Below are 72,089 nucleotides of genomic sequence, written 5' to 3'. Positions count from 1 at the left end.
AAATTTGCTACCTCCTAATCTTTGCTCTAAAATTCCAACAAACATATACACCATTGGAATATTGATCTTCGTCGCCATTAACCTTAATTGTCGCCAGCCACACTGTTGACTCGGAGAGATGTTATAGATAACAATATTTAGGAACATGTTATAGAAAATGATACAAGTTGGAGTATTAACTATTTTATTTTTCATTATTTTTGAAACTATACTAGCTAGGGTTTTAACACAAATCTTATATATGTGTAATTGTTTTAAACAGGATTTGGAGAATGAATTGATAGAATCGAAAGCGAAGTGGAAAATAGTGATAGGTCACCACACGATTAAGAGCGCTAGTGATCATGGTAACACACAGGAGCTTGTGGATAAGGTTCTTCCAATACTCGAGGTATCTATATATATTTTTCTTATCTTTGTAAATTGTGAGTGTGTGCCAAAGAATATAGAAACACACTTCAGTGAATTTATCTGCCTTAGTTAAATTTTTTGACTTAATGATTTTAAATTTGAATTTAATTAAAATGATAATGCATACGAATGCACACAAAGATTCCTAAGATTCTACCTGTTGAGAGTTTTTTTGTTTTTTTTGGCCACATGGAAATTTCATTAACTCAAAGGGAAACTAATACAATCAGATATCCTAATATTTACATGCTAGCTTCTTCATTTTTTTTTTCTATGAGAGGACAGAGGCTTATTAAATGCGTAATTAAAAGCCATTATGACTAATTAATTCGATGGAAATCGCAGGCAAATGGCGTTGATCTCTACATAAATGGGCATGATCACTGTCTGCAACACATAGCTAGTTCTGACAGGTAACTCGAAATTATATCGCCAAATACATTAATTAATTTGTAGGAATAAAAAAATAAGCATGAAAGGCCTTTTGCAGTCGTCTTCAATTTCTGACTAGTGGGGGTGGATCAAAGGCTTGGAGGGGTGTATACAACTGGCCCAACCCAAAGGAGATGAAATTTTTTTATGATGGTCAAGGTTTCATGACTTTGGACATTACTCACCATCAAATTGATGTCAATTTCTATGATATTTCTGGCAACTCATTGCACAAATGGAGTGTCGCACCACTACCATCCGTCATCTCCACTTTCTAAATTATTTATTGCTTTCAGAATTATGTAAAACAAATTAATCATGGAAATATATTAGTATGCCCTAAGCAGTTATATTATTGACTCTAATGTACATCTCAATTAATTATGTATAATTAATATATAGTGCTAACTTTAAGAAATTGTTTAGATGAAGCTTTCCACATGGAATTAAGCTCGAATACAATCTCCGAAATATTCATAATAGTGGAATAATGTAATGTAACATTATTACACTATTATGAATATTAATGTATATACTTGTTTAAATTATCTTTGAACTTTTAAGTGATTGGGATGCATCCCGCAAGACTAGCAGCAGATCGGGAGAAAGAGAGAAATTTAGATTCCTATTACTTGTCCTTCAATGCTTTAAGAAACTAAAAAATTTATTTATTTATTTATTACTAGTTTTTTTCATTGAGAAGGGAAGATTATCAGCTGGAAAAGTTTTAGTTTAAACAGCCGAATTTAAAATATGCGCTATATATAAGTTGTGCTTCAAAATACGCAGCTCTATTAGCAAATCAATAAGCAGGATATGACCATTTTGAGCTTCATTCATAATTTCGTAAACATCCTCAGGAAGCAAGTTAATTTCTCCACCAGGAATATCACAAAATTTCTTGCCCGAGTTAATTTTAGAAATTATATAAATGATTGAACGAGAAAAAAAAATCTAGGAAACTATGGGTTACAATTAAGCAATAAATTACAATTTTAGCCTCATTTTAATAATGGGTTAATTGCCTCTAAATCCTTAAACTATAATCACTTTCCGTTTTTTCCCTCAATCTTTGAACTTCCCATAAAAATCCACCAACTATTAATTATTCCCAAATTTCCCATGACGGATTTTCCGGCCAAATCCGTACACACGTGGAATTAGAATTATCTGACGTGGACACGCCAGATACTTAATAAAACGATGTCGTGTGTATTGTACATAAACGACGTCGTTTTGCATGTTCTTGTTCATATAAAATTAGGATTATCGCTGAAACCCTCAATTAGACTCTTCGGCGGCTGAGAAGCGCCGTGACGGTGGCGGTGGGTTTGGCTTTGTGGCCAATGCTATTCGGCAGAAAGAGAGATGACGGCGCTAGAGGGTTTTGCTGTTGGGCGTCGAATAGACGAGGAAGGAAGGCGGTTGGGCGGTGGTCCTTGTGGCTACTTCTCAGCCAGTCGATGGAGTAGGAAGGCGGATAGGCGGCGTTATTGCTGCCGCGGCGACAAGGCGATCCTCCGGCTGCCATTCGATTGAAATCGAAGTAGATGGGGCCTAGGGTTTTGGGATTTCGCAGATTGGGGATTTTCCCCATCTGCGTCAGAGAGAGTTTTTCTGCGTCAGAAAGAGTTTTGAGAGGGGGAAAGGGCGGCGATGCCGTGGTTACCGCGGCTGTTGTCGCCAGTGAGAAAGTAGTGGCGGTTGTTCGCCGAGAGAGAAGAAAGAAGACAGATTTAGGGAGGGGATGCATGTGTGGCATCTGTATATATGTGGCATACACTGCACACACGGACGCCATGTTTTGCCACGTTTTAAGTGAATATCGCCACACAGGATAATTCCGATATCAGATTTGGCAGGAAATTGTCGTCATGGGAAAATTAGGAAAAATCAATAGTTGGTGTATTTTTATGAGAAGTTCAAAGATTGAGGGAAAAAACGAAAAGTGACTATAGTTAAAGAATTTAGAGGCAATTAACCTTTTAACAATCATAATAATCAATATAGGCCTTAACCTAAAAATGTAAAGAAAGTTCCTATGTTTTAATCACAAAAACTTGCGTACACCCGAGTCATACCTGACCCAGATCCGACCCAATTGGACTATCCTACTCGAATGTCAAGTGTTAGTGTCATTTACATGTAATGTTAGTGTCATTTCAATATAGTGTTAGTGTCATTTTCGAAATAGTGTCATTTTAAAAATGAAATAGTATTAGTGTTATTTTCGAAATAGTGTCATTTGTAAAACAAAATAGTGTTAGTGTCATTCCAAGATCGTGTTAGTGTTAGTGTCATTTCGTGTTAGTGTTAGTGTCATTTCAAGAAAAAATGGATCAAAATAGTCCAAATGGGTCAGGATTCGGGTCGGGTACAACCCGGGTGTACGGTACACCCGAGTGTACAGGAGACCACCTCTGTTTTAATTAGATAGCAAACCTCCTTATGATGATAGCACGATAACGAACCTCCTTATGTAAAGAAAATTCCTATATTTCTTATGTTTAAATGTTTCAGTTGAAGAATTAGTAGATCGAGTCTACTAATAGTGGATGAAGAAAAAGTCCAGTGATTACAAACTAATTAATAGAAGTATTTTCAGCTCAAAGATTAAGTGAAGACTTTAATCCAAGGACAACGACAGTCTCTCGCATCAGTTGATTAACAACCAATATCTACTGAAGAAATGCATAATCAATCTGACATCTATTAAATTTTCACGGAATCAACCTCAGATCAAGCTAAGTTTTAATGGAAACATATCAAACATATCTACAAAATCTCTTGACATATGTAGATCAAATACAACTTTTTCAGAGTGTCAGTGTATGATGTTGCAGACGCCGATAGCGATGTACCATAAGTCAAACAAGAAGTTTTTCAGGATAGAAATGCTATTTTTTTTAAATGTTCTCTCTAATGAAACTATTTAGGATTGCATTTATAAATACCTGAAGATCCACACTATTTACATATTGGAAACACTGCGAACTTAAACTCTAAATCATTCAAGCTTGCAACCTTCGAAATCAATTGTAGCGCAAGTAACCAGAAGGGAAACACAACGCTTAAGGTGTTTCAAGCTCTGATACTTGTTTTCATTTGAACTCTACAATTGTTTCCCACAAATTCTAGGTGTTCTTCAAGATCATTCTGAACCTAGAAACCGAGTAATTTGGTCTTCAAATACTATTATTCATTGTAGCAAATTACTCATAAGTCGGACCACTTTCTACACACTACTTTACCCAAGTCGTTAGGTTTGTTGTAAGAAGTATAAACAAGTAAGTTGCAAAGTGTTAGTAGTCTGAAATCAAGGTAGAGATTGGTCACAACCAATTAACCCATTGATCAATTTAAGGTTATTAAACTTGATCAACAGCTCCAAAACAATGAATCATGAGATTAAATAGATTCACATTTTTATCAGGTTTGTGGACGTGTAGAAGGCTTTTTTTTCCCCCAACCACATAAAACTTCGTGTGCTTTTTACCTTTTAGTACTTTTAAATTACATATTATTGAATTATCACCACTCAACACAGTACTTGTCAGTTGACCTGACAAAACACATCATCATCTCTCATCAGCTAATCTGCATTAATACTGACTAACGAATAAGCTGATTAACTCAAGTAGAAGTTTTCAAACAGTGTGAGGAGCTTAACCACCACTTTCCGCACAATATCACTTATCTGTCCAATTCATAAGATTTTAAGTTGTCAGTAGATTAACTAACTGATCACACTCTAAGCAAGACTACTTACATGGACAAAGTCAACTCACTCTCAATTGTGCTGATCAAATCACTTGAGAGCTAATTCGATCATGAAGATTTAGGTGGATGCATCATCTTAATGGATGAATACAACACCTGAGTTCCAATCCTGGAGAATTGAAAATTTCATTATTTTATTTTTTTTCCATTTTTTCCCTAGTGCAGTTAAATATACTTACTCTGTCCACGATATTGTTTTCACTTTTGTCATTTTGGTCCGTCCACAATATCATTTTCATTTCTATTTATAGTAGTAGGGTCCACAAACTCTACTCACAGCAATAGTAGGACTCAAACTTCACTCACAATAATACCCATTATTTATCAATCACTATCTACCACTTTCTTAAAACTCGTGCCGTCCACAAATTGAAAACGATACTGTGGACGAAGAGAGTATAAGGTTAGGTTATAGTGAGAATGACTATTTTCATGAGAATTGAGAATAACGAATTAGTCAATATAAATCAATGAATAAGCTGTTTGTAATACACATAAATCGTATTCAGTTAATGTGGTGAAATTTTCGCTCCTTCCAATATTTGAACCTAAGTTTGAACAGCTATTCATACATTACAAGCGGCTTATTCGTTATTTTCATTTTTACAAAGGACGATTGTTTCTATGACGGCCTAACTCCCTGATCAATTGAGGTCGTAGGTAAAACAAAATAACATTAAAGTGACAGCACCCTAATAGTACTAAAACATAATATAAAAATGTGATATATATAAATAAGATTAAAGCTGGTGCGCACGCCCAAGTAAAGATAAAAAATCAAAAGGAAAATAGACCATACATTAGGTAACTTCAGTGCTCCAGACACAAGAATACTCCTATAATTCAAAAAAGTAGTCACGTACACTACCAAGAGACGTACACAAATGACAAAATGGAAAGGAAAAGATTTTTAAAAATGAAAAATCATACTCCACTAGTAAAAATAAAGAAATGAGAAGTACAAGCCTGCATCAAAATACAAAAAATTGATATACGACAAATCTGAAACAGATTTTGAGACATGAGAATAATTAACTTTTCCAGTACAATGTGAATTATGGATAAATTTTCGGGTACACAGATTTTGGAGGCCTCCGATTATTATTATTATTATTATTATTATTATTATTATTATTATTATTATTATTATTATTATTATTATTGTTGTTGTTGTTATTGTTGTTGTTGTTGTTGTTGTTGTTAATTTTGTTTTACTTTTAAATTTATGTTATATTTTTATATTCGAAATAGCTATTACTATTTATCTTGATTTATTTGTAACACTAGTTGCAAATTTAATCCTTAAATATCTTGGCAATATGAAAAATTGATTAGTATTTCATTTCACTAATTAATACTCCCTCCGTCCCAAACGAAATGTCATGTTTTCCTTTTTGGGCTGTCCCAAACGAAATGTCTTGTTTCCTTTTTTAGCAATACACTCTCTCTCTATACTTAATATTTAAATAATTTCCACCAACCCACTTTATCTACTTTATACACATTTCTTAATTTCCGTGCCGAAAAGAAATAGGACATTTCGTTTGGGACGGAGGGAGTACTGATAAGTGAAAATACATATATTTTTTTATGCTAAATAAAAAAAATAGATACTTTAAATAAGATTTTCTCAATACAATCATGAAAATGTGATACTTAAAATAAAATAAAATGAATGTTATCATTATTTCATTATAAAAAGTTATAATATGTTTAGTGTCACTTTAATTATATAATAAATAGAAAATTAAATTAGTAATAATATATTAGTCTTAAATATAGCTATTTATAAAACAATTTTATTTTAAAAAAAATTAGATTATGTTATACTTAAACACGATTAAGTATATAACTAGAGGTGCATGATAAGTAATAATTAGATTAAATTACTTCAATATTATTGGAAAGTATAAAAATAAAAATATTCTATTATAGAGTGAAATGTAGAATTATCTATTGCAATAGATAATTGGAGATGAATATGAGATGTTCCATATTTTATTTTATAAGAATATGAAATTAACTCTATAATAGAGTAAATTGTTGGAGATGAGCTTAGCAACAATTTCTCACCTTAGCAGTGGCATGTGTCCTTGTAGTCACGATGAACATACTTATTTTGAAGATGTATATGAAATTAACTCTAGTAATAATTTCTCACGATCACAGTGGCAAGTGTCAGCTTGTAGTCACCAGACTCACCACCAGGGTTGGCCCTAGGCGAAGATGAAAAAATGAGCCCCTTAAAAAGGGTTAATTCTCTCTAAATTCTTAAACTATAGTCATTTTCCGTTTTTTTCCTCAATCTTTGAACTTCCCACAGAAAATCATCAACTTTCAATTTTTCCTAATTATCCTATGTCGGGTTTTCCGAAAAAACGACGTCGTTTATGTACATTAGATACTGCGTCGTTCTATTAAGAATCCGGCGAGTCCACGTCATTTAATTTCGGTTCCACGTGTGATCGAAATTGGCCGGAAAATCCGACATGGGATAATTAGGAAAAATTGAAATTTGATGATTTTCTGTGGGAAGTTCAAAGATTGAGGGAAAAAACGGAAAATGACTATAGTTTAAGGATTTAGAGAGAATTATCCCCCTTAAAAATAAAATTTGATATTTTTGTTATTAGCTAGAGATAGCGCATAATCATATTTCATATTTCTGTGTCTATATAACTTTAATCAATAAATCGCAATAAACCAAACACATATGATCAAATAGTTATTGAAATAATAAAGATTTTTTTAGTATTTTGAGAAACAAAATCATCAATATCATCAAGTATTTTTCATACCTTATTTCAATTATTTTGTTGAAGCTACAATAATTAATACGATGCAATAGAAATATCATAAAAGCAATACAAAATTTTTAACATTCTCAAAAACTTCAAATTAATATCAAATAGTAATATTTTTTTCCTAATGAATAAAATTATAGTAATTAATATAATTATTTTAAAATTTTGGCCCCCTAGGCCTTTGCCCCTTCATTTGTGAAGAAGGGTCGGCTCTGCTCACCACGAACATACACATTTTGGTGACGGAATGACAGAAGTGTCAAGTGGGGTGAGTGAGCCCGCTAGGTTCAAAGTCCGGTTCAACCCAAGTTCGGACTCGAGTCAGACTTTTTTGTTAAAATTTGGACTCGAGCCGAACCAGGGCCATTTAGGTGTCGGGCATGGGCTAGGCCCAAGATGGATTGAGCTTGTTGATGGTCCTGCTGGTGGGTCTAAGATGTTTTTTTTTTTTTTTTTTTTTGGAAAATCTAAGATTGTTATTTTTCATTCATTCTTTTGGTCATAGTACCGTATTCAGATTCTAACCCGCATTCTAACTCAAATCGTGTAAATGATATTATTCGGTTATACAAATGACACTGCTTGTAATTGACATTATTTTGTTATACAAATGACACTATAACATTGTAAATGACACTGTGTATAATTGTCACTATTCATAAATATAAATGACACTATAAGATTGTAAATGACACTATAATATTTTAAATAACACTATAAGATTGAAAATGACACTATAACATTTTAAAATATTATGATGTCATTTATATAATTGAATAGTGTCAATTATAAGCAGTGTTATTTGTAAAACCGAATAGTGTCATACGATTTGAGTCAGGATGCGGGTTCGAATTAGTTAGCAGGTCAGGATTTGGGTACGGGTCAACCCGAGTGTATGGTACACTTGTGTGTATAAGAGATTTTGTGATTAACTTTTTATGAAGTACAATTAATTTTCATATTGAACAAAAATATACTAGTTCTTAAATTAAAAAGGCTTAGGAATGTTCTGAAAGATTGGAACAAAAATGTCTTTGGCAGAGTTGAGAGGATGATGGCTGATAATCAAAGAGAGTTGATGGAGGTGCAGAATCAGATTGCTAGTCATGGGTATACTGAGGCTCTGTTCGACAAGGAAGTGGAGATACAGGCTCGGATTAATGTTGCTCTTTCTAGGAAGAGCAGTCTGTTGCAGCAGAAAAGCAGAGTGAAGTGGCTTCAGGACGGAGATCAAAATACGAATTTTTTCCACACGATGCTTAAGTATAAAAAGAAGCCTTACCTGATCTCTCATCTTTCTATTGATGATAGTGTGATATATGATCAGAATATTATTAGCAATCATATTGTGGATTATTTTTCGAAACTGTTCCAGGATGAGGATCATGATATTCTGGAGATGGCTGCGATCGAGGGTGTTATTGATCCGGTGGTGGATGATGAGTTCCATAATGGGATGCTTGTTAGGGTTCCTAACGAAGACGAAATCACTGCTGCGGTTTTCGGTATGGAGGCGAGCAGTTCGCCCGGCCCGGATGGCTTTACGGGAAAATTCTTCCAAACTTGTTGGAGTGTGATAAAGACTGACATTTGGAGTGCCGTTCAAACTTTTTTCAGAAAGTCCTATCTTCCCACTGGCTGTAATGCGAGTGTCATGGTGCTTTTACCCAAAAAGGAGGTGGTCAATTCGGTGTTGGATCTTCGCCCTATTGTCCTTTCTAACTTCTTTTATAAGATCATTCCCAAGATCTTAGCAACTCGTCTCAGTACGGTGGCGGCAAAGTATGTGACGAAGAACCAATTTGGTTTTATTAGTGGTCGTTCTATTCACGACTGCATCATGCTTGGATCAGAGGGGATTAACTGCATGAAAAGGACGTCTGCTGGGAACAATATGGCGTGCAAAATTGACATTAAAAAGGCTTTCGACACCCTCAGGTGGGACTTTCTCCTGGTTGTTCTGAAAGTTGGTGGTTTTGATCAACAGTTTATTTTTTGGGTTGAGATTCTGCTTCGTTCAGCTAGGCTCTCTATCCGTTATAATGGGGGTACGCATGGGTACTTTGCTTGTTCTAGAGGGGTGAGGTAGGGAGATCCGTTGTCTCCTATTTTGTTTGGCATAGCGGAAGATGTGCTGAGTATGCTGTTCCGCAATTGTGTGATTTCTGGCCACCTTACGCCCATGAAGATGGTTCGGGGTTGCCCTTTCCCCACTCATCTTCTTTATGCCGACGACATCTTAGTTTTTTGTAGAGCTTCGGTGGAGAATGCGAAAACCATTAAGAAAATCTTGGATTTTTATGGGGGTTTGTCTGGTCAATTGTATAGTCCTGAGAAGTCCAACATCTTCTTCTATGATAAAGTTCCTACTAGTTTGCGGCGTGAGATTGAAAGGGAAATTAATTTCAAAAGAGGCTCTCTCCCCTTCACGTATCTGGGAGTTCCTCTGTTCATTGGTCGTGTCCGTGCTTCGTACCTCAGGACGATTCATGACAGGATTGTTCAAAAGTTTGCTAAATGGCGGGGACGGCATTTGTCGATGGCTGGTAGAGTTTGTTTGGTGACTTCGGTTATTCAAAGTTCTCTAACGCACTCTATGATGATTTACAGATGGCCGAAGTCGCTCCTCAAAGAGTTGGACTCTAAATGTCGTAACTTCATTTGGTCTGGGGATGCTGACAAACGGCAGGCTTGTACGGTTGCTTGGGCTAGGATGTGTGCGACTAAGGAGGAGGGTGGCCTTGGGATTCGCTCGTTTTCTACTATGAATAAAAGCTTTCTCATGAAAAGAGCTTGGAGTGTCATTAAGGGGCATGATTTCGGTTTTGATATCATGAGAGCTCATTATCTTAAAGCCTTTGGTTCTCCTAAAGTGGTGGTCTCACCTTCCTCGGTTTGGAATGGGCTAAGAAGTGAAATTATGCCGCTTATAAGGAATTCCTTTTGCGCTATTGGGAAGGGAGAGTTCACTAATTTCTGGACGGATGATTGGCTGGGTTACAAGATTGTTGAGAAATGTGAGGTTCCGGGCTACATGCATGATTTTTTGACCAATTCGGTTGCTGACTTTTACTTTGAGGGCATGTGGCATTTCACGCAGTCTTTTTTGGATAATTTCCCGGATGTGGTTTGCGATATTCTTCTTTTGCCGGTGGGAGAGAATGAAGATGTGCGTTATTGGAAGCCTTCCTTGCATGGGAATGTCACCTCGGCTTTAGCTTTCTCTTACCATTGCCATAGCTTTCCTCGTGTTAGCTGGGGTAAGTGGATTTGGGAAAGTAATATTCCGGCTCGGAGATCCTTGGTTTGTTGGCGTATTCTTCATAACAGGATGCCTACGTACGATAGGCTTATTAGGCATGGTCTCATAATGCCTAATCACTGCGTCTTTTGTTTTAATGATGACGAATCTATGGATCACATTTTTTGGAAGTGTGATCGGATTAAACAGGTTTGGCGGGAGTTCTTGGGTTGGTTTGGCCAAGCGTTGGATATGGAGGCGCCGGACGTTCACAGCCTTTTAGTGTTTGCTTGGAACAAAAATTTTAGCTCTCAAGTTGAGTGTTTTTGGAAGGCGGGGATTATTACTTTGCTATGGGTTATTTGGACTCACAAAAATAAGTGTATTTTTGAAGATAAGACCTTTAATTCCAAGAGTATTCTGGCGTTTGTCAAGTCTTATTTTTCGGAGTTAGAAAGCAATTTCAAAAACCTTGGCCACATGAGTAACACCTGCTCGGATTTGCTTGTCCTTAGAAATATTGGTGTTAGGTCGCGGGTGGCTCCTCCGCTGACTTTTGTTAACGTTTATTGGTGGCCCCCGACCAATAACTGGATTAAGGTGAATACTGATGGGTCCGCCTCTGGAGCGTCGGGGCATATTGCGGCTGGAGGGGTGTTTAGAGACAAGTATTGTTCGATCAAGGGCTGTTTTCATATCAAAGGGGGTCTCGGTTATGCTTTTGAAGCGGAGCTGCTCGCGGTTATTACTGCCGTGCAGATTGCGAATGCCAGAGGTTGGAACCATTTGTGGATTGAGTCGGACTCTACCTACATTGTGCGGCTGCTGCATTCTCGTTCCTCGGCGGTCCCGTGGAGGTTTGCCGCCTTGTGGTCTAATGTTTTGGGTATTCTCAAAGGTTTTCAAGTGTATGCCACGCATATTTATAGAGAGGGAAACAAAGTGGCGGACATTCTCGCTCATAATTCGATGCCTGAGGGGTGGTGGCCGTTTGAGATTGATTCTATTAAAGATGCTGCTCACAAGGACATTTCGACGCATAGTCATCTTCGAAGGGTGGGTTAATTTCTTTGGTTTTTTATCCTCTGTTCTTAGAGGACTTTTATCAGACGCCTGGTGGGTGGTTCTGGTGGAGTTTGAGTTCAAGGGTCTGATTTTTATGGTTAGCTGGTTTGTTGAGAGCGGCGAGGTTGGGTCTTTGATATGTCGTTTCTCGCTCTTTCACAAGCATTATGGATGCTTGTTTGGCTGGAGTTGGCTGAGTTTGGGTTGCTCGGGGGTGTGGCGACAGATCCTCCTGTTGGTTTTGTTTTAGCTTGAGTTCTTTGGTTTGGTTCGGAGTTTGGGCCTCGACGTTTACAGATGGTGGGTGGAGTTGTGGTCTTTGGCGAGTTTTTGGCTGGATTTGGTTTGTTCTAAGAGGTGGCTGGAGCCTCTTTTGATTTTTGATGAGTTTTTTCTCTCGAGCTTTTCGTCATACAGTTGGGGGATGCGGGTTGCTGCGGTTTTTCTTAAGAGTTGTTGGGTTTGGGGGGCTGCTCTCAGGCTCTTTTTCAGCTCTTGGGTGAGCTCAAGGCTGGGGTCTGAGAGTTCGGCCTATTTCGGTTGCTTCGCCGGCGGGACCGTTACCGTTTGGCGTCGAGATCTTGAGTGCGGTGAGTTTTGGTCGTCGATACACCGTATCTCGCTCTTTTTAGAGCATTGGTCTTCGGATGTTTGGGACATGAAGCTTCTTGGCTGTTGGAAGTTATTTTTGTTCTCTAGCAGACGCTTGGATTGGTTTTTCTGTTGGCATTTTCGTTGGTTTTTGTTCTGGTTTTCTCTTCGTCTTTTTTGCTTTGTCTCTGTGATGGGTAGCCGAGACAACCTAGGGACAATGGTTAGGCCGGAGTCTCTGAGGTGGTCTCACTCCGCTCCCTCACAGTTTATGTTTTTTTTCGGTAGACGAGTACTCTTTTTCCTCAAGTTGAGGTTTTAATGAGGCTCGGCCCTTAGTTTGCTTCTCTGTGCTTTCAAGGGTTTAGGTTTTCCGTTTTTTCTTTTAATAAAATCTTATTTTAATAATACTAGTTCTTAGCAATAAGACCTATACACTCAAGATTTTCAAATTTTTTTACACACAAATTTGCGATACAATTAATAATTATTAACTACGAATTAATTCTAAGCAATTATTATTAACCTTGATATTATAATAATCAATCTCAAGAAAAAGTTGTTGGCTAAAATTTAAAATAACGTTCATCCTATTAGACAAATATGCTAATTAGTATTCGTTTAACTAAACAATATTATATTCCCTCCGTCCCACGAATTTTGAGTCACTTTTCTTTTTCGGCCGTCTCACGAATCTTGAGTCATTTTCTTTTTTGGCAAAAAAATTCTCCTTTATTCATCTTTTCACTTCTTCACCTACCACACTTAACACATTAAATATAGTATTTTCTTAATTCTCGTGCCGAAAAAAATTGACTCAAGATTCGCGGGACGGAGGGAGTGTATGGTTAATTTATTATATACTGCAAATATTCTTAATACAGCTAGGGGCCGTTTGATTTGCAGTTTAGGATTAATTAGGATTAAAATTATCTTGAGAAATTAGTGTGGATTAGTGTGAATTTATATTATTTCATGGGTGTTTGATATCATGGCTACTTAATCCTATATTGTGTTTGATATCCATAGGATTATGTTGGATTATATTATCTAATACCAAAACTATCCTCATATAATTTTAAAAATATCATGTTTGTCCACCATTACTTGGGCATTTGCATCGATCGCGATATGCGTGAGAAATTGTAGCTGAATTAAAGTTATCCGAGGGGGAGGGGCCGGATTATTAATATGGGTTATTCCCACAAAATAGCATGGAGAAGTGGGATTAAGTAGGAGTTGACCACATTAATAGAACATGATATCAAACATCACACTAACCTGTATTAATTTAATTTATCCTACCTATAAACCCATATCAAACAGGCCCTGTGTAACAATTCTACAAAAAGATTACGAGAACAACATTAGAAAATTGCAGTGGCATGGGTGAAATTCATATAACGAAAATCATGTGAATCAACAAGTTTACTATAGCTTGAGCGGTCCGTATATGAAAAGGTTGAGAACGAAGCCCATTCACGAGGAGCGATACATGAGTCCGTCAAGTAAAAGCGATTAAGTCAAACGAGAATAATTAATGGCAGATTAATTTGTAAGAAATCAGAGCAAGTAGGATTGCAATGGATGTTCCAACAAAATCTTAATCCTAGTTGTTTCCTCGCCTATATATTCAACTCATTTGAATAGACCTTGGGCCACTGCTCCACTAGTCAAATTATCATTCACGCAGTCATCAAATTTCCAAGGCCAATTTTTCTTCATTTTCTATTTTATTTTTGCATGCTAGAATTATTCATGATGATGCTGAGTTTGACAGTGTGTGTGTTATCATCAGTTTTCATGAACAATTTACGATTTCCTATGTTACAGCCAATTTTTGCAATCATCCCAAAAAAGATTGCGGTCAATTTTTTGATCGGCCGAAGAAGATTTTTGGGGAACAAATTGAAAAATGGTATGTTGATGAAGTATAATACATTTGAAAAGTGATATCTGAAATTAGAATGAGGGTCAAGTTAAAAATGAAAGAAGAAACAAGTGGTAGACAAAGCTGAAGGTCGACATGAGATGGGCATATTTTCAAACAAAACGGTGGGCTTCTCAAAGTTAAATCAAAGCACAAAATTAAAGTTGGGGTCTCATGCAGATTGGGGGCCCCACAAAAGAATCAAAAAAAGGTTAAACCCCAGAATTTGTGCAATCAAACTTTCACTGTTAGAGAAGAAGATCCAATCATGCCAACTCCTTTTACACTTCTCACAACAATAAAAACGACGCCTTTCCCCTCACCCTCCCCATTTCTCATGTCGTTCTTCCAAATGGGCTTCCCTCCCAAAAAAGATGCTGTGAGATTTCTTTCACTTTTTCATATTCAATTCTTCATTATTTATTTATTTATTTTATTGACTCGATCGTTTATGTGTTTGAATAGATTGGCAGAAAAAGCACGAGTAGTGAGATCACAGAGATGAGTACTGACGGCGGCGAAGAAGAAGGCGCCGCCGATTTCTGGCCGGTTCAGCGCCCCATTGCGCCGCCGCCGGGGGACAAACCGGTGGAGTGCCCCTTCCCTAACTCCAATGTCAGTTTCTCACCCTTTTCTTTCTAATTTTAATTTAAAAATCGTTTAGTTTGCTATTCTATTCGAGACTATGTGTTTGACGTAATTGCAAAGAGAATATGTTGATTTTTTTAGATCACTAACGCGATTAGGAAATCAATTTGAGTTGGTAAATTTATATATATAAGTAATTGATGAAGATGACAGCATGGAAAATTAAATACGTTAGTTTTGTTAATATTAATTTAATTCAAATAAAGAGTTGGTTGTCTTGTCTATATTGGTAGGAATGGCGATTTTGGAGGAGCTCTAATCGGAAAGGTGCGGAGCCTATGAGCAAGAGGCGTCATAGCGTGAGTCACGACGGCGACCATTACAAGCGCCTTCTTTTTCCTCACAAATCACACTTCCACAAGTTTTAATCAACTCATTATCATACTATTTACATATAAATATTAATATATTGCTCACTTTCACCCTTGTACCATTTACCTTCTACTTAAGTATATCAATCTCACCACTTCTTCTGCTGTAAGTTTGTAACCTTTATTTCTTTGGAGGCAATTAAAGCATACATTTTCTTTTTGGTAATATATTCGTCTGGTTTTTGCACGGCATGAATGCAATGTGTTTATAATGTTCAAATGTACCAACATGCCTTGGGAGTTGGTTCCGCTATTCAAGTTACAATGGAAAAATGTCCTAAAAATAATAGTTTAATTCATCAACTTTGATCCAATTTCTAATATCGACGTGACCTTTAGAATGTAGTAACTAGTAAGTAATTATGTACTTTACCTTTTAATGTTGTGCGATTAAAACTTGTTTAAATTTAAGTTTCCATAACCCAAGCTTTCGAATTCTCGTTATTTAAGATTTTAATTCGAGAAATCGAAGAGACTTAGACATACTGGATGAGAGAAACATTATGGTATATGCCTATATGGGTCACCGTCTAATCCTTATCGAAGATGCATGCCAACAAATTTTGCTCTCTTTTGCTTATCATTTTCGTGTTTTATTTTTTTGTTCTAATCAGCAGACAACTCACTCATTTTCTCGAGTAAAGATTGATACGAAAATCGGTACTATCTTGTTTAAATAATGATAGATGATATATTAAAGAAGTCAAAAAGTATTTGACTTTTCACATGCATACGTCCAATTATTTTTGTTAAATTACGAGAATTTTGAATAGGAATGATGAGACATATTGAATATGGATAAATTTTGATATTATTCCATTTATGATAAATGGAATAATATCAAAATTTTATTCCAAAGATTTTAAATATACACTACAAAAAAAGTGTATATTAGTGACATGCATGAGGCTTTGGTAGTTAATATCTGTGTCATAAAAAATAGTAGCGTTTGAAAGTGTAACTGTTAGTGATTAACTACATCATCAAATGTCACTAATTTTTATGATACATATAATTAATAACTATCAAGTTTTATGTTAGTAGTGAATTTTTTTTTTTTTATATATAGTGATAACATTGTTGGGGAACTATAAACATGAGCTAACTATCCCTATAATTGACAACAAGAAGATAGTAAATTTCATAAGAAATGTGAATAATTAAAGTTTTGATTGAATGAGTTTATCGAGAATTATTTAGTCGAGTTGAACTGAATTTGACTTTTCCCGTGGTTTCATTTTTGAAAATTGCGGATGTTATAATAGCAAATTAGCAATAACTTCAGAATCGGTGTTTTTTAAAACGAGATAAATATCCAAGATTCGTCAAGAAAGATAATATTGTACTATTTGATATTTCCTACAATCAACCGTATCTTTAAGCCAACGAGGCTTTGCTCAATAAATCAAGACAAATCATGAAGAAAGATAGTAATATTGTACTATTTCCTACAATTAACCCTATATTTCTTTAAGTAAACAAAGTTTTAACTTAAGTGGCAAAACTGAGGTACCAAAAGATTTTTCTTTGTCAGAGGTTTTGGGTAAGTCTTATCTGCGTGTGATTTAGTTTTTCCACTTTTATAACTCTCGCATGCATACGATTATTTTCTCACTTTTATATGGTGCAGAGGTTCCGTCTGCATGCGAATTGCTTATTTGATTATATTTAGATATCTCTTGTAATTTTAATTAAAAAAAACCTATACTTGTTTAATCAACTAACTATTAGATCCAATTCGTTTATATTTATCATATTAAATAAAACATTTGGGGCCCAACCATCGATGAACTAGGATATGGGTAAATTCCCTCAAAAATGATTTTTTTGGCATACATAAAAAGGAGAGAGAGGGAGAGAGAGACATGAGGGCCCTAGGTACATAGCCTAACAACACATTTTGAGCTGTACTTATTAAAGATCAAAACGGTTCGAGGCAGAACATCTCGAATAATCTTATTCGAAAACCTAAAAAGTAGTGATCACCTTTTCTTTACGTCAAAGTAGCTGCAAAAATGAGAAATAAAAATTGAAGATATTCATGCCACAAGACTCCTAAAGGTTTACTGCTATTTAGCTGCTTTAACTATCACTCTCACATACAGAAATGCGCTGTGCAGTCTAACCTAATTCTTTCAAACATATTCCTCACTATATTATCCATCCAAACATTCTCTCACTTGTATCATGCGTCTACTAAGTTATCTATGACACTACCAAAGCAAACAAAGATGATCTCACAATTACATATAGCAGTATAGTAGATAAAATCGTAGTATATAATTTTGATGCATATAGAATGAATCAACATATATATATTCATTTAAATATATTTTATTGATATTTATTTATATGCCTTATTAAATACTAGATTAGTGTAGTATCTAATGAATTAATCGTATATTTTTATAAATATATAATATTTCATATATAAAATGACTCAAAACAAATAAAATAGGGATGGAATAGACAATCTATATTTGGTGGGCATGACACTTTTATATTAGTATGGATTTAGATGGTAATTGTGACATACAGTACTATAATTTTGCACTTACATGAAGCATCAATAAATCTGGAGATCCGAAAGTGAAGGAGATGGATCGTCCAAAATCTTCAAATGCCAATCGACATTGTAATATAATATCAAAACTGGAAATTAACTTTTTATTGACTTAATATCTAAACATTCTTAGACTATGTAAAAGGTTATACCAGAAACGATAAGGCATTACAGAGATGGTCTATTCTTTCCATATTGTTCTCACTATTCAAAACACATTCAGTATTCATGATCAAGGGAATCTGAATATCAAAAAAGAAATTACCTTGCCAAGAAAAGGAATAGAAATTTAAAATTTGAGTATGCTGCCAACAAAATATATTTCGAATTCTCTCGGGGAGACATGTATGTAACACTTCCAACAAAACTGGAAAGCAGCAAATGTCACACTAATTATTCTAAATGCTTAATTTACTATCACTAACCATGCCCATTGAATCCTCTACCAAGCAAATTTGCAGGTTTGATATCTCTATGAACCAAGTGCCTAACTCAATCCCTTGAAATAAAAAGAAAAACTGTGAAAATCAAGAGTTTCTGCACCGTGATGGAAACAACTGGTTGCGTATATACCAAAGATACTCCAAGGCTAAAATAGCAATGTCCTTATCTCACTAAGAAGCTGAGGCCTTTTCTCCAGATATGCACATGTAACAAATATGCAGGACATGACATTCGACCCTTCACTATTACTACTTCAAATTATATATCTTCTTGCATCTATAGCCAACAAATACCGACAAAATGACAACAACTACAGTCATCACAACATCTAATCCAAACAAATTAGCTCAGCCAAAATGTTGATTACACCACTCATCTTAATCCTAATTCACAGATCAATGACAAACATCTACAATCACAGTTTAACACATTAATCACCGAGAAATGATGAAGCAATCCCTAGATTAAACCTTCTATATAAATCTCAGGCTACACCACAATCAAACAAAACAGTAAACCTCAATCTCACCTTCTCAAAAATGTTAATCATTTTTAGGGCAATAATCCGGTGATTGGGGATATGAATTGCCCTCTGCACAACCCTGCTGGAGCCGCTGCCGATGGACCCAAAAACCCTTATCTCATGAGAAGCACACCTGTATGTTTTCTCCCCATCATCAACAGAAAATGCACAAGGAGAAGAAGATGAGCTAGATTTCTGCAAGCCCAGCTCATTGAAGTTGTAGATATTGTATGATTTGCTCAGTAGATTCACTGTTCCACCATCTTATAACTGCTCCTCAAAATTAAGTGCAAAAATTTCAAGACACCATGAGGTAATTGGCATGTGAATTGACAAAGAAATATGTACAAAATCACGAAAATAAATGAAAAATTGTTATCACAAATAATTGATTTTTACCATGTAATAGTCAGATGGGAACCCATTTTCTGCATCAAAGAGTGGTGCGAGCTTCCTCTTTAACTCTTCCAATCCAGCTATCGAAGTGCAGAATTAATTCAAGAAAAAATTTGTAAATTACTTGGATAATTTATCATATCACAAGGAATTGGAAAGTTCCCTAGTTTGCAATCAAGGCTTTGTAATACTGAAATTCAGCTGTGGGTGGTTCTTGAATTTCTGTATTCAGTTAGCTAGTTTTTATGATTATGATGATTTATGACAAAATAACTCTCACTTTAGCAACAAAATTTTTATACGATTTTCTTTCTGGGCAGGCGCCAACTGGAAAATTGATGCTACACATGCAATAATTTGATGAAACCTAGCCAATCACCACTTAATTCAGATATAAATGAAAAACAAACAATTACAAAAGCATTTGCAAGAAGATTAATAGTCAATACTCCAATCTCATTTCTCTCATATAATAAGAATTTACATTAGCTTCTGCTGGAGATTCATCTCACAAACATAGTAGTGAAAACTTTCGTTAAATAAAGCTAATGTCATAAGAGAAACTCCAAAGAAATTTTAAAGAGAATTGGGAGTGAATATATTACCCCTACAAGGTTTTCTACATCCTACCTACAAATCCACCATAAAACGTGATCATGCATCTGCAACGGGCATCTCATAGTGTCGTCCCAAACGTTTAGCACTCCCATCTTCAAAGACTGCCTGCAATAGATCATACTTCTTGTATTGTGCTTGCAATGTCTCACTTTGCTGGCTTGCAAGTTTCTCTTCTTCTGCTCGTTGTTCCTACACCAAGACAATATGTTATACAATCTCCAAAAAAGTTGGACAAGTCATAAAGATATCAAAGTGCTACCAGATTAACCTCAAGCATTCCTAATGTTTCTGCAGCATGCTTTCTGACTGCACACTTGAGTTTCTTGGCTACCTCAAACTCGGGCTCCTTAGGATCCAACCAACGACATATTATCTTTCGTCCTGGTTTTCTGGGACGATCATCAAACATCTCCAGTCGAGCAGCAGAAGCCCTGACAGGCCTTGGCATCCCTAGTATCATGAAAGGGTAACTCCCCATCTCATCTATGATTGCCCTAGCCTGTTTCGGGTTCTCCATCTCCACAAGAGCAGCTTGTGGCGCATTTTTCGGTTCCAGATACATAGAGATGAACTGAACACTCTTCACATTCCCAAACTGATTAAAAGCAGTTCTCATCACAGGTTCAGTAACTTTGGGTGACAAGTTGTCCACATAAATTGTCCTTTTAACCTTTACCAAGAATGCACCATACTCTTCTTCTGCAGATGTGCCCATCAATCAAAGATTTCTTTTTTTTCTTTTTTTCCTATTTGCCTAAGAACCACACAACACAAATTCCATAAGAAGAGTATCAAAAATTTAATTAAACAAAATACAATAAATTACGAGGAAACAAGCCAGTTTGCCCATTCGAATCGAACAGCAAGACTTTCCAAGGTTTCAAATTTAAATCATAACCTCTGCTCAACCATATAAATAACATCACAATCAATAACATAAACGATAAATAGAGACTGAAGTGTGATTTCAGGAAACAAACGTATTAAAGCAAACAGCTTATGAAATTTCCGGTCAAAAAGATAAACGTAGATGAATCGAGAGAGGTACCTGGTTTTGATCAACCAAGGAGCTGCTGACGGCGGTGGATCGGATTCTAGGGTTTGAAATCAATTTTGGAAGTTCATAGGGTTTTTAAGGTGAACGGGAATAGTTGTGAGAATAGTCTAATCGATCTTACAATCAACAATTGGATACCATTTTTTAGAAAAACTATTTTAGTGTTAACATTTTTTTTTTTTTTTTTTAAATTGTTACAACCAAAGAAAGGAAAAAACTCACTCACACTCTAGCTCCTAAGGTGACTCGAACCCCCGACCTATTGGTTGGAGGGGAAGTGTTAACATTAAAAACTCCACAAACTCTTTGATAAAATATTTTTGAGTTAATACAATTTCAAAAAATATAATCTACTTCAACTTTTAACTAATTTAGTTAAATAACTAATTATAGTAAAATTAATAATATTTTCATAATTAAAAATAAAATTCATATTTTTTTAACTTTTAATAAAATAGATCTCATGAATACTTGCGTTTAAATAAAAATAACTTTTTATAATTGTATGTAAATCAAATCAATGATTAATATCACAACAATATATTTTTATCAACGATCATTATTAATTAATTAAAATACCTATCAAAATATGCATATATTTTTTTTCTTTCAAAACTTTTGTCAAAATACTCCAATTGTTCCAAGTATATGGGCTAATTGAATTTTGCACAATAATTAAGAAAATCATTGAAAAATAAGTCATACAAGTAACTTCCTAATATGCCATATTTATTATTTAATGGTATATTAATGCTATAATTAATCAAAGAATTATATAAATATATTCGTAAATAATTTTAAAATGGATTACCTTGTATGAAAATTAGCCTATATATTTGGGACATCCGAAAAAAGAAAAATAAGTCTATATAATTTAGATAAATAGAGTATATTGTATCCACACTAATGAGAATAATAGAGATGAGAGAAAATGGATGATTGTTTTGAGCACACTAAAATTTATACTCTTTTAAGTGTGGATTTATGAATTTTTTTAAGATAAATTTGAAACTAAAATAAATTATTTTTTAATGGAATAAATTGATTGAGAAAAATGGTAGTATGAGATAATGTAAAAGTTTAAAATTTTTCTCTATGAAAGTAATTTTTTTTTAAGGTTCAATGTCATGAAATTAATTTGAGTTTACGTTCTCATGTTATTGTTTTTTTAAAAAAATAGACACTTCATGTTAATTTGTGTGAGAAAAAAAATGAGCATCTTCATGTCGTGCAGATTCATCCAAATTGAATTTGATGCGGCAATTGAAATTGCCAACGTACAACAAACGTCGATGTGATAAAACGATATCGGTTGCTCTCTCTCTCTCTCTCTCACACACACACACGTCAGATTCACACACACAGAACAGGGGCGGCACTGGATATTCGACAGAGTCCTTGGCATATATATGAATAACTTCTAAAGAACAAAATATCACTTAAGTACATTAATGGACAAGCAAAAGATAACATTATATGTGTGCGTGTATTAGTTAAGTGGCAGGGTCTGGGATTTGAAGTGGCGGAGGGATCTCAGGGAAAGAGAGAGGGAGGTGGTGTCTTCACTAACAAGTTTTATTGCAAACTTTTGTCCTTCTGCAGGCACTAAAGATGGGTGGGAATGGACAGAGGCAACAGATGGCAAATACATCACCAAATCTGCCTACGACGTGATCAAGTCAAGAAGAAACGAGAATACACACCACACTGTCGACAAGTGGAGAGTGGCGGCGGTTTGGAAGATGCCCGCGCCTCATAAAGTCGCGGTTACAGCGTGGAGACTACTCCGGAATCGTTTACCGACGTGTGACAATATTAGAAAGAGGGGAGTGCTCTTGGCTGAAGAAGATCAGATGTGTCAACAATGCAATGAACAAGATGAGACTGCCTCTCATTTGTTTACCACTTGCGCAAAAACTCAGGAGATTTGGGATGAGATACAAAAATGGTGCGGGACTAGTATGGCAAGACCAGCTTCGACAGCAATGCATTGGGAAATGTTCGGTCATTGTGGAAAGAAGAAGAAGATTCGGAAGCTGCTGCACATGATTTGGATCGGATGCGTTTAGATGCTCTGGAAGAAAAGAAATGAGAGAATATTTGAAGGAAAAGAATCGGTAGTCGGTGACTTCATTCAGGAAATCAAAGCTAGAACTTGGGGCTGGAATCATACTTTCGGTGTCGTGGATATTAATCTGAATTTTGTAGCGTGGAGTTCAAACGATCTCATCTCTCGACTTGTATAATTTTCTGGCATCTCTGGGGCCATTTTTTAATGAATTTTATTGTCTGATTCAAAAAAAAAAAAAGTTAAGCGGCAGAGTGGTTAATAGTTAAAGTCAAAGGTATTGGGTTCGAGTCCACCGTGATGCAGTCTTTAAATTTCTTTATTGAATATTGTTAATCTATCAAAAAATAAACATTTTACGCCCAAGTACAATATAATTCAAAGAACATCATTTTCTTCATCATATTTTGACAAAAAAACAAAAACAAAAAAGCACATATTAACTAGTTACACTGAAATAAAAATAAAATAAGCTAGCAACTATACACAGCATGGATAGTCCAATGATGAATAATACTTATACAAGTAGGAAAATAAAGCATAGCAATATGCATTAAAGCAGCACTGCCTCTATCCTGGTAATGAATTCTCATATAATAAAACAATTGAAAATTGCAAGAGCGTAAAATGCGAAGACGGCAGCCGCCGCCACAGATAACCTCGCGGAAGATGAATACGGATCAGTAAAGGTGCCCCCCGCCGGAACCGCCAGGCCGGTAGGCGGCGCTAGTGTCGTGACGGCGGCAGGTGGCGCCGGAGAAAGGGTAGTGGTGTTTCCAGCTCCGGCTGCTACGGTGATGGCGAGCTTCATTCCTCCGCCGCAGTGGCCGGGGACGCCGCAGATGTAGTAGTGCGGGCCGGCGGTCTTGAGGGAGACGGAGGTGGCGCCGCTGCTGTCGGAGGCGATGGCGTTGCCGATGGTGCATGTCTTGTAGTCGCTTGCACTCACTTCATCCACAGTGTGGCCAGGAGGATAGTTGAACGCTGCAATTTTAAATTCAGAATATGACTTTTACACATGCACAAACACTTCAAATTTATGAATAATATTAATAAATTCAGATGTTCCGTCTAATCTAGACCACATTATAATTTACTTAACAAATAAATGTAACACATGTACAACGATCATAGTATTAATTAGTTGATTTGTCAATTCTTATGCATTATAATTCCTTAAATCTAGTCCATCTATTAATTAGTTGATTTGTCAATCCTTATGCATTATAATTCCTTAAATCTAGTCCATCTATTACTAAAGAGATAGTAATTTTCAGTAGATCTCATCTTGAATAATATAACGAAATGACATGCGAGTTTATATGAACTTGAAAAAAACAGACAATTTAAAGTAGGGAGGAAATCTAAAATACCCACCTTTTGCAAACTACATTTCCCATATACCCACTTTTTCAAAATGATTTACGTCATACCCATTATATTATTTTAATATTTCTTATGCTGAAAAAAGTTGTGCCTAATGATTGGGCGTGTGATTTGCAGTGTGGATTTCCGTGTACTGAGCTTGTCCACATGTTATTGTTTAACTCTGCGCAATTAATATGCGCAGAGTTAATATTTGTGCGCATAGTTTGCAAATTTGAATTTAGCGCATTGTTTGCAAATTTGGATGCGCAAATTTGAATTTAGCGCATTGTTCGCAAATTTGAGATGCGCATAGTTAAATAATTTGTTATATTTTAATGTTTTATGTTGATGACTTTGTGGTCAACTTTAATATTACGCATAGTTAAATAACTATGCGCATAAAAGTCATGAATGGGCATTTTGAACCATGAATGGGCATAAATTACATATAAATAATTTAATATTAATTTTAAATTATTTAACTATGCGCACATATTATGCGCCGAAAATTATGCGCATTTTAAATTATATATTAATTATACCCCATATTTTTGGCGCATATTTCGGCGCATTTTAAATTATCAACATTAATTTTAACTATACATATAAATTATGCGTAATATTAAAGTAATATTATGCGCATATTTAAATAATTTAATATTGAGATGCGCATCTTAAAAAATTACAAACATGCCATTCTTCATTTTATGCCCAAACATAGATTACTAGATGGTCAACAATAATTATTTTAAATAACTTTTTATTAAATTTTGATGGTCAACTTTAAATAAATTATTTAAGAAATAATGCGCATAGTTATATTTTAATTTGCAAACATTTTATGCGCATGGTCAATAGAAATAAAAAAAATTCAAAAAAAATCAACAATGCGCATATTGAAATCAAATTATGCGCATAGTATAGAAATAAAAAAATTCGACAACTATGCGCATTTGAATTTATTTTTAATAAATTTATTTATTATGCGCATAGTATTTAAATTTATTGCGCATTTTCAGTATTATGCGCATTTTCAGTATTATGCGTATTTAAATTTATTTATTATGCGCATAGTATTTAAATTTATTGTCTTCTTTTTAGTATTATGCGCATAGTATGCATGCGCACTTTAAATTCATGCTAATTTATGCTAATTTAAAGTCATGCTAATTTATGCGCACTAAGAATTCATGCTAATTTAAAGTCATGCTAATAGTATTCATGCGCACACTTTAAATTCATGCTAAAAATTCATGCTAATCTAGTATTATACTAAAAATGACGAATTAAATGTAATTAGCATAATACCCAAATCTAAATTATTTAAAACAATGACATGCTAATTACATTAAATTAAATTTATTTATTATGCGCACTTTAGTTAATGAAATTAGAGAACCACAAAGCCTAAAAAAATAGTTAATAAATTTAGTTAATAAATTTAGTGCTCAAAGCCTAAAAAAAATTTACAGAACCAAAATTTACTTTATACATGAACCACAAAATTCAGGAAACACGCCTAAAAAAAATAGGCTAAATTTAAAAAAATTCCAAACAATTAGTTAATAAAAACCGTAAAAACCAAACCTCGTCGAGCTAGATCTCTGGAGAAAATATGTGTACGCAAAGATGGCGAATTAGGAGAATTCACGCAGAGAGGAACTTTGCGGAAGTTTTGTGGAGAGAAAGGTGGGACAAATTCAAAATAAAACATAAAGAAGACAAAGTTAAACTACCCACACCTTTTACAATTAAATTCGGTCAAAAGTAACTTTACTTTGTCAGCATAGGAAATGGTGAAAGAATATGCAAGTACCAAGAGAAATAATTAAATATTGAAATGAATATGGGGTGAATTGTTTGAAAAAATGGGTATAGTGTAAATATAGGTTGAGAGAGTTGTGTAGTATTGTAGTACCACTTTAAAGTAAGGATTGAAGGAATATTTTCATAAAGTAACAGTATCCCCCGGTCCCCTCCCCCCAGGCCACCCCAACTACTCTATTTGGCAAAGATACATCCCTATTTTCTAATTAATTCTTCTCCACCCACCTACTTTGTATATCTACTCAATTTGTTTCTTCGTCTATTTTTAATAATTAAATGCTCTCTCTATCTTTTAAAAATATACGGTGAAATGGGTGGTACGAATTTTAAAAAATATTAGATGAAATTGTATTATGAGTAGAAAAATTGATCTTACTTTAATATATAATGAGTTAATTAACAAAAAGTAGTAGTGAGTCATGAGGTTTTTTTATGAATAAGTATGAAAAGAAAAGATAAAAAATGATGGAATAGTGTTCAAAAATAGAAAGTGCATATTTTTGTGAAACCGCATAAAGTGGCAAAATGTGCATGTTTTTAATAGATGAATGTAGTATTAAAGTACTCCCCCTGTCCCATTGATCTTGTCATGTTTTTTTTATTTTTGGGTTGTCCCATTGATCTTGTTCTGTTTCTATATTTGGTAATGATTTTACACTACAAATAATATGGTATCACACATTTACACACTTTTACAGTTTTACTATACTAATTATACTTTTCTTAATAACTGTACCCAAAAGAAATGGGACAATCCTAATAGAACAGAGGAGTATTAAATAATTATTAAGTAGTAATTTGTATAAGTAGATAATTATATAGATTGAACACCTACTACACCCTAACCCATATATATTAATTTGTTCTCAGAGCCTGGTTGATTAATTGATAGTTGGCATATATGCAACTTTTGTTTTTTTTGAACATTCAATTAACCAAGCAGTTAACAGCACTAGGCTTTACTTAACTTCACCCCAAATACTACATAATTTTAAACAGCAATATTAATCTTCTACTAATAGATAGTGAGAATTAGAATTTAATTTCATTATCTTATAGTAAAAGGAGAAGAAATAAAAATACGAGTACCAAGGGTATCACCAACGGAGAAGGTCTTGTCAGTAGTCCACGTGGCATAATCTGCACCAATCGACCAACCAGAAGAGTCGCCAACTGTATAAACAGCAGCTGCAGCTGCTTCAATTCCACATATTATCATCAAACATGCAATTCCGCACCTTATGCATTTCCCCATTCTCATATTCTTCTTTGGGCAGTTTTTGTGGGGATAATTATGGGTGATTGTAGACTATGGAGTTAGTTTCAGAGTGGTCTAAGAAAACGCATGCAGCATTGTCTTATATATATATACATATGAGAGAGAGAGAGAGATTTAATTAGCTTTTTGGAGTTGCTCACTAGTTACATTATATCTTTTTATGTAAATGATGTTCTGTAAAGATTCCAATTGCCACAAGGTCCACAATCCACTTATGCGATTGAGAAAGATAACTAACAAAAGAAAGGCTCCATAAGCAAATTTATACTCATGAATATACTTTTAAGTATTTGGTTGGATAGATAAAAATATAATAAGGCTAATCATTTATATATTAAGGATGCGTTTATTTTGGTTATAAAATTTTCATTGAAAAATAATAGATACGAAAAGATGAGAAAATATTATCATTTTCTCCAATTTTTTTATCATAGTATATGTTTATAGATGAAAAGATGAGAAAATATTGAAAAATATTTACATATCCTTATCGAAAGATAATATTATCCAACATTGGAGAGAAAATGAGTGAAAATGAGCTATCCGAAAAAATATTCCACCCTGTCCGAATAAATTTTTCTATCATAGTAAACATGTAAAAATAATGAAAAAAAATGGTGAAAATATGTATTTTCTCTTATTTTCCATAAAAGTAAACACACCCTAGCTAAGATGAATTAAAACTTTGAGATATCCTAAATCTCTTAATTATTTTTATCATTTAAACTACATTTTGCTCAATTCACCTCCCACTATAAAAACATAATTAAAAAAAATCTAAATTTAATGATAAAAATGCTCAATCATACAAAGTAAACTTTCCTCAATAATATAAAAGAAACTTGTTTATAAAATTTGTCTTGCCTATTGTATAGGGATAAGTACAGTTTGTGTTCCCAACTCTTCCAATATTTTGGGTTGTTATTGTTTAAATACACTAATTTTTCTCCAATTTTGATTTTTAACATAAGCTTTTAATTTTTTATTAAGATACATGAACTTTAATACTTACTCAGTGTTGGGAACTTAATGAAATATCATAACCCTAGTTTTGATGATACCAAAATCCTTAGATTTTCTTTGTAATAGACTAAAACCTTTCGAACTCAAGTATTGGATTTCAACTTCTAGTTTGTTTAGCGTTCTGAAGACTGAAGACTGAAGAACTCAACTGATGTTTGCAATTAAAGGCAAAGTCAAATACGGATGTTTGACTGAACGAGTTTCTCAACTGAAGAATCAGACATAACTGATTCATCAATGCTGGCTACGTGGATTTAGCGAACTGATACTAAAGTCAAGTACCAGTTGACATTCTTCATTGGACTGAATCTCCAGAGTGTAAAGGAAGCCACGCACTCCAAGTACAGCCGCATTAATTGCAGAGATACAGATGATCGTCCTTTCTCTGCAGAGCATTCCTTTTTGGTGATTACTTTTCAGAGGCGTCTTACCTCATGTACCTAAGATGCCGTTTCTCACCAAACAAGGAACCTCGAAGATTGAAGCCTCAGCCCAAATTCAAATTACTCTCATAACGGATGAATTCTTGAAGGCCATCTCCGCCAACGGATCTATTCAAGACCTCTCCTATAAATAGAGCTCGATGATCACTTCAATCTTCACCGATTCAAAAGTACAAGCTGAAACGCTGCCAAAATTGCACCTCAGCCATTCGAAGCCATCAAAGTTTGAATCGAATAAGAGAATTCACAAAGCCAAAATCAGACTACTGATTACCTACATTTTCTTAGATCCTTAGGTAAATATTTGTAAGATCCAAAGCCTAAGTTCCGATTACAGAGAGTCTGTTCTCTGTGATCTAGTTGGTATTTCGAACCTCCTTTCAACTGAGAGAAAAGAGAGTTTGAAAAGAACGGAGTTCGGACCAGTGTTCTGACTCCAAAAGATCTTAGCCAACCGCTAGCAAAGGTATAGTTGTGTCTTAGCGTGCTAAGAGTGAGCGAGAAATCCAACCCAGTATGTTGGTACTGAAAATTTAATTTTCAGTTGTAAGGTTTGTTGTGCATCCGTAAGCACAAGCCCAGAGTGTTTGTCAGTGTGATCAACTGACAGTGGACGTAGGAACTTGTTCCGAACCACGTAAAAATCCTTTGTCGTTTATCGCTTTCAGTTCTTACATTCTTCTCTGTGCACAAACCTGTTATTAACTGAAACTGATTATCGCAAAGTGAAACCTTAACCTGACAACGTGTTTATCAAAGGCTTTTTCAAAAGAAAAGTTTTCCGCTGCCAGTATTATTAGTCTAACTGATAAATTTTCGGATAATCAGTAAGATTCATAACACTCATCTGTTTCTAAATCAAGACTGAAGCTCTACGTGAATATCAGTTAAAGTCTCGTGCTTAACTGATATCTCTTTACTGAAGTCATCTTCAGTATCAGTCTTCAACTTTTGTTTAACTGAATTCTTCTCGTTTAGTTAACTTTAAAAGGTTGTTCTGTTTTGTGTTTTTGAAAAATAGCCTATAGGTGTAGCCCCCATACACCTATTTTAGACCTTCTGGGACCTAACACTCAATTTTTAACACCGATGACCATTTCGGTGATATTGAATCTGATGTAGAACAAATTAACTAACTTGGATATGTGTCGTTATTTCATCTTTCGATGTTTAACAATTTCACAAATTGAAGACACAAACCCTTCCTTAAATCTGCCCCTATTTCATCTTTTAGTTTAGAGGAAATGGTCGTCGGTGTTAAATATCGAGTTTGTATTAGAGTTCATGTATTTTAATTAAAAAAAATTAAAAAGTTCATATTAAAATTCGAAATTGAAGGAAAGTTTGCGTATTTAAACTGTAATAACCCTACTTTTTTAAAATCCCAAACATTCACGATATTATTATTATTATAATAATTATTATTACTCCCTCCGTCACAGCTTTTAGTAGCAATTGAGAGTGACACGTGTTTTAATAAAGTGGTTGGGTGTTGTGAGTAGAATAATGGTCTCACTTTTTATGTAAGTGTTAAAATAATCAATAAAGTGAAGTAAATGTCACACCTACTTTTACTAAAAATAAAAATGAATATCAAAATGTGGAACTATCAAAAAATGAAATATGGATACTAAAAGATGGAACGAAGGATTATTTAAGAAATGAGGGGGGTGATAGAGTTTAAACCTTAAATCTTGCTGATTAATTTCATATTGAAGTTCGCATCGGATGGGCACATTAAAAATATATTATTAAGCTGTAAAACAATTGTTACAAGTTGTGTATTTAAGATATTATGAAATGTTCTAATTAAAATCATATCATTGATCCGTCACGCTCATCCAAAAACATAAACTAGACTCCATACCTAATGAAGTGAAAGTCAGTACATTATATATTGTGGTTGTTAAAATATCTCGACTTCATACGAAAATTTTCAAACATGTTTTAATTAGTTCTAGAAGTGATAAAAAACAGGTTTAAAAAAGATAATGTTTTGCTTTAAAAACAAGACACCCCTTTAAGTATGACATGTCTCTTTTTTTTTCTCGTGTAATCAGTGGCAGAACTTTTGGTATGAAGCAGGTATAACAGAGGTGCAGTGAGAAAGTTTGTGAAGTGGGTGAAATTAATTGAAAATTATTTTGCTCCCCATAAAGCGTTTGCTAAACATAAAGATGATAGTGAAAGATTTCCCAAAGTATTATCAATAAAATCCTTTTGTGGCATAAACTACTAGTATAGGGGACGTTTACTTTACATGATTAATAAGATATTTCATCCGTCCCATAAAATTTGAGCAACTTCTTTTCGGCATGAATTTTAAAAAATTAGTATTTTATGTGTTAAATATGATATGTGAAAAAATGAATAAATGATAATTTTTTTGCCATATAAGAAAACTGTTCAAGTTTCGCGGGACGAAAGAAGTACATGATTTGAGTATTTTCATCCTAAATAGTGGGATTGCTACAATCCCACCTTTTCAATGGAATAAAAATCAAGTAAAACAAGTTTAAATGATAAAAATAATCAAGCGTCAGTGGATATCTCAAAGCTTCAATTTATCAAAATAAATAAGAAATTAATTATACTATTTTTATCAATCAATACTAATCCTGCAAAATACTAATCCTGCAAAGTAAATGCCCCATAATTAATAAGGCATTAATCCTATGTTACAGTCTAATAAGATTGAGATGTTCTGACCTCAAAAAAAAAGAAAAAGAAAAAAGAAAAGAAGCTAGAAACTACTAACATGTTCTGATTTTAATAGACGGGAATCTGCATTAGGTCATCATAATTCAATTCATTCCAGCTATATATATGAATTGGTTCAAATAAAATTTCAGCGGCGGAGTTAAGAATTTTAACGAGGGTTGAATTTATTGAAGTATGGGCAACACTCTACTTCTTAGGGGCCGTTTGATTTGCAGTTTATGATTGATTAGGATTAAAATTATCTTGAGAAATTAGTGTGGATTAGTGTGGATTTATATTATTTCATGGGTGTTTGATATCATGGCTACTTAATCCTATATTATGTTTGATATCCATAGGATTATGTTGGATTATATTATCTAATACCAAAACTATCCTCACATAATTTTAAAAATATCATATGTGTCCACCATTACTTGGGCATTTGCATCGATATGCGTGAGGAAGGGTAGCAGAATTTTTATCCAACTTCTCAGTATTAAATTTATCCGAGGGGGGTGGGCGGATTATTAGTATGGGTTAATCCCACAAAATAGCATGGAGAAGTAGGATTAAGTAGGAGTTGACTAGGGTTGAGCAAAAAATCCGAAACCGAATAACCGAACCGATCCAAACCGAAATTTTAAAATATGGTTCGGTTTTTTCGGTTTTTCGGTTCGGTTCGATTTTTTTTTTCATAAAATTTCGATTTTTCGGTTCGGTTCGGTTTGGATTTTTTAAAACCGAACAAAACCGAAAAACCGAATTATATTTATAATATATATGTATATATATATGTATATATATATATAATATTTTAATTATAATTTTATAAATTCTAGCTTCTAATATTTTTTTAATTTTATAGTTTTTTTTTCGAATTTTCGGTTTTTTTTCGAAAATTTCGATTTTTTCGGTTTTTTTTCGAAAATTTCGGTTTTCTTCGGATTAATTCGGTTTTTCAGTTCGGTTCGGTTTTAATTATAAAAATTTCGGTTAATTCGGTTCGGTTTGTTCGGTTAATTCGGTTCGGTTCGGTTTTTTTTTTAACCGAATTAAAATATGGTTTGGTTTGGTTTTAGCAAAAACCGAACCATATAACCGAATGCTCACCCCTAGAGTTGACCATATTAACTGCACATGATATCAAACATCACACTAATTTGTATTAATTTAATTTATCCTACCTATAAACCCATATCAAACAGGCCCTTAATGTACATGATTAAAGGGTCATTTACCCACCCATCTTTCATACGATTTCACAAGTCACTTTTAATAATTTTCATTGCAAAAAATGCATTTTCAATAGAAGCAATGACTATTGGTAAAATCAATGTCAACTCAATCATTCGATAAATCATATTTTTACAACTTTTAACTATTTCTTGAGTAAGACTTCCCAAATTGCTAATTACAAAAAATAGAGGATACCATAAAATTACAAAGTTGATGTGGAAAACATAAACAATCACCTATTTTCAAAACATGAAAAATTTGAGGTGTGCTTCAGCCCACCTTAGCCAATATGTGGCTCCGCCAGTGATAGGGTTATACTAAAAAATCGATTTTTTGTAAAAAAAAATATGATCTCTTGCACTTAACATACAAAGTATTGCATAAGCCTATAAGTAATAAGTCACATCGGTGTAAAATTCAATACATACGTTCAATTCAATTACTCCCTCCATCCCAATATTCAAGTCCCGTATTCCTTTTTGAGCCGTCCCAATATTCAAGTCCCCTTTCCTTTTTTGGCATAAATTACAATACAATTAATTCAATTAATTAGGTATTCTCTCTCTCTTTCTAACTTTAATCTCACTCTCTCTCTCTCTCACTCTCTTTCCCAAATCTGACACTCTCTCTCTCTCTCTTCGCCTCTTCTCTCTCTCGGACGTCTCACCATCGCCGTTCCTCTTCTCTCCCGGTGATCGCAGCGACAAGGCCTCTGCCTCGCCGTCCGTTTTCCGGCGACCAGGGCTCTGCCCTCTCCTGGCGTCGACGAGGCGCCGCCGCCTCCTATCTCTCCACCGCCTCAACCCTCTGCATCCACCGCCTCAACCCTTTGATCTCCTCCGCCTCCACCGACTCCCTCTCTCAGACACATCCGCGCAGCCAGCCGCCGCCCATTTTTCAAGCGGCGACTCTCTGTATGTACTCTGCCTTCCACCGCCTCTCTCTCTCTACTCTCTTCCTCAAAGGCGGTGCGGTGGCACGACGGTAGTATAAAGGTGGTAGGGTTACAAATTAGGGAGGTTAATTCCCAGCTCTGTTGCAGATTTGGGGGAAAATGGTGGCCTTGCCGGTAGAGCAAAGATGGTGGATTTTGGTTGTAGATTTGGGTTGCAGATTTGGTTAGGGATTTTGGTTGCAAATTTGGGTTGCAAATTTGGTGCAGTGGAATTCTGACCTTGATTTTGGGTGGCGCGGTGGTGCGGTGGATTTCTGAGCTTGATTTTGCAGATTTGGGGGAAAATGGTGGTGGCTCCGGCGGCGGCTCTGAGATGAGACGAAGGGAGTTTAGGGATCTGAGTATGCCACTGCCGATGATGCTGCAGTTGGTGGAGCTGGAGCGATTACAGCCAGTGGAGGTGGTGACGGCTGGCTGTAAATTGGGGAAGCCGGTGGCGGTGGAAACCGGTGGGGAAGTCGGAAGCCGGTGGCGGTGACGGCACGGCTTCCTATGTAGCATTATTAGTTAATTTAATTAAGAAATAAAATACCATTAATTAAAGCACTAATTATGTGGTCCCTACTATTTTTACATCTACTTTAACTCTCCTAAATACCTGTACCCAAATGAAAGGGGACTTCAATATTGGGACAGAGGGAGTACTTTATAAGTTAAATATGTAAAAAAAATATAATTTTCATGAAAAAACACATTCATATAAAAAAAGATTCTAATATAATTTGTTTTTGTAAATTTTAATAAATAATTGAGAGATGTATGTAAAATAGATAAAAGAATTCATCAAGATTGATGTATTAGACAATTTTTAAAAGTTAGAAAATTGATATTAAGTGTAAATAAAATAAAAAATATAAAAATATATTTATCAAAATTAAAATACATATATCATACTTATTATAAACATATGAAACTGAAAAAAATAGCATAGTTTTTCTGAAGGAAGTGAGTAATACTCCCTTTGTCTCGCGAAGCTTGAGCAGTATTTTTTTGGGTTGTCCCGTGAAATTTGAGCACTTTTCTTATATGGCAATTTTTTTATTGACCTTTTTATTTTCTCATTTAGCACACTTAACACACAAAATACTAACTCTTTAAAATTCGTGTAGAAAAGAAATTGTTCTAGCTTCATAGAGGACGGAGAGAGTATTTAGGAAGAATTATTGAGGTAAGAAATGCGGTGGGGGCGGGTCCCAAGAAACGGAATCCGAAGGTGAATTTGGAGATGGTGGGTTTGGTGATGTTTCAACTTTGGAGTTAGTTGATTAGGGTCCATGCGACCATATTCCCCATGCACCCATCAAATATCACCCAGCCTCCTTTTTACGCTATTATCATTCATCATGTCTATTGCTTTATTTTCACTTAATTACTTAGTAGAGTTGCCAAAAATTATGGGTGGATTCGGATTCAGATTATGAGCCCACCAAGCAAACCTTAAATTAGAGTTAAAGTGCCTCGACACTTCTAAAATTATCGAATCAAACCAGCATTTCGCCATATTTAATATCTAATAAACTTAATAAATTAAGCTTCGAAATAATGTTGAAAAAGATTTGAATCCATGACCTTAATGTGGAGAGATTAAAGATGCAGCCACTACACCACAAGGTCCACAATTAAGATTGAATTATTATTATTATTATTTTTTCATTGTCAAATATAATAGAAACATGTTATTCGGCCCAAACTCCATACTATTTCGGCCCGATACTTCGACGACTCCACGGGCTTTAATAGCAGGCTTTTTGGGGAAAAAGTTGATACAAAATTATTCTTTATCTTATACTATCAAATCTTATGTATATATATATGCTTTTGGTTTTGGACCATAATCATGAATGTTTGCATTAATGTTTTTGAGTATAAAATCATAAAGTTTGAAATGTATTATCAGACTGAGTTCAAGTCGGCGTGAGTTTGTTAAACTCACATAAAATCATGCTCCAGGTTCACGAAGAAAAATATGATATATTTTGGATAATCACTGTATGAAATAAATAATTTAGATTTTTTTTTTTTCTAAATAACATGTATTTGTAAGATTAAGAGATGAGAAAAGATGTGGCCAATATACTAAAGGGAAAGGGTGATGCTAAACAGTCACATTATGGACACTCACAAATTACTTAAGTATAAAAAAATTAATTTATTTAACTTATTTTTTAAAATAAAAATAAGATTTAATTATTTTATTATATTCTTTACATTGTAGTTTTTTTTTCTAATTTTTTGTATTTTTTTATTTTTATTAAAAAAATAAAAAAAATAAGTACAATGTAGATAATACAATAAAATAACTTACTCCTATTTTTATTTTAAAAATAAATTGAATAAATTAAAAAATTTCCTATTAAATTAGTTTATGAGTGGCTACAATGTGACTGCATAAATTTATTGAAAGGGAAAAGTGTCAAATATTAATTGTGCCCCATTTTTCATTGACGGAGGAACTAGCTAGAATTTTTAAGGTTTTAAAGTTACCATGAGTTTCAATTTTATATTTATTTTTTAAAATCATAAATTAATGAAATGTCAATATCAACACTTTTTGGAGTGGGGACATGGAGGAGAGGAAGATCCATTGGGTCAAGTGGGAGGACTTGTGTGTCGAAGGAGGCCGAGGGGGGTTAGGTCTTAAGGATCTGGAGTGGTTTAATACAGCCCTCATGGCAAAATGGATGTGGCGCTTGCTATCAGAAAAAGAGTCTTTGTGGGTTAGGGTGATTAAGAAAAGGTACGGGGAGGTAAGGTGGGATGGCAGCGGGCTTATCACTGCCGGGAGGAGGGTGGTTCCGTCGGGTTGGTGGAAGAATGTTCTCGACATTAGCCAGGGGGAGACTGGAAGGTGGTTCAGAGAAAATCTTAACATTTTCACTGGAGAAGGGGACTTGTTCTCGTTTTGGCATGACGTTTGGATTGGGGAGAGACCCCTCAAAGAGCTCTTCCCTAGACTGTTCCGGCTCAGTTCTAACCAGGATGGTTCCATAAAAAATATGGGGTTTTGGGCTGAAGGATCGTGGTGTTGGAATCTGGAGTGGTCTCGGCCTATTTTGGAAAGAGAGCAGGATATGGTCCATTGTCTCCTTTTGGTTATCGATAAAGCTCGTTTATGTGAAGGACAACAGGACAGATGGTGTTGGAAAGGTTGCCAAAGCGGAGCCTTTTCAGTTAAGTCGACTTACAAAGAAATCAGCTCGAGGAATGACAACCATGCAAATCGAGGTTATGAGGAGCTCTGGCAGATGATTTGGAGAGCCCCGGTTCCCCATAAGGTGATCACCACGGTCTGGAAAGCCCTTAGAGGCCGAATGGCCACTTGCGACAATCTTTTGAAGAGACGAGTGGCCATTCAAAGCGCTGATTTGAAGTGTGTGAACTGTAATGTGGAGGATGAGACGGTCGATCATCTGTTTTCCACATGCCGCAATTCCGAGGAGTTATGGAAGGGCTTGCTTCTTTGGCTTGGGAAAAGTTCAGTTTTTCAGGCAACGATTAAAGATCATCTTCTCGCCTTTGTCAACTTGGGGACTAAATAGGATTTTCAGCTTCTCCTTGGGGTCTGGATGTGCACGATTTGGTGCATTTGGAGAGGGAGAAACAACAGCAAGTTTAATCGTGGAAGCTGGAGCAAAGATAAGCTGTTGACAGAGGTTAAAACGAGGCTTTGGAGCTGGAGGCAGGCGTTCAATCTGCAGATTTCTTCACCAAATTTTGGTAGCTGGTTTGGAGCTGTGAAACTCCATGGATAATTCTGGCAGCATCGCTATTTTCTTCCCCCTTGCTTGGTTTCTCTTTTCTTTCTTTGTTCTTGCTTCTTTCTGTGATCTTGTTTCTTTGATGTAGGTACCTCTGGTACCGTTTTCTTCTCCCTATGTTTTAATATATCTCCTTTTCCCTGATCAAAAAAAAAAATATCAACACTTTTTGACTTGTAATAAAAGTATTTAATTACTTATACCTTCAAAATGACTACAAAAACTCATACTTTTATGAATGAGGATATTAAACTTATACTCCCTCCGTCCCATTATTTATGGGACAAATTCCATTTTGGTTGTCCCAACATACATGGGACATTTTTATTTTAAGCAAAAATAAGGGATGGATTAAGCATTAAAATAGTCCCTAATTATCCTTAAATAAATCATAACTCTACTCTCTCTCTCTCTCTTTCTCTCTCTCTCCTTCCCCCTACCAGTCGCCGACTCGCCGCGTGCTTCCCCCTACCAGTCGCCGACTCGCCGCCTGCTTCCCTTCTCTCTTCAAACACCACCGCCCGTCGCCTCCACCGCCACCACCGCCCTCGCGCCCCCCCACCGCCCGGTCGCACCCGCGTCGCCGAAGGAGGGCGGCGCCGCCGACAAGAAGAAGAGGCGCGCCGTTCATCTTCTCCTTCCTCCAGCGCGCCGTTCATCTTCTCCTTCATCCCGCGTCGTCCTTCCACGTCGTCCACGTCCACCGTCCATCTTCTCCTTCCTCCATCGCGCCGCCCTCCTCTAGGGTTCCGATTTGTGGATTCGAGAGGAGGCCGTGGATTTGAGAATATAGGGCTCCGATTTGGGGATTTAATTTTAAAACTTGTTTGGAATTTCTTCGATTTGGTTTCTGCAATTTTGAAACTTGTTTGAAACTTGTTTGGAACTTTGATTTAATTCTGCAATTTCTTCGATTTAATTTTGGTTTCTGCAATTTTGAAACTTGTTTGAAACTTGTTTGAAACTTGCAATTTTGAAACTTGTTTCTGCAATTTTGAAACTTGTTCGATTTAATTTCTTCGATTTAATTTTGGTTTGGTTTCTGCTATGGAGAGAGGGAAGGGAGAGAGAGGACGGGGAGGGGGTGGGGACTGAGAGGAGCCGACGAGGCGGCGCTCGCCGGCGCCGGCGCCGGCGTGTAGCGGTGAGGCAGAGAGGGAGTGTGTGTGACTGTGTGTGTGTTTTAATTAAAATAACACTACACATCTAATTCCCTTAATTCTACTCTTCTTAATCTCCGTGCCCAACAGTGTTTGTCCCATAAATAATGGGACGGAGGGAGTACATTTTATGAAATTGGCTATTCCTATGTCACTTATGAGAATTTTTTTTTTTAAAAAAATATATATATTTTATAACTTGATAAAAATAAAAAAAAATTAAGAAGATATTTTGTGAGCAGAGAGAGTAGTACAAATCGAATACTCACACCCAATAATGAATTAATATTAACGAATGACGATGAACACATTATTAGAGCCAAAAAAATGAAAATGAGAGGAGAAACAAAATCATCGAAAAGAAAAACTCTCTTTGTCTAATAAAAATAATTACTATAATATTTTATATTGAGATGTTCATAATTATATTTCATTTAAATTTTGTTCCACAACAAATCAATGTATATTATTTTTACAATTACAATTTATTTATCTATTTTAATATATATGGCCCATTATTTTAAGAGTCAATATATGGAATGGCCACTTTGCTATAGTAAAAAAAAAATCTGTCCACTCATATAAAAATCTTAAAAAATTAGTCATTTTTATGCAAAAATACAAATTTATCCCTAATAAATAAAATAGTCATTTTGAGCAGTGAATTCGAGTTTTAAACCTTGAATTCACAACTAACGCTATTTCTAACCGTGAATTCACAGTGTTGGTTGTGCATTCGAGTTTTAAAACTTGAATTCACAACTAAAATTAGTTTGATTGTGAATTCGAGTTAAAAAAATAGTTTTGATTGTAAATTCTAGTTCAGTGGATAATTTTTAAATTTTTTATGTGCTGGGTAAAATAGTAAGTGTGATCAATTTTTATTTTTTTTATCTTAGTGTACAATTTTTGCTTTTACTAAATTGAGTCTATTTATTTATTTTAATATTTAAAATATAGTCAATATTTAATTTATAAGATGAAATTACAAATTTAATTGCAATAGTTATTTGGAGTTAAAATGCAAGTGAAAATAGGAAGTGTGCAGCGGAACATAATAAATGGAAAGCAGAGTAGCGTGTCTGAAAAAGACAAAAGGTAGGCCAGTTGCAGCTTCCTAAGCAAAGTCTTGATAGATAACGTCTCAAAATCTTCAATCATAATACCACCTTGGATTGCGCGCAATTCTCTCTCTAGATTATCCTACATTCATACCTACATTTATAGGGACATGCTGCCTCCACATATTCCCAATTTTCCATCCAATTTCCTTTACTTTATATCTCCACCGTTGAGACCTGATTTGCTATGATATAACGTGGAGCCTGCGTTTTGACAACAAAAAACACACTCTATTCACCTAATCTCATCCATCAATACAATAACCAATGTTTTTTCATTTCATTTTCATTTCTAAGTTGATTAAAGTTTCTTTATATTATGCAATATTGAAGTTGAGTATGAGATGTTAAAATGAGTTTATTCAAGAAATCTATCATCACGTTGTTAATGCTCAAAATTTTCTCGTCGTTCATTATGAAGTCCAATGAAATAATATAGGTAACGTAACATTGATATCATTTAACATTGTGTCACAAATTATGCGTAGGACTTACAAGAAAAATGTGCAATTGGACTTGTAGGCTAGGATGAATCTTCAAGGCATGATTAAGGTGGGAGTATAACATGAAACACTTTTAGGACATTAACTTAGATTGATTTGAAAATTAGAACAATAACTTTCGGACTTGTAAAAATAGGACACTAATTATTTTTTAGAGTAAAATAGGACACTAATTAATAAGCGTCGTAAAAATAGGACATTTCTCAGCCGATAATTGGCTAAAAAATGTCCTGCGGATGCAACACTTATTAATTAGTGTCCTATTTTACTCTAAAAAAAAATTAGTGTCCTATTGTTACAAATTCGAAAGTTATTGTCCTAATTTCCAAATCAATCTAAATTACTGTCCTAAAACAACACACTTGAAGTATCAACAATTGAACTAACTTTACCCGATCGATAGACTAATCGGGTGGGCCTAGGCGGGCCCATCACACTCGAAATGGATAATGGATCAAACATAAGTTGGGCTCAATCTGGCCCAACCCAACGATTGCGAAGGACCGAACCTTGGCTGAATTTTTTAAAATTATATGGACCCGGCCCAACCTAGGACCATCTACAAAGTGGGCCTAGGTCGAGCTTCACTTGAGTTTGAAGTGGGCCAACATTGTTTTTTTAAAAAAAATTAATTATTTGTTTATATTTTTATTTATATGTTTATACTTGAATATATATATATATATATATATATATATATATATATATATATGATAGAGTTCTATGGAGTCCATCAAAAATTCGAAGAACGAAGACTAAATCCCGTGCGTCGATCTTGGTATAACCAAGGGTGATGATTCTTCTGGTGAATATTTGATATTTTCGTTAACTGTCATAGATATAGGTAATCGAATCTTTTATTTATGGAATATTAATTTGATGAAGAGTCTGTTACGAATGCATCCACAGAACCTAGTGTTCGTAGAACATACTAATGTTCGTTGATATGTTCGTAAAAAAACAAATGAACATACTAATTTTCGTTGATATGTTCGTAAAAAATAAATGAACATACTAATGTTCGTCGATACTTTCGTAAAAAAATAAATAAACATACTAATGTTCGTCGATATTTTCGTAGGAAAACAAATGAACATAATAATGTTCACATATTATGTTCATTGGTGGATCAGGTCCCAGAATTAGAAGTTTCGGAATTTTCGGGATTTATTCAACATGATCCCAGATTTCAGTGGATTTAATCAACCAATATTTAATTACATGAAAAATCAAATCAGAAAATTATATGAACCGTTAGATTAAGCAAGATCGACGCACATAATTTGGTCTTTGTTCTCTATGTAGGGGAGTGGTCTCCATAGAAGCTAACCCTATATATATATATATATATATATATATATATATATATATATATATATATATATAGCATAATTCAATTTTATTGAATTCATGACATCCCTTCGATTGCGAAAATTTTGTCACAAAAATTGTTACTTTAATTTATAATAGTAGAGTCCACACAATTCACTTACAGTTAAAATGAGACTCTTATATCACTAACAACTTCATTTACATTTTATTAAAGCTTGTGCCGTCCATAACATGACAAATTTTTTATGGACGGAGAAAGTATAAATTAACATTTGAATCCATAGAAAATAGTATATTTTGCACTTTTATATATTTGGTCCTTTTAAAAACAAAATTACAAACCAGACTTTAAAATCATAGTCATTTTCTCATATAGAATTAGGTTCTTTATTAAGTTAAGTTTACTAATCACATGTTTTTATTTTAGAACATAAAATCTAAGGTGGAGCTCGAGTGAGTCTAAGCTGGGCTTGAATTTCAAAAAAAAGCCCAAATAATGGAGTGAGATGGGCCTTACTACTTACGTGCTGAACCGGCCAATATCGGATTCTGGGGACCAAATTGACAAGTCTACCCACAGAAATGTAGATTTAGGAAAGAGATTTTTGTTTTTGTTTAAAAGCAAAGGAAATTGTATACATGTTCCGATGGCAGCAGATTGATTTGGAAGCAACCATGCCTCAAAAGCAATACCTATTTCTCTGCTATGCAGTCTGTCTGGCAACCCCCGTCCATTATTTTTTTTATTTTCAGACATGACACCACCAATATTTGTTCCAAAATTATTTATTGGATAGAGATATATACTGCTCTATTTCCTATTATTGGTATGTTGGATAAAGGCCTTCCACCCCATTCCTTGAATCGCGACAAATTAACATAAGGATAGAATTTTCATAGGTCAAACCCACAACAAATTCAAAATCGAAACAGCTAGAGCTTTTGTCAAATTTTTGAATTAATTAACTGTAGAGAGCTAATAAAAAATTACAAGCAAGAATTTCCACAACCAAACTAATCAAAAGCTAATATAATAAGAGAATATTAATATTAAATTAAAATACGGGAGAGATAATGTCCAAAATTATGATCAGTAAGGCGGCGGCTGATGTCTGGTGGCGGGAGCCCATATGACATCGGTCGGCTGGTAGCTGTACATGGAAGCACCGCCAGACGTCGGGGGCGCGCCGCCACTTCCGCCACCGGAGGTTGTCTTCGGAGAATCATCATGGTCGGCGCCGTCGCGGCCGGAATCTTCTTGGTCGTGATCCATCGGCTGCAGGCGGTGGAACGATGGGTTGCTGAAGTTAGCGGCGACGAGGTAAATGGTCCCGGCGGAGATGAGCGGGCCCACCACGTGGCCCCCGACGACCTGCCCCTGCGGCCCCGCCAGCGACAGCGCGAAGGGGACGGCCCCGGCCGCGGCAGCGGCGGCGGGGGGGAGGATGGTGGCGGAGATGGAGAGGATGTCGAAGCGGCCGTGGAAGGTGACGGTGGCGCCGGGGGTGGTGGAGGGCTGCTTGAGGGTGACGTTGGTGACGGCGCCGTTGCCGTTGAGGAGGCAGAGACCGATGTTCCGCTTGCGGCAGAAGCGGGCGGTGGAGTCAACGATGTCGACGCCGGCGGGGAGCTCGAGGACGTAGGGGCTCATGGCGGGCTCGGAGACGTCGCGCGTGATGATCACGGGGGGCTTCGGCTTGTTCTTGGACCCCGGGGGGCGGCCCCGGGGGCGGCGGACCACCTCGATGGTGCCGCCGTCGCTGCGCTGGGGGAAGGCGAGGGGGTCGTCTTTGGCGGCATTGGGGGTGTGGCTGTCGGCTTCTTGGGAGGCGGGGGCGTAATCGGAGGCGGCGGCGGAGGAGAGGTTGTGGAAGTTGGCGTTGAGGGTTTGGTGGTGGAGTTTGGAGAACATAGTGGTGTGATTGTGATCTTCTTGTTTATCTTCTGCCAATTCTCTCTTCATGATTTTTTATTTTTTGGATTTTGGAATTTTTATATATGTTGGAATATGGGATAGAGATTAGGGGATGGGGGTGATTGGCTGCATGCAATTTGGTAGCATTAAAAAATAGAAGGGGAGAGAGAGCAAGTAGGTTGCAGGGTGAAAAGGAGAGAGAGAGAAAGAGGAGGGAGACGGTGCTGTGAGAAGATGGATATGATAGTGTTGGACTTTTGTATTTATTTTATTATATTTATCTTCTTCTCCTCCAATTTTTTTTTGGTGGATATTCATTAAATGTTTGTACTTTCTTTTCTGTGTCCACACTTGTATTCGGTCATCTTCTTTGAAGTTGCATTTCAGCATTTCTATCTATTGTTTTTATAGATTTTGTACTTTGATTCGTAGCGTTCGATCTCGTACTTTTTATGAGTATTGATTTTTTTTGTAGGTTAAGTAATTAATATAGAATGTCAATGCATAAACTTTTAAAGGTTAATATTAATAATTAAAAAACTGATGCCATTCATGAATTCACAAGGCAAAAGTATAAGAACTTTTTTTGCAAGAAAACTTGGTTAATTGATCATTTCGGAGAATAATGTGTAATTGGACGAGTTGGTTTCGGAGAATTTGATTTTATATTTAGAGTTAGTCGCTGTATGCTTGGAGAAATATTTAATTTACATAAGAAAAAAATAAAGGGTAAATTGCAAAATAAGTCACAAACTTTGTCTCATTTTTCATTTTCACTATCACTTTTAAACCTTTGCAAATAAATACCAATTCTTTTGAATTTTTGTAATTGGGGCTTTCCAAAAATAATTTGTACTTATTTATAAAGGTTTAAAAATAATGTTGAAATTGAAAAATGAGTCAAAGTTCGTGACTTATTTTGTAATTTATCCAAATATAAAATTCATGAAATAGAACTTAGAGACAATTTTTAATGTGGAGGTCAACTAATCTCACTGCAGCTCGCAGGATAAAAGTTTGTTTTATACATTACAAATAGTGCCTTATTTTATATTTTTACATTATAACTACAGTCACGTGTGTGTATATAGGGATGCTTCTGCTGTTAAATTACAAATTAAATACATGATTGATATAATATTGATGGTTTAGTTTTAGTTGCAGCAATTGAGTAACCGCAATTCAAACCATGAACCACCCTAATTTATTCATACATGTATATAAACATGTGTTCGTAATTAGAATATATAAATCTATATTTAAAAAAAAATGAGATCCTATAGTATTATCTTAGGTTATCATAGATTTACTTGTTAACATATAACACATGAGATCGTTTAACGGACTAAGTTAGAATTTCAATAAAACTCTATACATTGGGCATTTACTTTGAAGGATTAGCTTGATAGATAAAAATAATAAGATTAATTCTTTGTTTACTTTGATGGATTGAGACTTTGGGATATCCCAATGCCCTTAATTATTTCTATCATTCTAGTTAGTTTTGTTTGATTCTTATCCCATGAAAAGAGTATGATTGAAGTAATTTTACTCTTAAGGATAAAAATACTCCATCATTCATTTTATCAATCATGCAAAGTAAACGCTCTCACAATGTTTAATATAACAAAAGTATTTATACTTGCAAGTGGTATATTCTATTGCTGAAATTGAATTAGCTCGAATATGATTTGGCTCGATATTATTATCCGTGAATATTCTGGAAGAGCTTAAGTTAGAAAATATATAATGAATGGCTTTTAATTAATATAGGGTTTCAATGAGGGAGTAGAACTATTCCACCAACTAAGCAGAAGGTAAACTTGAATATAGGGTTTAATTTGTCTGCAGATATTGAAAAAGTAAGGCTCCACTTGTTTGTTACACTTACACCCAAAGACGAAAGTTTTGACACGAAGAAAAAATGAAAATCAAAAGGGGTGGCTGGGATGTCCAAACACTGTCTTCCTCTATTTGGATTTTGATATGATAAATATATAGGGATTGGATGGAATAAAAAACCTTTCTCAGCTTATGAACTACAATTCTTTTGTTTTTTAAGTTATAATAGAATTAAATAAACTATAGTATCAGAGAAATCACAAGCCAAGACACGTGTTTTAAGGTCTTGTCAAAATGGCATATGCTTACATGTTCATGGTAATTATTTGCCCTTAGAGTACATAGTATCAATTAAAAATCAACCTTAATATTTAAAAATAAATACGTGAATACACAACCGAATGTACAATAAGGATTTTTGTTCATTTTTTACTTCAGTAGACAGTTTAATAATTTATTAAGAGGTTATATGTTATCAATATTAATTTGTTAATAGTTCTATCTTATTATTAATTTTCGATAGCTGTATATATCGTTAAATACGTGTAATTAAGGTGTACAATAGAGTGACGATGAAACGCAGTCTGTTGGTAAGACGCTTCCCCTCCACCAATAGGTCGGGGGTTCGAGTCACCTTAGGAGCTAGAGTGTGAGTGGGTTTTTTCCTTTCTTTGGTTGTAACAATTTTTTTTTTAAAAAAAGGTGTACAATATAGTTATAACATATTCTAATATTTTATTTGTGCTTTATAAATTTAAAGGCACAATGAATTTATACAGATTTATGTGATTTTCAATTCCATACTAAATCTATGACCTTATATGTAACACTAATCTTAATTATAACATATATTAATGTATTATCGATTAAAGTGACCTAATATCAATTAAAGCGACATTATTGGATAGTTTAATTATCAATGATATTTTATAAATTAAAATTTTATTTATAATTTTGACATATTATATCAAATAACAAATTATATTTTACAGATATTTTAATAATTTTTTACCCAACATGATATTAATATAACATATGATAAAAGATATATTCATCAAACAATCACACTTTGTCTTATACTACATACCACTCTAAATATTAAAAAAAGAGAACATTTTGAAGATGTTGTTCGAAAACATCATCAATGATAATAATATTAGTAATATATCTGTTATATATTAGAGTACAATAATTGTGAAAAACTTCAAATATGGGAACATAAGTATTTTTAGCAAATAATAACTTCATAATTTACTTTTCTATATCCATAATCTTTTCTAAATTAGTTATACGCGGCCGTGTGTTGCCTGTGTCGTACTCAATCTACGGAGTGAATAAATTCATATGCGTGGTTTCATATGATACGTACACTAAAACAAAATTTCCCGCTCGCCTACTTTGACTAGAGTTGTATGGCACGCACCACTACTACCCCGACCCCACCCTCTTTTATTTTGTCCTATAATAAATTATTGCATATATATGCAAAGATTTATACACGCACACACGCATCCACGGAGCCCAATTCAAGCGATAAAATTAAGACATTAAAATTCATTTTACAAGAATTTATTAGTTTAATATCTGCAATTTATTAGTTTAATATCGAATGGATTGTAGTTTTATTTAGAAAATGAATGATGAATTGCATAGTTGAATATTTTAATCATCATTATTAAAATATCTTTAATCACACACTTTTAATGAGATATAAATAAAGTAAAACTAGCTCGAATAATAGAAATTACCAAGGGTATTCGTATATTCCAAAGCTCCACTCTATATCTATATATAATATAATAGAAGAGTTTTTTTGCTTCCAAATTTTCTCTCCCCTCCTAATATTTTCCACATTTTCTCTGTTCTTTTTAGAAAATTGTTAACTTTGATTCATATAAAAATATTTGTTAAATTAAATATTACGAGAATATCTTTAATTCCATGTAAATATTATAAAAAATTAATAAGTTATAATTATTTACAGTGTCAAAATTAATTTTTGTTCTCTCATTTATCTATAATGTTGAATATCATATTCTTTTTTCATTTTGCTTTCATTTATTGCTGAAAAAAATAAGTAGATGTCATTTTTTTCATTTCAAAAAAGTTGAATGATTGTTTAATTATAATTATTTCAAATTTAAATATTTTTAAATTATAATAGTTGTTAATGCAATCAAAGAGAAAAAAAAAATTGTATTAATTTTAATATGAATTTGTAAAAAAAAATAGTTATATATATCTTAAAATTAGAACTTAAAATATTATATAGATTTATTTAAGTGGAAATTATTACATATAGCCATTTTTCATAAAAATGTAAGTTATATAGCCCTAGTTTGTAATACATAAGTTATATATCCATTTTAGGTTTAAAAAATAAAACATGTTATAGATTTTTAAGCCTAAAATAGCTATATAACTTATGTATTATAAAACTAACGATTTATTTATTTATTTATATAAACATATATGTCGTTATATATATATATATTTTTTATTCATATTTTTCTTGATTTTTTAATTAAGTTAGGGCTATTTAAATATGAACTTTAATAATAATAATATAGTTTGAACCTTTTAGATCTCAAAATTATTATATTAAATGACGATTATTAATTGTGTTATACTAATGGTTTAGTGTTCTTTGCTCAAAATGAGATTGGCTTAAATTATTTTGTTTACAATCTATAAATTTAATTATTATTATTATTATTATTATTATTATTATTATTATTATTATTATTATTATTATTATTATTATTATTATTATTATTATTATTATTATTATTATACAATAATCATTAGATTTAATATTATACTCCCTTTGTCCACAAAAGAACTTCCTACCTATTTTTGGACTGTACCCCACCACTTATAATCCTCTTACTTTTCACTTTTCACAACTCCCAATATTAATTATAACACTTTTTCACCACTCCCAATACACTCAACTACCTTTTATCCACTCTCAATACACTCAACAATATTTTTTCTTAAAACTCGTGCCACTCCCTCCTAGGAAGTTCTTTCATGGACGGAGGGAGTATTTATTAAGTCAATAATGTTGTTATTTTATATTATTTTAAATCAAATACTATAACATATATTTTTTTTATTACCAATTAATCTAACTAATAAATAATACTTCATCCGTCCACGAAAGAACTTCCTATCTTCCCTTTTTGGGACGTCCACAAAAGAACTTCCTACCTATTTTTGGACTATACCCCATCACTTATAATCCTCTTACTTTTCACTTTTCACAACTCCCAATATTAATTATAACACATTTTCACCACTCTCAATACACTCAACTACCTTTTATCCACTCTTAATACACTCAACAATATTTTTTCTTAAAACTTGTGTCACTCCCTCCTAGGAAGTTCTTTCATGGACGGATGGAGTAACATTTTGATATTTTTACATAATTTAAAAATTTAAAAATAAATAAATATTGTGGCTCGTGCATCGCACGGGAGGGCATATATACTAGTTATCTTAGTAAACAAGAGATTAACCTTATTATTTTTATCTATCAAGGTTAATCCTCCAAAGTAAGTGCTCCCTCATTTAATTGCTTTGAAGTGTAGAGTATGGTTTAAATCACTTTACATTATAATTCTAAGCATTTGAACTAGGCTGAAATGCAACCATCTAAAATATATGCATATGTACTCGTTCAAACTTAATTAAAAAGTAATTTTTAAACACTTTCTCGCCTTAAATACGTGACAATTAAGGATGTCAATCCAGATCTGAAACTCATACGATAGCTCGAATAGGCTGATAATTCAAGAGATTTAGGGTTGAAAAGTTTTAGCTCGATAAAATTTCAAACCAAACAGCCCGTAATTGAATAGCCTAACAATCCAATGGGGTTGACATGATAATAGCCCAAAAACAAAGAGTTTGCCTGGCATATATGAAAAATTTCTCATTATTTGATTTTCCAACTTCATTGCTTTGCTTCTGAAAGTTAGTTAATAAGATTCTTTCTTTTCAAGGTTTATGCAATTCATGTTGATTCAATATTCTAAAATTATACCCACCATTTCACATTTTAATTCAACTAAATCCTATTTACTGTAGTTAAATGAAAGGGGTTAATGCCGCTAATTAAATACCATAACTATTTTCATTTTTCGCGTTTTGCATCAGTTCCAGAAAATCTGCCATATGATACCCCAACTAAGCCTTGAAGCGTTTTTGCACTCTGAAAATTTCCGGCAAAATTGTAGCTGACTTGGCAGCCGAAAATGTCTACGTGTACATAACTTTCGATAGTCAAAACTTCGTCGTTTTGGTTCATGTTTCTTTTCAATAATTAAGCACGAAACGACGTCGCTTGCTGAAATTCAATTCAGGCCACCAATTAAGAGGGGGACGACGTCGTTATGCTGTTGTTGTTCATCCGAGGGCATTGGGCGGCTTCTCGCCTAAGTTCAGAGAGGAGAAAACATGGCGGCACTATAGCTCGAGATACGAGCAGCGGTGGCCGGGGTTGACCAGTGGAAAGCCAAAACGGAGGGGTGGTTAGGGTTAGACGGTGGCGAAAACTCTATGGTTGTGCGGTCGCCGGTAATTGAAGTAGGATGGATGGAATTTGGGGATCTAGGGTTTTCTTTTGGGGCTGAAAGAAAGATAGATGTGAGGGGGGCGATCTCGCCGGGTTGTTAGAGGGAGTCAACGGCGGCTCATTTCTGCCGCCGCCGCTACTGGAGGAGGTGCTCTAGTTGAGATTCCTCCACCGATTACAATTTCCATTGACAACAATGATCTTCCTCCTTGGACTTTGATTTAGCATTTGAGTCGGTGTTTTTGTTTGTGTAAGTCGGATCTAGTGAGCGGCAACTGATCGAGGGCTTCGTGTCTCACCGGTATTCGGAGAGTGATCGAGGGTTAAAATTCACAGGCTCGGCGACGGCGGCTCAACCGTCGTTTCGTCCGAAGCAGGGAATGGTAGATTCAGAGAGTGAGATGAAATAGAGTATAGGGGTGGCGGTCTATCAACTGCCGTCGCCAGGAACAGAGGGTGGCAGTGGTCCGCTGCCGTCTGAAAAGAAGGGAGATGGGGGAGATCGGATGGTGTGTTTTGTCGGCGGTGACCGTGGCAGGTGCTGTGGTCGCCGGGAATGGAGCGGAGAAATTAGGGATTTAGGTTGATGGAGATGAAGAATGACACATCATTTCATAAACAAATAAAAAATTCATGTAATGGACACGTCATCCAATTTAAGTCATGTCATTTAAAATATTGACACGTAGATATAGTTAGTTCGCCAGATGCAAAAACCGCTTAATAGCTTAGTTGGAGTATCATGTGGTAGAATTTCTAAATTTGATGCAAAACGTGAAAATAAGAATAGTTAGGGTATTTAGCGGCATTAACCTCTAAATGAAATTGTTTTTCTTTGACTTTATTTTAAAAATCTAATTCTTTCTCCGCCGTTGGCACGAGGCGGAGGCCCCAATTCGACGTCGCCGATAAGATCCCAAATTCGACGTCACTTCACATGATGACCCTCACTGAGCTTGTTGGAATTCTTTGCGTCAATGCCTCGTTTATCTACCTGCTAGGGTTTTTTAGGCATCGATTTCATGCAGTTTTTTACCGCGTTCGATGAAATTCTTATGTATTCTCTAGATTTGAGGCTCGAGGACTGCCTTAGGACGGCGAAGATACGCCACAAGGCAATGCAATGGCTGACGGGAAAAGGGCGACGAGAGGAGAGAGAGAGAGAGGACTCGATGGATTTAATGGGAGGAGAGAGCCTCTCCTAAAGCTTCTCAATTCGGGAGACAGTGGAGTCGGAGAAGACGGCGAATGGCGATAATTAAGTGGGGTTGAAGTTGGGAGAGAGAAAGGCTGCCGTGACAACACCGCAGCACCGCTTCCTCAATAAGCTCCACTTCCCCCTCGACCAGCCCAACACCCCCGACCTCAGCAACACAAGTATCCCATCAGGCACCATTAGCTCTGCCTTCTTGAAGTCGAATTTGAGCCACATAAACACTAGTACACTTAGGGGTGAGCAAAACTGGATCAAAACCGATGAATCGGACCGAACCGATCGGTTTTTTCCGTTCGGACCGATTTTGGTCTAGTGATTGGTCCGGTCCGGTCCAAATTATAGTCGGTTCGGTTTCGGTCCAGAGGAGGGCAAAACCGATGAAAATCGGACCAAACCGAATATATATGTATTCAATATATATTTATTATTTTTATTAATATTATTAATTATTTCTAATATTCTAAAACTCAGAAACCCTAATTCATATTGGGGGAAAATGAAAAATTGTATCTCCCTGCCTCCCTGCCTCTCGGTTCACCCCTGTACCCTATTTCCTATTGGGGAAAAATTAAAAAAATGTGTTTTTTTTGTTTATTTCGCAAATTGTCCAAAATTTCAGTTTTGGACCGAACCGGACCGAGAACTGACGACAGTTTCGGTCCAGTTCCGGTTCGGTCCCAGTGTTTACGTCGGTCCGATTCGATCCTAAAATTTTTAGAAATTCGGTCCTCGGTTTTGTCGGTCCGGTCTGGACCGACTGCTCACCCCTAAGTACACTATTGCTTGCTGCTCGCTGCCTATGCAGGTGGTGGTGGAGACGGCTAAGAAAGTCGAACAGAGAAAGAGTGATAACTGGGGATAAAATTAAGGTCCCCCTATTTATAGTCTAGTTAATTAGGTAATTAACTTAATGTTAAGTAAATGTTAATTTTAACATAAAATAGAAATGTGTCTCGTTATTTAGGACACCAACAAGGGAAAGTGTGTCTTAAATAATAGGATGAAGGGTGTATATAACTCTTTAAAAATAGCTGAAATTTTAAAAAATAAGCAAACAACAGGAGTTAACCCCAACTTCGTTGTTAATACACTTTCCCACTGCACCACAACCATGTTTTTTATCTTATCAAAATAAATTTTATATATGTTTATCCATGCGGGTCAAAAAAGTAAATTCGGTTGACCCATGACCTGATCTCATACATGAGACTGATCTCATGTACATATTTGTGATTATGTAACTGAATATATATTTATAATGAATTAATCAAGCTGTGAATGCGCAGTCTGTTGGTAAAATATTTTTCCTTCAGTCAATAGATCGGGGGTTCAAGTCACCTAAAGGATTAGAGTGTGAGTGTGTTTTTCCTTTTTTTGGATAATAACAATTAAAAAAAAATCAATTAAGCTACAACCAAATTAGTATAAATTAGACCAAATAATTAACCAAACAAATGAAATATTGACTAATTGGATACTGATATATATTTATAGTTAGTTTATTATTTAAGTTTAGTCTAGTAATGGAATATTTAATTCAGATAAATTGCCTATTTTATGGACCACAATTTTCGTAAAATGATGGAAACGGCAAAAGACCGTATTTTTAGTGGATAAAAAAAGTGCTTGTTTTATCTATGAAAAATTTGTCACAATTTTTTTTCAATTCATTCACAAAAAAATTGTTACTTTCGTTTATAGTAGTACTATAGTAGGGTTCATATAACTTCACTTACATTTAAAATGAAATCCTTACTCCACTAATAATTATATGTACTTTTTGTTCAAACTTGTATCGGTCAGCGTGTATGGCAAATTTTTTATGGACAAGATAGTAGTATCTTTTATCTTTATTAGTATTAGGTAAAACAGACTAATTTTGAAGTTGGCTCTAAAATTAGTCTCTTTCGTATTAATGTTTTGTAAAACTTAATGTTCACCTAGTCAAATCATATATATTCCTCCCATTTTTGGGAATTGACAAATGATTCAAGTGGCAATTAGTTTAGATTCTGTTATGAACACTTAAAAACAATTGAAAATGCTACAGGTTTAAATTCTTGCAATATAGTTGTACGGTGTGTTTATTTTTTATCACTTTAAATGCAGAAATAATATAATGAGGTATAAACTTATCACTTAAAGTGATGACCATATTTATTCTATCTTATTTGGTTTGAAGGATAATATATTTATCAACTTTTTATAAAGTGGTATAAAATTATATCATCCTCTCTTAGGTATAAAATTATCCATTTCCCAAGTGATAAGGGGCTGCCCGAAAAATTATACAATCTGTCTGAATTTATTTATACATCAAAGCAAACAGGATATAAAGTGGAAGAATTGTCTCATTTGTGTTATGTAATCATGTGTATTGGGAAGCAAACACGACGATTCACGGCCTCGCCCAATTAGCTTGTTCTTGTCAGGATTGTGTTACCTGGACAACGAACTTCCCTAAATGGCTTAGGGATATTGCTTTCACTACAAAAAAAAATTCTACTAGTGACATGAGACTTGGTAGCTATCATGTGTGATAAAAATTAGTGACATTTGATGGAGTAGCTAATCACTAATAGCTACACATTCAAATGTCACCAATTTTTGTGACAAATATAATAGCTACCAAACCTCATGTCACTAGTGGAAACTTTTTTTGTAGTGTTTGGAGGATTGCTCCTAATTTATATTATTTGGATCCCGCTTCAAAAAAAAAAATGATAAATGTAACTTATCTCTCCCTTATACCTCAAAGCAAACACACCCCTAACATAGATAGACGAAAGTTTTTGAATATTAGGATAACTAAATCCCTTGTAGGATAACTCATAATCTCTCAATTGTAGGACTGCAACTTTACCAATTCAACAATTAAGGGCTATATTAATAAAAGTTATATCTCCTTTGGATAAAAAAACTATCTTAAATAAATAAACTCTTATTTAAATTAGAGTACGTTATTGGCGCCTAAATATACGAACTTTGGACCCATTTTGATTTTTTCATTATCTTTGAAAATTATCAAAAAATACACGAACTTTGACTCATTTTTTTTTCACGAACATTGAAATTATCAAAAAATACACGAACTTTGGCTCATTTTGTTTTTTCCCACGAAATATATTGTTATAAAAAGGATCCAAATAAAACTTTTATTTTATTTTTTTCAAAACGTCGTCGTTTCGATTACGAATTATATTTTAAAATTTAATAAAAGAAAAATCCATGTCACCCATGAGTAATTGTCATCTATCATGAATTAATTAAGTAAGCTAACTAATTAATTATAAAAGAATTATTTGAATTTTATAACAATATATTTCGTGGAAAAAAATAAAATGAGCCAAAGTTTGTGTTTTTTTTTGACAATTCTCAAAGTTTGTGTATCTCAAATTATTTGAAGTGCGTTCAACTCCCTGGATCGGAATGGGGCACGAGTTTGTATATTATCTCATATAGTCATTGATCGCACTACTTTTGACTCCTTCTAGTAGCATTTTAAATTTGTACATGAATTTAAGCAAGTTCAAATATATATATATATATATATATATATATATATATATATATATATATATATATATATATAGGGTGTGGTTCTAGAGAGAACTACATTATTTGTGAGAACGGAAGAACCATCAAATCTAATGCATCCACTGTAAAAATTAATGCATTCGCTGTTAAAATTAATGCACTAAAAAAATTAAAAAAAAATGCTCCCTTCAGGATTCGAACCCAGGATCTGCATTCATCCAACAAGATGATGCATCCACCGTAGATCTTGATGATCGAATGGCTGAAAATGGTTCTCCGGTCTTCTTTTATTTATGGTTCTTTCTTGAACCTCTCCCTATATATATATATATATATATATATATATATATATAGGGGTGGGCTACCATGAGAGCACATCTTAAAATAAGAAATAAGAGCAATTTTTAATGTATGAATTTTATGTAGAGCACGTAAGAATTCGCTGTATAAAGGTATGAATTGTGGAAAAAAAAAATTTGCTACCTTTGGGATTCGAACTCAGGACCATAAATCCATCCAACATGATTACGAATCAACCGTAGATCTTGATGATCTAAGGGCTGAAAATGATTCTTATTTTATATCTTAATAAATGCTCTTATTTTAGCCCTTCCCTATATATATATATATATATATATATATATATATATATGAAATCATCCTTCAAAATCGCAAATCGTGTTCCATTTAATCCTACTTCTTAAGTTTCATTTGTGATCTATTTAGATTACAGGAAAAAATAAATTGAGAAAATAATATTCAACATGATGTTATATGGAGTATTACATATATAAATTCAAGTTCACCCAACGTCCTCAAAAATGCAATTTAAAATAAAAAATATATGTAAAAAATTATTCAAATAGAATCAGAAAAAAAAAAAAAAAATTCAAAACCCATAAAGTCAGTTAAATTCTTTGAATGCTTGATTTCAACAATAAATGTGCATAATGACATGGGCATCCGTAATATGTGGTGTGGGTCTCTAATTTCTCAAGTCGTTGAAGACACCAAATTTTGGATCTAAAATAGTAAGATCCAAATTGAATAGGATATGTTGACATTTATTTGACAAGTCTATCTATGTGGGATATTGGTTAATTATTCTTTGCAAGATAGATGTTTAGTAAAAGTTGCATTAGTTTCCCTAAAAAAAGCTATGCATTAATTATGGTTGATCTAAGATAATTTGAGCACTCATAATCAAGATAGATGTTTAGTAAAAGTTGCATTGGTTTCCCTAAAAAAGCTATGCATTAATTATGGTTGATCTAAGATAATTTGAGCACTCATAATCAGATAATTTTGTTAATGACTAAATCATTCAATCTTTGATCCTTAACAAATTTACCAAATAAGAAAACTTGCAAGTTGATCCAAGCAAACTTAGCAATGATGATCTAAAGCTCACGCGTCACGTCTGACTTTTTGACAATAAAAAGACAAATGAAAAGGCATCCATTCGAATGCTTTCCTTTTAGACCAAGGGTTGCTACTTAGTGGATGTTTGGTTCAAGTAGAGGAATGAAAAGAGAATGAAATCAAATAAAGGAGTGGAATGGTAACAATAATCATTACTTTTATTGATTGTTTGATTTAACAATGGAAATGAATCATGAGTAAGAGATTCTCTTTCTTTTATTTCCCCTCTATTTTGAGGAGTAACAAATTGGGTGATTGAGTTACCCTCAAGTAAGGGTAATTATTAACTCATTACGCAAACCAAACAACAAGTAATGGATTCAAATTGAATCCATTTCCAATTTCTAAACACACCCAACCAAACATGGGCTTAGACTCTATTTTCTTTAAATTTTTATTATTTTTTGTTTTTTATATTGTTAGAGCTTGTAAATGTTACTTGGATCTATAATTTATTATTTTTTTGTTTTTTATATTATTAGGTAAACCTTCATGTAAAATGTGCTAAGTTCTCAGCTCATCTCATAGCTGGATATATATGCATTTAATCTCACCTGCATGTAACTGCATAATATTCATGCTCGTTGTGTATGTAATAAGGTTCAGTATTGTAGAGGGAGAGAGAGAGTCTACAATTGAGAGTTAGGCGTAGCCATGGTTGGAGCTCGAAGCTCTATGTTGCAATTTCTTATTCTCTGGAGTTAAATAAGATTTCAATTGCTCTTCTCCGTGGACGTAGGTCATTTGTGGCAGAATCACGTAAATCATGTGCATGGTGTTAAGTTCTTTTCATTTCTGTTGATAATCATAGAATTAATCTTAATAGCTATTGTCATTGCTTAATTGAAATCAAGACTTCATGTCTTTACAATAACATAAAAATCTTATATGAGAGTAAAAATATTAGTACTACTTAAATTGGGCTAACGAAGCCTTGGTCTAGTGGCAAAGTTGAAGCACCCAAAGACTCTCATTTGTGAGAGGTATTGGGTTCAATCCCGCATGCGTACGGATACCTCTTTTAATTTTAATTCAAAAAAATATCACCATGCTGAAGATGTTATTTTTTCATAGAAAAGAAATTGTTTTAATAATGAGCTGTGAATAGTTAAAGTTTGAATTACAATTGTATAACATCAAAGCCTTCTTTCATTTTCAATTTCCTTTCTGGTGAATGAATTTTGAAGATTGTGTAGCAGTGGATCTAATATGAAAATTTTGACCTGAGATATACCTCTTCTTCTTTCTTTTTTTTTTGATAAATTAATAATTATGTTAAACCTTAACCTTATATATCAACCAGTCTATCGTTGGGCCAATATACATTACAACCCTCTTTCATTTATATTGTACTCCCTAATTCTCAATCGACATGACTTATTTCTTTTTGTCACGTCTATTTAAGAGATTCAAATTATAGTGTAAAGTTAGGTGAGCTCATATGTAATATAATGTAATGTAAAATTATTAATAGAAAGGAAACATACCAAATCAGGTGGAATATTTTAAAAGAAATATAGACCAAGTCAAATGAAACAAATAAGATATTGCATCAGACATACAAATCCTTTAAAATAGTTCTAACCTAGTAAAAAATCACATTTTATCTATAGTTTTTTTACCTGTAATAGATTTGTGCGTTTTCATTCTCTTCCAATAACATTTTTACATGGATGTATTATACATGCTCAAAAGCTACGAAGTATGCCCCTCAAGAAGTCATATTGTAATAAATTGATGGCCTATTACAATAAAAGTTCGGGTCGCTCCAACTCAGTCCAAACCTGACTCAAAATCTAACTCAAACTCAAATTTGTGACTCATTATATATATAAAAGTGGTGGTTGTTATAAATAAAAATGATAATTATTGTGAATAAAGTTGGTAGTTGTTGTGAATAAAGGAGTAGTATTGATGAATAAAAGTAAAAGCGTATTTGAAATAAAAATAATAGATCTTGTGCTTGAAGATAACAATTGTTATAAATAAAAATTACAGTTACTATTCTACATAAAAGTAACAGTGTTTCAATTAAATGTGACTATTCTTATTATTAAAAGTGACAATTGTAAAATTAATAGTTGTTCTTAATAAAGGTAATTGATTAATAAAAGTGATAATTCCTGCATACCAAGTGATTTGTTCTTTTAGTACAATAAATTTAGCAGCAAATGCATTTTTTTCTTGATTTAGTATACACATATTCCCTCTAACTCTGTATCTCATGCCTAGATTCGAACACACTATTAAACTCATTATTCTTATTGTAAAATTGTGCTCTTAGTTGAATAACTACCCTAAAAACTCTTCGCCTTTTGTAAAAGTTAGGTGTTAGAATTAGAAGGTAATCAACAAGTAAGCTATAAATTCGTAGTCTGAAAACTGAAAAATTATATATGGGTGCAACCGTAAAAATTGCTTTAATGGTCACAGTCGCGTAACACATGGATCGGTCTAACGAAACTGATTGATCAAGCTGACTTGCAGCTTTAAAAATAAGGAATCCCAAATTAGTGGACTATTTTGTAAACCAGGACTGTGGGCGTAGGAGTATTCTACGAACCGCATAAAACTACTTGTGTTCTTTATTTCTGTATTTACATTTCTGTTTTGATATAATTGTTTAAACTGCATTGCAAACTGACCTCACACATTACCATCAGCACAAGCTTCGCAAACGGTCATTCAACATATTTAATCAGACTGACTCAAGTCATTGATTTTAACCTAAACTTTGACTAAGCTGAAAGATAACTTAAAATATTTTCTAAAAGTGAGTTAACCAACCACTACATTCTGTGTCTCAGTTATTAGTCAACTGATCAACTTACAAGCAGTCAGTAGGATTGCTAACTGAATTTAAGTTAAAATAGTTTTATTTGGATATCAGTTAGATTAATGTCAGCTAGCTTATCAGTATCAACTAGCTAACTCATTATCACCTGAGATTGTTTGGAACACAATCACTCTTAAAAACGAAGAGAAATCGCAATTGGTGTGTCCCCTCCCCACACATACCAGTACATACTCGCTCGAGACCAACATAACGTCTTATTGCCGTCATGGAGCGAGAAGATGAGGACCCACTCATGGCACAAGAAGACAATCCAATTGATTTTGGTAACATTAGTGAGGGCAATGATGGCAATTTAGGAACGGATGAACGTTCCCAAAGGCCTGTGGCAAAGAAAGATCGAGCACTCCGTTCCAATTGTTCATCGCCTACTTCAACAAAATTAAAGTTGTTGATCCAATTGGCGAATATCCCATTACCAAGTCGGGGAATGAATATTTCACATATCAATAGTTAGTTTGTGTTTGGCCCGTTTCTTGATGTTGTTTTCTTTATCCTCTAGATGTAGTCACTTTTGGGCTACATCTATGTATGGTTCCGAATCTTCCGATTTATCTGATTTATGTTTTTCTCTGTGGTTTCTGTTTGGCGTTGTCACTTTTGGGCAACGTCATGTATGAGATATTGATTGATGCTTATTTACAGGTTGGAGGTCTGTCTAACCCCTCACCCTTCGAGTGTTCTTTTATATATAAAAAAAATGCCGACACATACCTCGAAGCATGCTCCATCCAAAGATAAATATAAATAAATTCAACCTAATTTGAAGCCTGGCGAAAATTTAGGTACATATGAAGTATCTTTTTGTTTAAATATAATTATATTATTGCTAGGAAAATAATGACTAAATTTGTTGCTACCGAATCACTTGCTTTTCAATTTGCCAATAGCATGCGTTTTGAAGATAATATTATAACTGCATAATCTTAGTGCTAAAAAATATCATGTACAACCATGACTAGGACTATTGTTTGATTAGCTAAGAGATACTATAAAATAAACCTACAAATTATGTTGTCTAAATTTTCGCGTGGAACTTTTATTTGTTGTGATAGTTGGACATGTGATTGGCAAATAAATTCTTATATTTGTATAATCGTTAACTTGATTGATCTAACTTAAAAGGTGAACAAACATATTTTATATTTTTAAGAATTTTGCTGAATTAAGCCAACTAGGAAAGTTGTAGAATTGTTGCGTGATATACAAAAATTGCATAGGACATGGCAAAAATTTGCTAGACAAAAATTGGATATAATAAATATTTTAACATAGATATATGCATTAGGTGGAATTCCACTTATGAGATGTTGCAATCTACGTTTGAATTTTTAAAGATTTATTGGTTGAATTTTTTTAACATCGAAATAAATAACACGATTTTATTATCTTCTTATTGTATGAATGTTACAATTTAGCATAATTGCTTCAAAATTTTCAAACTATAATCAATGAATTATCTAGCATTTATCATCCTACTTGTTCGTGTGTTTTATACATTGTAGCTAGATTATAGGGGTGAGCAGCGGGTCGGATCCAGACCGATCCGTTGGGTTTGTTGGACCGAAATTTTTGAAATGTTAGACCGACCTGGACCTATTCCTGTCTGTGGACCGACTCGGGACCGGACCGAACCTGAGCAACAGGTACGGTTAGGTTCAGGTCCGACCTGCCGATAATCTAATTTTTTTTTCATGTTTTGCACATACTTTCTCTTAATTTTGTTCATCCATCTCCCATTTCCATTATCATAGCCCTTTATATATTTTTTTATTACAATTAGAAATCAAATATTACATGTTGTAACCAAAGTATAGAGTTTATTGGATGACAAAAGCGGATTTTAACCCTCACTTTCTAGTAACATTGTGTTTATGGCCATGGACTAACTCAGAAGAATGTGAGTAAAAAATATTGGCTAAACTGGAGGCCGTAAATGATTTTTTAGAAACATTTTTAATCAGTTTCTAGATTTACACACTTAGGGGATAGACGTGGGCTCACTTAGAAATTTTAATTTTAATTTTATTAATACTATTATAAATATTAAATATATAAAATAAATAATTAATTTATACATGTATGGGTCGGTCCGGATTCGGCGGGTTCGATCGGGTTTCGACCCGAACCGACCCAAAAAATTTCGATCCTAGAAATTGGACTCGGCCCGGACCGAACCCCCCCGTCGGTCTGGGTGGGTTCGGTTTGGGTTTGCTAACCCCTACTAGATTGCATGTCAATTTAATGCTTGTAGTCAAAAATCAAATTTAACTAATGTTATAAATGTATGGTTATTGGTTAAAATATTTTAGAGAGATTCCTACAGTTTTTTATTGCAAAATCTTTACTAATCTTTAAATATGAAGGTGTTTGTGGGTGTAAACACAAATTTTTGTATTTCAAAGAAAATACAAAATGTGCTAAATTGATATGAATTTATGCGGGTTGCGATCTCCATCTTATCCTCTGATTCATCTCTTCCATTTGATTCTCGAACAGTCTTGAAGGTTCTTTGAAATGATTTTATTTGATAACCTCAATACAAAATACTCAAGTCATGGTTTTGAATTGAACGTTGAACTTTGTTTGATTTGATTTGATCAAGAATGTTCTTAATTAAAACTTGTAAGAACGCTTTGAAGATGTTGAACTTAGTTTGATTTGATTTGATTTGAACTTGGCTTGATTCATGTTAATTTATACAAAGAAAGCCTTTGGATGGTGGAGAACGCCCTTGAAAATTTGAAAAACGTCTTTGATAACTCGAAGAACGCCTTGAATACTTAAGAGTTCTTCGAAGATTTAAAGAATGCTTGAATACTTGAAGAGAAAGAGAATTCCCTCCTCTATGTCTTCAACTTATGCCTCCTCACCCCTATACCTATATTTATAGGTGTAGCTTGAAGGCATTTGGTGGGCTTGGGCCATTTTGATAGGCTTTAGGGCTTAGGTGGAAATGGCACTTGTCTCTCTCATTGACTAATAAAATCAATATATTAAATACGGAGTACAAGTTATATATCTATTTAATTTTGAGATAAAATATTATTTAACAAAATAGAAAATATAATTAAATATTTTTTTCTTCTTTTTTGAAGTTGTAATTTGAAATTTAAGTTATAGTTGCCTTATGTAATTGACAAGTTGTAAATTTGTAGTGCAATTTGTAAGTAAATCATTGCAAGTTTTATACTTGACTTATGTTTATACACAAATCTTTTTCTATAATTATATTATTTCATTTATTTTAATGTACAATTCATGAATTTCAAGCCAACACTATAAAATATAGTAAAAAATAACATTAAAAAAAAAAAGATTCACATAGTTCAGAACTGTAAACCGCGCAACCATCCACACGCGCCGGTTCCAAGTCCGGTTCCGTTTCCATATCCGCTGAACCGTGAACACCTGACCTCTATTTGGAAGTGGTGAGACGAAGGCTAATCACATTACTTTTTCGAATGTAGAATGACGAAACTTACAACATTCCCATTGATATTGAAGCCTGAAAGTGTGCAAATTTAGGCACTCTTATCGCCTTCAAACTTTCAAAAGATTATAGGATTTGATCAAGATCTATAACCGCAACTCTAGCCATTCATCAATTCAAGTGATGTCCATTTCTTTCACAATGTGTAAGTAGATTGTAGACAATCAAAACAGTCATATTTAACAAAGACGGGATGTAAAGTAGGAAAGTATACTGTAATGGTCTTTTTGAGTAAAAGCAAGCATAAAACAGTAAGCAGAATGAAGCTAGTCATAAGTTTCTTCCCACTAAAATTATTTAAAGACCCAAACTCATCAATAGGTCAATCTTCTAAATCATGACCACTCCGTATCAAAGAATGAGAATTCACAATCAAAATCCGATACATCATTTTACTAACAGCAATCTACAAGACAATACCTGGGATTCCACGGGCTCCCCCGGTTGTGCATTATGGAACCGGAAGAGTTTCATTTGTTATATCATTCTTTCAAGCTGTGAGAGTTGTACAATATTTGTATGAAGAAAGAATCAAATAATCCAAGATGAACGTAACATCATTTACAAGTTAAATAATGTTTGGTTATTCTTGATCCTTACCGAGTGAAGCAAGCCTCTTATAACTTTGCCCATGATGGTAACTGTTGAAGAGCTAAGAACTGAATCATGGAATAGACCACAAAACTTGAAGTCTGCTCCAGAGATGATATAGCCTATGTTCTGCGCTGATTTGCCAGTCAATCTCTGTACACTTGTTCGTCCAGAATGTGCAGTGGTCCTAGTTCAAGACTTTGACAAGGAATATCAAAATCATCGTCAATATGGAGAACTCCAGTACGAACTCAGGCCAAGCAGAACGTCTAACCCAATACTGCCACCTGTACAGTTCAACCAGTAGATAGCCGCTGATAAAGCCTGCTAAGCATTTCCAGATTATGCACCATATTTAGAATGGTGACTAAAGTATTATCCACCATACTAGCAAAGCAATCTTAATAAAATCTTTAGAAAAAGTTATGGCAAGTTCCTGGCTTATTGTAATTGCCTTATGTAATTGACAAGTTGTAAATTTGTAATTAAATGATTGCAAATTTATAATTGACTTATGTTATACACAAATCTTTACCTTTCTTTATAAGTCATTTTGGAGGGTGTTTGGCTGAGCTTATAAGCTCTTGAGAAGTGTTTGGCAAAATAAGCTCTCAATTTACAAAAATAACACTACTATGATTGTTAATTCCAACATATACGCTTCATTTTTCCTCAATTTTGTCTCTCTAACTAGTATTTTGTCTCTCTAACTTATAAGCTCAATTACCCAAACACTTTGACAACTTATAAGCTCTTGACACATCACATCTTATAGCTCTTCAGTCATATTATAAGCTGTTGGAGTTTATAATGGAGCTTAAGCTTAGCCAAAGACCCTCTTAGTCATGTCAGATTATGTTCATATCAGGTCATATAGCAAATTCCTACCCATGACACATGTCAGTGCATTGAGATTTGAGAGTTGAGACCATAAGTCCCTGATGCCAAAAATTTGAAACAGGAGAAAGAGAGAAGAGGGGGAAGAGGGTTCAGTATGCTGATTCATTAACAAAACATACTCACCAACTGCCTGCAGCAGATCTATTATTTTCATCCAATTGTTCCTTCTCAAATTCTTCTAGTATTGCACGTTGTCTTTCAGTTACGGTTCTGAAAAATGACGGAATGAAAAAATCTGAGCATAACATGAAATCTAGTTCTCTTTGCAGCGAAATTCTTCAAATCTAAAAAAAATGCACAAATTAACTCGAAGAAGAATAAGAAGCAACTGCAAAAATACAAATAAAGACACCTAAAGCCAAAAGTATAGCACTCCAGAACTAGAAAAGCAATCCTATAAAGATAATAATTACAGTTGTGGTGTTCTGGAAGAATGATTTTCAACGGTGCCAAGACATAAACAATATATTAAGAGTGCAATCTTTCTAAACAATTATATAGAATCTCCTTATCAGAAGATTGCCTAATCATCTATGTGATCTTAGCATACACAATAATCCTGGAGTATGGGTTTATTACAATCCCAATCGGCCAAGGACTACAATAACTTTCAGGATAAAATTTGGAGAGAATAGCTCTGATAACAGCTAAAGACAACACCTTACATTACCTACTATAAAGTTCAAGGTCCTGGTCAACCTGATGCTTGTTTTCACTTGGACTGAAAAGGAAAATGCACAAGAAAGCAAAAGGAGAAATAAACTTACGAAGGAAGATTTATGCAGAAGCGTACATACTGATCTCCATGGGTCACCATGAAACCATTCTTAGGCAATCCTTCAATGCATAAAGCCCATCAGCAAATCAAAACAGAAAAGAAAGGCAGGCAAAATCAGCATAGAAGCCATACCTTTGCCTCTTAACTTAACCAGTTGCCCATGTTGAACCCCCTTAGGAATCTGCAATGACAACAATTATTGAGCAGCAGACAAGATTTAAAGTTTAAAGCATTATTAGGAAGAACTGATAAGATAAAAGAGAACATTCTCATCTCGACCAAGTCAAATATATGCAAAATGAAAGGGTAGATCAGGGTTATTTAAACAATCGAGTCCAGAAATTTTCATTTAAACAACTTTGTAATCATTTAAAGAAAACTCCTAATGTTCCAGAGAAACTTCTTTAAAGTTTCATTTTTAAGATAGTGTTGGCCCCTCTGGATTCATCACACCCCAATCTTATAATGATATGATATTGTCCACATGGGTCTCAAGCCCCCACTATTTTGTTTCTTCAGCTTCTTTTAATGGCCCCATATAAATTTCATGCCTATAAATCTAGTAACCTCACATATCCAACCTATATAAAATTTTGGGTAATTGCGTCTAAATACACGAACTTTCACCTCTGGTTTTGCAGAAGAACTAAAAAGCCTCAAAATACATGAACTTTCAATTTTTCTAAGATTTTTCACACGGCTATTAATTGTCCTCAAATTAATGGCAAGGTGGATGCCTCAAATGTATACATCAGTACATGGTTTAAACGACCGATGTACCAAACGACATAGTTGGATGTCTATGCCACTTCAGCTATCCGAGTCTTAGCCAAGATGACTTTAATTCACAAAAAAATGATAATCGTGTGAAAAATCAGAACAATTGAAAGTGACTGAATTTGGAGGCAGAATTTTTAGTTCATGTGCAAAACTAAAATTGGCTGTGTTATGAATAGTAATAAGTATCCCACATTGGTTTAGTGTTCCTAGTTGTGATAGTTCTCTTACATATAAATATGTACTCTTATCTCCAATATAAATACACCTTCCTACTTCTTCTTCTTCAATATGTTTTATATCTTTATTCTCTACATGGTATCAGAGCATGTTAGATACTTGATAATTTTTTCTACTGTATGTATTTATGAATAGTACTTTACGTATTTATGAATAGTTTTTTTTTTTTTTTTTCTCTATTCCTATAAGTATGCTCTGTGGTTGCAGCATTGTCTGATCTTCCACATCAGAAATTTTTTTTTTTCTTTCTTTGTTTTCCTTCATCTCTCCGGCTGGCACTACTATTGCTGCTCGGGTCTCCCCGTCGCACAGCCTCCCTCTCTAGCTTTTGTTTTCAGCCACCGTTGCTGCCTATTCTCTATATAGGGTTTCAGTTTTCTAATCCTTTTACATCATGTCTGATTCAAAATCCGCTGCCCTAGGAACCACCATAAAATTGAATGGTTCCAATTATCTTCTCTGGTCTCGTGCCTTTCTATTGTTCTTAGGCTCTCAGAAAAACAAAACACATGTTCTAAGTGATCCAGTTGCTTCTACGGATCTCAAATATGATGTCTGGAGTGCCGACGATTGTGCTGTCATGACTTGGCTTTTGAATAGTCTTGAAGACTCTGTTAGTAAGAATATCATGTTCTTAGAAACTGCTAAGGACATGTGGGATACATTACGGCAGATGTATTCCAATGACAAGAACGTATCTCGTGTCTTCGAGTTATATGAGAAACTTTTCTCTCATACTCAGTCTGGCCAATCAGTTAATGACTATTTCTCTACACTCAAAGGACTTGCTGATGAAATTCTTGTTTATCATCCACTATCCTGTTCTGTCACTCAGCGGGCCACACAGTGGGAAGAGTTCATGGTTGCCAAATTCTTATCAGGTTTAGATGCTGATCTCCGACCAGTTCGTGACAGCCTGTTATCAAGTGATAATGTTCCATCATTATCCAATGCCTTATCTCGTGTGTTGCGGGTTTCCACTGGTCGTACCGATGATGCTACTTCACCTAATTCTTCTGCCATGGCTGCTCGCGGTCAGAATTCTCATGTTAGTACCTCTTTTTCGCCCTCCAGCCAGGCTATTCAGAATCAAAATTATGCTCACGGTCAAAGTTCTTACGGTGGTCGTGGTCGTGGCCGTAGTGGTGAACGAGGTCGTGGCCGAGGTCGCGGTTCTGATCGTTATTGTGAGTATTGCCACCGAACCAATCACACTTCTGAAATTTGTTGGAAAACCTTTGGCAAACCAGGTCGGGCTCATACAGATGTTCCTGATCCTCAGTCTTCCTCCAGTGATGATACGGTCTCGCTCTCACGGGCTCAATACGACAAACTGATCCAATCCATCAATTTGTCATCTGGTACTGCTCCATCTACTAGTGCAGCCTCTCCTATAGTTGCTTCCGCAGGTGCGTTTGCAGTGTCTCATGGTAAGTCTTGGTTGGTAGATTCTGGTGCCTCTGTCCATATTACTGGTACTAAATCTCTTTTGACATCTTTTACTCATTCATCCTTACCTTCTGTCCGTGTCGCTGATGGCACCTATTCTTCGGTGACGGGGAGTGGTGTTGTCCGTCCTACTCCTCAATTAACTCTTAACAATGTCATGTTTGCTTCTAAATTTTCCGTTAGCTTATTATCGGTTAGTCAACTTACCAAAACTCACAATTGCTCTGTCACTTTTTTTCCTACCTTTGTTACCTTTCAGGACCTGCAGACGAAGAAGACGATTGGTGGAGGACATGAGCGTGACGGGGTTTACTACTTGGATTCTGGTATTCCTGCACCTTCGCGTGCTCTCTCTGCCACCGTAACTCCCTATCAGTGGCATTGTCGCCTTGGTCATCCGTCGCCGTCTAGTCTTCGCAGTTTAATTCCTACTTCGTCTGTTGAATTTCAATGTGAGTCTTGTGAGTTGGGCAAGCACCATCGCACATCTTTTCCTTCTAGAATTGATAAACGTAGTTCTTTTGCTTTTGAGCTTGTTCATTGTGATGTTTGGGGTCAGAGTCGAGTTGAGTCTAGAGGGGGTTTCAGATATTTTATGGTCTTGGTTGATGATTATTCGCGTATGACATGGGTGTATTTGCTCAAACAGAGAACTGGAGTCCCTGCTATACTAAACTCTTTTTATCATGAAATAAAAACTCAATATTCTGTCGATTTGCGTATTCTTCGCACTGATAATGCTCTTGAATTCACTCAAAAATCTATTTCATCTTTTTGTGATTCTCGTGGCATAATTCATCAAACTTCCTGCTCACATACTTCCCAACAAAATGGAGTTGCAGAACGAAAACACCGTCATATTTTGGATGTTGCTCGTACTCTTATGTCTCATATGCGGGTTCCTAAGTGGTTATGGGGTGATGCTGTTCTTACGGCATGTTTTCTCATTAATAGAATGCCTTCTAGTGTGCTTCATGGAGATATTCCTTTTTCGTATCTTCATCCTGACAAACCTCTTTACCCTGTCCCTCCTCGCATTTTTGGATGTGTTTGTTTTGTTCATGATCTAAGTCCTGGGTTAGATAAGTTATCTCCTCGTTCTATTAAGTGTGTTTTTCTCGGGTATTCTAGAACACAGAAAGGGTATAGATGTCTTGACCCTCTTACCAAACGTCACTATGTATGTGCCGATGTCACCTTCTTTGAATCTCTTCCATTTTTTCCTCATACTAGCACTACTTCTCAAAATAAGTTACACTCTGCTCCTTTGCCTATACCGGCGATAGTTTCTCCTCCTACTCAACCCTTACAAGTGTATACCCGTCGTCCTCGTCCCGCACCAGTTCCAGAGACTGTTGCTGAACCGGCCTCATGTTCTCCACCCGAGTTATCTTCTTCTGCAGATTCTGAGGATGACCAACCTGCTAACACAGATGACTTACCTATCGCTATACGCAAAGGTAAACGTACTTGTACCACTCGCCATCCAATGTCTAACTATGTCTCTTTTGCCTGTTTGAGTCTTTCTTTTCGGTCTTTTGCTCTTTCCCTTTTCTCTACAGTTATTCCAACTTCTTACCTTGAGGCACTCAAACATCCGCATTGGAAGGCTGCTATGGATGAGGAGATGTGTGCCCTTTTATCTCGTGGCACTTGGGTTCTAGCAACTGCTCCTGTTTCTGCTGTTATTGTTTCTTGTCGTTGGGTGTTCACTATCAAGTTTCTTGCTGATGGTACCATTGATCGGTACAAAGCCCGCCTTGTAGCAAAAGGTTTTACACAGACTTATGGTGTGGATTACTTTGAGACATTCTCTCCCACCGCTCGCTTGAACTCCATTCGCATCTTGTTCTCCTTGGCTGTTAATCTTTCTTGGCCTATGTATGTGAAGAATGCTTTTCTCTATGGCGATATATCTCCAACTGTTTATATGGAGCAACCTCCCGGGTATGTTGCTCAGGGGGAGGATTCTACTAAGGTGTGTTGTCTTAAGAAGGCTATTTATGGTCTTAAGCAAAGTCCGAAGGCATGGTTTGACAAGTTTAGTAGTGTTCTCAGCAAAATTGGGTTTAAGCAATGCAAGTCTGACCACTCTGTTTTTGTGCGCCATCAAGCCTCTGGAATTGTCATTCTCGTTGTCTATGTCGATGACATCCTTATATCTGGGAGTGATGTACAAGGAATTGCTGATACAAAGACATACTTGCAAGAACAATTCGTTATTAAGGATTTGGGACGTCCCAAGTACTTCTTGGGAATTGAAATTGCTCACAGCAAGTATGGAATTTCTCTGTCTCAGCAGAAGTATGCTACTGATTTACTTAAAGAAACCGGGTTGTTGGGAACGAAGCCGGTTGATACTCCTATGGATATTGACCCGAATGTCTGGGATGAGAGTGAAGATTTCTTGGAGGACAAAGCTAAGTACAGACGTCTTGTTGGGAAACTTATCTACTTGACAGTGACACGGCCTGATATTTCTTTTGCGGTTGGTTTGGTTAGTCGTTTCTTGGATAAGCCTAAACAAGTTCATTGGGAAGCTGCTATTCGAATTCTTCGATATATCAAGAAATCTCCGGGAAAAGGATTGTTTTTTAAAAAAAATGGTCATCTAAAAATTGAAGGGTACTCTGATGCTGATTATGCTGGCTCTAAAATTGATCGGAAATCGACATCTGGATACTGTACTTACTTGGGTGGAAATTTGATAACTTGGAGGAGCAAGAAACAACAAACAGTTGCTAGATCTTCAGCCGAGGCTGAGTATAGAGCTATGGCTCATACTGCAACTGAGATGATTGGTGTGAAGAATCTGCTTGGGGAATTAGGATTCACTTTCAATGAACCGTTACCCATGCACTGTGATAACCAAGCAGCTATTTACATTGCTAACAATCCAGTTTTTCATGAACGGACTAAACATATTGAGGTTGACTGCCATTTCATTCGTGAGTGTGTATTGAACCAAACTATTTCTACTCCGTTCACTTCTTCGTCAGATCAAATTGCTGATATCTTCACTAAACCGTTGGGAGGCAAGCGTTTCTCTGAGTTGTGTATCAAGCTGGATATGATTAACATATATGCTCCAGCTTGAGGGGGAGTGTTATGAATAGTAATAAGTATCCCACATTGGTTTAGTGTTCCTAGTTGTGATAGTTCTCTTACATATAAATATGTACTCTTATCTCCAATATAAATACACCTTCCTACTTCTTCTTCTTCAATATGTTTTATATCTTTATTCTCTACAGGCTGAAAGTTCATGTATTTAGGCTAACCTTAAAATTTTAGTTTCACATTTCATGATCCTCCCCTATTAGTCTATGTGCGACATCAGTAGCATAACTCACAATTCTCTCTCAAACAGAACAAGCCTTCCCCTTTGAGACTCAACATTTTTGCTTCACGTAAATTTCTTCAATGCAGTTAAGTTGGGGACAATACGAGTAGGACACCACTTTAGACAACTTGGCCCATGCAGCATCTTGAATCTCACAAAGGTATGAGTAGTTCATTTTGGACAAAATCTTCATTGTTTTCTTAATATAGACTTATCCCAAAAATGCCTCAGTGCTAATGGTCCATAATTAAATTCGAGTTTGAGATCCTCCAAATGTGAAACTGATATGTGATCTAAGTTATATGCATAACAATTCTCTCAAATAGACTACAACTCAGTATCCTTTTGTCGTTCTTGTTTTTCTTTTTCCTTTTTTCTTTATTCATTTTCTTGCATGCAATCAATGTGGGAGTGGCTCTAATACCACTCTTGTGCCTCAAAGTCCAACTAACACCTCCATTTCCACATTGACATATATATTTGTCCAATTTAGACTCATACTGTAATGGTTTTATTTTCTAAGCTTTCCCAAAAGGGTCCAAAAAGATGGAATTTTTGTCCACAAGTATATACTCAGGATCCTCTTTATGTCCAATCAATGGAAGACTCTGGTTGCAGGCACAACAAATAGAAAATCAGCCTAATACCTTGCTCCTTATGTATTACAATGGTGTTCATCATGGAAGCTACATTAAGGTGAGATCATTCAAAGGAAATGGTGTGAAGAATGTCTGTTTACTTCTTTTATCAAGTGAGAGAACATAACTAGATAATCATAAATAATTCCTCAGGAAGCCTAAGTATTCCTTACAATATGTTAAATTGTTCTAGTTAATAATAATTAGAACATATGCACGTAAACATCATCCCTTTACAATTTCGAAAAGAAATTCTGCATTAACTGTATTGCAAGGAAAAAAACAAGTAATTTCCTGAAGACTTAGATGAGGCATAAAACAGGATCAAGCTATGTCACTTCAGATCAGCAGGTCTCGGTGACATTTGAATGGCTTGGTATTTGGTAGCACTAGAGAAAGGCAATAGTAGCATGCTTTTATCCCCAGAAATGTTTGGGATACCTCAAATACTACAAATTTAAATGTGCAACCCAAACGTAAGGAGTAGAAGAAGAACGAGTCCAAATATTGGCCCTTGGAGAAAGTCAAAGTACTGCCCATGGACCACTGTCCTGGAGTCCTAAAATTGGCCTTACCTCTAGATCTTAAGGATTCATAAACCAATATTAGAGTCTTCTCCAGTACCAATAACATAGAAAGGCAGAGTAGAAGGCAGGAGAATACAATCAACAAGGAATGGCGGAAGAGTATCTGAACAAAATTATGAGTTGATCCCAAAGCTTTCAATTAATGCCAACATCTATCAAGATTGAAAGCTAATCTTACTAGCAACCCCCCCCCCCCCCACCCACAGGGCCTGGTGACGAGAGGAGACCAAAGTAAATCTCCTAGGACAGGGGAGCTACTCTATTACTAGGTACAA

At 34.8% G+C, this 72,089-nt stretch overlaps 7 protein-coding genes across 18 annotated transcripts in view; 3 read left to right on the top strand and 4 right to left on the bottom strand.

Moving 5' to 3' along the window:
* Positions 1–1,208, top strand: part of LOC131010587 (purple acid phosphatase 4-like) — a 5,583-nt gene extending 4,375 nt beyond the window's left edge. The window contains exons 5-7 of the mRNA XM_057938174.1: positions 263–391; positions 757–824; positions 902–1,208. Coding sequence (XP_057794157.1) covers positions 263–391; positions 757–824; positions 902–1,121 — 417 coding nt within the window. The 3' untranslated portion in view covers positions 1,122–1,208. The remainder of the gene's footprint in view (positions 1–262; positions 392–756; positions 825–901) is intronic.
* Positions 1,209–14,280: 13,072 nt separating this feature from the next.
* LOC131010586 (uncharacterized) lies at positions 14,281–15,439 on the top strand. Its single transcript, XM_057938173.1, has 3 exons — positions 14,281–14,633; positions 14,720–14,869; positions 15,136–15,439. The coding sequence occupies exons 1-3, from the start codon at positions 14,523–14,525 to the stop codon at positions 15,268–15,270; spliced, it is 396 nt and encodes a 131-aa protein (XP_057794156.1). The 5' UTR covers positions 14,281–14,522; the 3' UTR covers positions 15,271–15,439.
* A 4,195-nt stretch (positions 15,440–19,634) lies between these two features.
* LOC131010585 (uncharacterized) lies at positions 19,635–21,035 on the bottom strand. Of its 2 annotated transcripts, none has more exons than XM_057938172.1 (3): positions 20,866–21,035; positions 20,086–20,571; positions 19,635–20,006 (listed from the first exon to the last, which is right to left on the bottom strand). In XM_057938172.1, exons 2-3 carry the CDS (start codon positions 20,530–20,532, stop codon positions 19,854–19,856), a joined length of 600 nt encoding a protein of 199 aa, XP_057794155.1. In that variant the 5' UTR covers positions 20,533–20,571; positions 20,866–21,035; the 3' UTR covers positions 19,635–19,853. The 2 variants fall into 2 exon arrangements, with proteins under 2 accessions (XP_057794155.1, XP_057794154.1); XM_057938171.1 differs by having other exon boundaries at positions 20,077–20,571; positions 20,866–21,029.
* A 2,281-nt stretch (positions 21,036–23,316) lies between these two features.
* LOC131010584 (blue copper protein-like) lies at positions 23,317–27,468 on the bottom strand. The gene is made up of 2 exons (XM_057938170.1): positions 27,227–27,468; positions 23,317–23,926 (listed from the first exon to the last, which is right to left on the bottom strand). Exons 1-2 carry the CDS (start codon positions 27,396–27,398, stop codon positions 23,532–23,534), a joined length of 567 nt encoding a protein of 188 aa, XP_057794153.1. The 5' UTR covers positions 27,399–27,468; the 3' UTR covers positions 23,317–23,531.
* A 15,122-nt stretch (positions 27,469–42,590) lies between these two features.
* Positions 42,591–43,988, bottom strand: LOC131010583 (AT-hook motif nuclear-localized protein 28). Its single transcript, XM_057938169.1, has one exon. It carries the CDS (start codon positions 43,611–43,613, stop codon positions 42,741–42,743), a length of 873 nt encoding a protein of 290 aa, XP_057794152.1. The 5' UTR covers positions 43,614–43,988; the 3' UTR covers positions 42,591–42,740.
* Positions 43,989–62,235: 18,247 nt separating this feature from the next.
* LOC131010580 (chaperone protein dnaJ 1, mitochondrial) overlaps positions 62,236–72,089 on the bottom strand; it is an 18,090-nt gene continuing 8,236 nt past the window's right edge. For 2 of the 10 annotated variants that reach the window (XM_057938163.1, XM_057938162.1), the window contains exons 16-19: positions 64,913–64,961; positions 64,770–64,839; positions 64,126–64,212; positions 62,773–63,389 (exon numbers count right to left, since the gene is read on the bottom strand). In XM_057938163.1, coding sequence (XP_057794146.1) covers positions 63,290–63,389; positions 64,126–64,212; positions 64,770–64,839; positions 64,913–64,961 — 306 coding nt within the window. In that variant the 3' untranslated portion in view covers positions 62,773–63,289. Of the gene's footprint in view, positions 62,527–62,772; positions 63,430–64,125; positions 64,213–64,769; positions 64,840–64,912; positions 64,962–72,089 lie in introns of those variants that run through there. The other 8 variants (XR_009096606.1, XR_009096607.1, XR_009096605.1 and 5 more) reach the window with 8 other exon arrangements.
* Positions 65,727–67,609, top strand: LOC131010582 (uncharacterized). 2 transcript variants are annotated; one of them, XM_057938167.1, is made up of 3 exons: positions 65,727–66,984; positions 67,080–67,227; positions 67,506–67,609. In XM_057938167.1, exons 1-3 carry the CDS (start codon positions 66,685–66,687, stop codon positions 67,541–67,543), a joined length of 486 nt encoding a protein of 161 aa, XP_057794150.1. In that variant the 5' UTR covers positions 65,727–66,684; the 3' UTR covers positions 67,544–67,609. The 2 variants fall into 2 exon arrangements, with proteins under 2 accessions (XP_057794150.1, XP_057794151.1); XM_057938168.1 differs by having other exon boundaries at positions 67,080–67,206; positions 67,506–67,605.

This window comes from Salvia miltiorrhiza, chromosome 2 (assembly GCF_028751815.1).
Source record: "Salvia miltiorrhiza cultivar Shanhuang (shh) chromosome 2, IMPLAD_Smil_shh, whole genome shotgun sequence".
In the NCBI taxonomy this organism is placed as follows: Eukaryota; Viridiplantae; Streptophyta; class Magnoliopsida; order Lamiales; family Lamiaceae; genus Salvia; species Salvia miltiorrhiza.
This window is presented reverse-complemented; position numbering and strand designations above follow the sequence as displayed.

Coding starts and splice junctions, on each gene's coding strand:
- LOC131010584 (XM_057938170.1), bottom strand. CDS start 27,398: ATGAGAATGGGGAAATGCATAAGGTGCGGAATTGCATGTTTGATGATA. Junction 23,927..27,226: donor CTCCGTTGGTGATACCCTTG/GTACTCGTATTT, acceptor TTAAAATTGCAG/CGTTCAACTATCCTCCTGGC.
- LOC131010583 (XM_057938169.1), bottom strand. CDS start 43,613: ATGAAGAGAGAATTGGCAGAAGATAAACAAGAAGATCACAATCACACC.
- LOC131010586 (XM_057938173.1), top strand. CDS start 14,523: ATGCCAACTCCTTTTACACTTCTCACAACAATAAAAACGACGCCTTTC. Junction 14,634..14,719: donor TCCCTCCCAAAAAAGATGCT/GTGAGATTTCTT, acceptor GTGTTTGAATAG/ATTGGCAGAAAAAGCACGAG. Junction 14,870..15,135: donor GCCCCTTCCCTAACTCCAAT/GTCAGTTTCTCA, acceptor CTATATTGGTAG/GAATGGCGATTTTGGAGGAG.
- LOC131010582 (XM_057938167.1), top strand. CDS start 66,685: ATGCTGATCTCCGACCAGTTCGTGACAGCCTGTTATCAAGTGATAATG. Junction 66,985..67,079: donor TCGCGGTTCTGATCGTTATT/GTGAGTATTGCC, acceptor CCTGATCCTCAG/TCTTCCTCCAGTGATGATAC. Junction 67,228..67,505: donor TGCGTTTGCAGTGTCTCATG/GTAAGTCTTGGT, acceptor GTTACCTTTCAG/GACCTGCAGACGAAGAAGAC.
- LOC131010585 (XM_057938171.1), bottom strand. CDS start 20,532: ATGGGCACATCTGCAGAAGAAGAGTATGGTGCATTCTTGGTAAAGGTT. Junction 20,007..20,076: donor GAATGCTTGAGGTTAATCTG/GTAGCACTTTGA, acceptor GTCTTGGTGTAG/GAACAACGAGCAGAAGAAGA.